This window comes from Oryctolagus cuniculus, chromosome X, assembly GCF_964237555.1.
Source record: "Oryctolagus cuniculus chromosome X, mOryCun1.1, whole genome shotgun sequence".
Lineage (NCBI taxonomy): Eukaryota > Metazoa > Chordata > Mammalia > Lagomorpha > Leporidae > Oryctolagus > Oryctolagus cuniculus.
This window is the reverse complement of record NC_091453.1, coordinates 120,860,147-120,932,235: the sequence shown is the minus strand read 5'-3', so window position 1 is coordinate 120,932,235 and position 72,089 is coordinate 120,860,147.

Here is a 72,089-nt window from a genome sequence, read left to right as displayed (position 1 = left end):
CTTACCAGTTTCAACTTTATGTTGATGCAAAAGCAGTACACATTCGGCATAAACCACAGTTCAAATTTTGAATTTTGATATTTTCCCAGGCTTGCAATATGTGGCAGGATCCTTTTTTTTTATGATGCTGGGTACAGCAGCAAGCACAGTTCCCATTTTTGTGAGTCTCACGGTCACAAGAATCAATGACTGATACTCTACAGAGATCTGTTTTCCTAGGCTATGTATGATAAGCGTAATTTTTTACTTAAATTTTTCAACTTACAGTCGTTGTATTGTGACATGATTGTAACTTAAGGAGAATCTGTATGTTTGTGTGTGTTTGCAAGAAAGGTTAAACATACACAGATTTATACATGAAATCAAGCATATTAATAGAATGAATCAAAATGGCTATTTAACAAAATTTAACATCTGCTTAATAAAAGCATTCAACAGGTTGGATATAGAAGGAATACACTTTGACAAAATAAAGGATATCTATCATAAAATCCAAGCTAATATTATACTCAATGTTGAAAAGTTGAAAGTATTCATCTGATATCAGGCAAAGAATGAATTTCTATTCTCATCACTTCTATTGAATATATAAGTTTTGTATATTAATTCAAAGCATACACAGCTATCTGAACAACATTATGCCAACCTTGCAAGGGATTGTCACACAAATGGTGCTGTAAAACAGTCTTCAAAATGTTATTCCTTTATGTCAAATGTTTCAGGATGGTGGGTAACATGGAAATATTGGTGAATTTCATGAGCATTCTTCTACTGCTTCATTTCATTTGTTGTGAAGTGAGTTCCTTGATCATAAAAAATGTTATGTGGACCAGTATGACAACAGATGAGGCAATATGTAAGTGTATGTCTGGTAGTTTTGACAGAAGCATTGCATTGTGTGCCAGGAAGGTAAATACATATCCAGAATAAGTGTATTTCGCAGTAAGAAAAAAATGTCATCCTTGCTATTATAGAAGTAATCTGATGTAATAAACTTGTCACCAGGTAGATGGCAGACCACCTAGAGGAGTGGTTCTATATCAGTACTCAGTGTTGCTCTCTACTGCAGACAGACTGGGCACTCATCAGTGGACAAAGTTACATTTGTATAGCAGTGATGTTGAGGCCAGAAATACATGTTGTTGAGCCTATGCATAATTTCCATCCCTGCCATTATAGTAGCCACATTGTTAATAAAACATTTGGGTAATGATGGGTGGATTTGGAAAGATGCTGGATAGTATCCATAGAATGGGTCATCCTATCCACTTGATTACTAAAGCCCTCCTTCTCTGAGGTCACCTGTGGATGAGCATACACATGGGGCACATATAGCACACATATTTTCATTTGTTTTACTCATTCGGAAAAGTATACTCATATATCTCTTCCTTGTCATGAATTTTCTGATCATGTTCTCTCCAATTTCCTGACCATCCATCCAAACCATTGGCCACAGCCCATTAACCAGTATATAATTGCATCTCTGTTCATTTATTACTCCAAACAAAATGGATAACAAAATGCACTAGTCAATGTTCTATCTATTGGGAAGATATCCCTTTATGACCCTTCTTCAGGTATGCTCCAAAGGGTCTCATTGCTGAAACTCTCCTCTTTTAAGTGATGACTGCATATAGTGCAGAATTATCTATTAACCAGAAACTAGTCTTTTCTCTGTCTGTTGATTGTAGGGAAGTCTCCATTACATCATAGGCATAGGCTGCGATTTAAAAGGCTGTATAAGAAGAGTGGGGACTGTAGGCATTTGGGCCTCTAATTCATACAACTGATTTGTGTTTATAGGCTGTATGCAGGTCTGATTAAGTATATACCTCTTCCAATTGATGGTGGAGTATTTGTCTGCACCCTTGATGCTTTAGGTTTAATATGTCAGATAATATCATGTTTCTGATGGACAGCTAAAATTGCATGATCATTGATGGTAAGGAAAGGTCAACAAGGCCCCTAAGAACTAAATCATGACATAGGTATGGGGAGTTGATGTACTGCCAAGGTAAGATAATGAAGGATTCTTGTTGGCTTTGGCAGTTAGGAAAGCAAACTGTTCTGCTAGGTTTTGTAAGCAAGGTATTGAGAAAATGACATTTGCATAATCAAAAGCAATAAACCACATATATGGAAGGTGTTCATTTGTTCAAGTTAATGAAATCACATCTGGTACAGCAGCTGCAATTGGAGTCACTACCTGGTTAAGCTTACAATAATCCATTATTATTGCCCAAGATCTATTTGTTTTCTACACAGATTAAAGAGAATTGAATGAGGATATGGAGGGAATCACCACCACTGCAAATTTTAAGTTCTTGATTGTGGCACTAATTTCCAAAAGGACTCAAAGAATGTATAAGAGCTTTTAATTTACAATTTTTTCCATATGGAGATATCTCTTATTGCTTTCATTTGGTCTTTACAGACCACAGGTCAAGGAACTAAAATAAGGATTCTGCTAGAGTTAACCATGTCTGTTGCAATCGCACATGTGTAACAGAAGAGACAACCACAGGATGGGTTCAGAAGCTCATTGTACCCTTACAAAATTTATATGGAGATCCATTAAGAAATGGAGTAGTGGACCCTGGCATTATGATGCAATGGGTTAAGTTGCCACCTGCAGTGCCAGGATCCCATATGAGTCCTGGTTGGAGTTCCAGCAGCCCCCATCCCAATCCAGCTTCCCGCTAGTGTGCCTGGGAAAGCAGCAGCAGAAGACAAAAAAGTTTTGCCCTTTTATCTATTTAGGAGACTGAAATGGAGTTCCAGGCTCCAGGTTACTGTCTGGCCCAGCACTGGCCACGGTAGCCATTTGGGGAGTACAGAATCAGCAGATGGAAGATATCTCTTTCTCTATCTATCTATCAATCTATCTCTCCCCCTATATGTCACTCTGCCTTTCAAATAAATAATAATTTTTTTTCAAAAAATAAATTGAAAAGGGGTTGTTGCTATGGCATAGTAGGCTGAACTTCTGCCTACGGTGCCCGCATCTTATATGGGCACCAGTTTGAGTCCTGGCTGTTCCACTGCTGATGGCCTGGTAAAGCAGTGGAGGATGGCTCCTGCATCCATGTGGGAGGCCTGAAGAAGCTCCTGGCTCTTGGCCCAGCTCCAGCAGTTGGGGCCATTTGAGGAGTGAACCAGCAGATGGAACAATTCTCTCTCTGTCTCTTCCTCTCTCTATCTGTAACTCTGCTTCTCAAGTAAATAAATAAGTCTTAAAAAATAAATTGAATAGTAAATGGATATGGATCCTATCATATTTCACCTCTAGATGAGGTCACGGAGAAGTTCAGAGGATTGGTAACTTTTTGTCAAGTAGTTCACAAGGCTAGCTGCTGTTGGCCAAATAGACTAAGTGTGAATAAAGTAACACCATCTACAGTTAAATGGTAGGAGTCATGTTTCCATGTGTACTTCAAATCTGCAATAATTTTCCCAGTGACACTGATGGCTTTATTTCAGACTATCTTTTCAAGTATATTTATGTAACATGCTAACTTGTAAGACAGATGTATTGTCTATTTCTATAATATAACAGATTTGTTTCCTTGTGAAAATATAAAAATTGTGTCTTTTTCTGGGATAAATGATGATCAGAGTAACCACCAGGCCACTGATAAGATCAAGGGTTTCCTAAACACAGAAGTTTCCAGGTATGACCCAGACTTGCTTTTTGTATGCCATCTACTTGCTCCACTGTCTATACCCCCTCCAGGAAACAAGTATAACAAGAATGCACTCAGAGGATTCATGCAGTCTTCTCAGCTTTTGGAATGTATTCCTTTGTTGCTGATGGAAGATTCTACGTCTTCTTTCATTACATAGGAAATTGTGACATGCTAAGTGTTTCACATTCAAGCATCATAAAATTTCACACATTTTATAGTTCCTGGACCCATAATTAGTAACAAAAAAAACCTGGAGTCAATGTTCTAGCAACTGTACAAAATTATAAACTATACATCTGTGCAAGATAGCAAACCCAAATAATGGTAGCTGAAGAATCAGGCAAAATGTTAACAACTACTTATATGCATCCGATATATTCCTATTGGTCTTAAGCATTATAAAACACTTGTATCAAACACATATATGTTACTAAACAGTAAAGGTTGGGAGTGTGGGTCTTGGGAGACATGAAAACAAATATAAATTTTGCATATAATATAGGTTGATGGTATTTTATTACCTCATAATCTTCTTGGGCTATATTCATAAAGGAAGCATATTGAAACAGACTTTAGGAGATAAAAATTGATGTGATTATGAGTTCACGATGCAAGGGAGTAATTAGCTAAATTATGAAATGTCATTAAACAAGCAATCTTAAGTCATGTTACTAAAACTTAGTAACTTAGTGAGATCTATTACACAACATGTAGCAAGCTTTAAAAATGGAAGGAGGGATTCCAAGAAGGCTGAATATGCAAAAGATGTGCTAATATTGACAAGGAGAAAATAGCAGAACAGCCAAGTAAGTGCATTCCCATGGGAGAGTTGGAACGGTGTTTGTAGTGGAAATTCTACAGAAAGAATAGGGACACTGTGGAGCAGCATGGAAAGAACAGAGGTGTGGCAGCAAGCAGGGACACCGCATTTTGAGATTCAATGATTGTTTACAGCCTTGTCTCTTCCATTGAGGAACAGTGTTTTTTTTATTTTTTTTTCTTTATACTATTTGTTGAAGTCTTTTACTTAGTGTAGGGTTAACTTTACAATCATTAAGTAAACTGAAAGTAGATCTTTATGAAAAATAAGAGTGGGAATGGGAGAGGAAGAAGGAGGAAGGGTTGGAGCATGGGTGGGAGGGAGGGTACCGTGGGGTGAGAAAAAAAAAATGGAAAAGAAGAAAAAAAGGAAAATGTACCATGGTAAAACAGTGAAGTGCTTAAAATTACATAGTGCTACCAATTGATTCAGCATCAGAGGTTAAGAGGTTAAATAAAAGGATTTCTGGAATTGAAAAAAAATATGTGCAACATGCTTATTGTAGTTAGTGCCTGCCATTTTGTTGACATTGAATGAATGTTAATTTCTCTCCTCTATTGGGAAACTCAGTCAAAGACTGGAGAATTAACGCGGCACCTGAGTTGATGTTTTCATATGAACACTGAGAATATCATGTTCTCTACTGAAGCTTATCTTATGGAATGATTCATAGGAGAAAACTCTTGGAAGTTAGAAGTTCATAGTTTTAAGGTATAGACAAGTTGTATATAACCTTTCTTTAGATACAGAATCCACATCTGGGGAAACTTGTAGGCACTTAGTATTAAGAAGTGATCTGTGAGTTAAAAGATACTTATAAAATACAATGAAGAAATGCTATGTGTGTCGATTTGTTTGGATCTTGATTTGAATGAATAATTTTATATGAATTAATATATGAATATAATTTTATATGGCTGTAATTTTTATATTGCTATTTAAGAATATTTGATATTTTCTATAATAACCAAACTTCTAGCTGGGAGAATCCAGCTTCAGAGAGCTAGGAGAAGGCAGACTGTGGCAGCCCATATCATTGATGATACTGCATGAGGGAGATCCTTGCAGATCGCACTGACTTTGAGTCCATCCTGCAGCCCTACCAGGGGGCAGGGTATTCACCTAATCCAGTGATGGCTTTTATCTTTGAACTATTCCTCTGTGGCTTAGTGGAATATCTGCCATTTTAGAGAATACCCAGAGGCCTGTGCTGGGTGTGGCCAGAGGGCTCTGATCAGTGCTCCATGGTGGGGCGAGTATCCAGGGTGACACCCAAGTTGGGCATAGATCTCTTATTAACAGGAAGGAGGGTGTGACCCCCTCTATTGGCGTAATTATACCCTCACCTCCTCTCTTCCAAGGTGATAAATGCCCAGGTGTTAGCCCACAGTGAGTGCAATATGCATCCACCCTGTTGCATTAACTGCACAAAGGATCTGTGTAGAACTCAGTGTGAGCATGGATCCCACTGCAATGACCCATCAGGCAATCAGGGAGCTTTGAGTGTGTGGAGCCACACACAGTGATTGCCCAGAGATCTAGCTACACCCTGTGCCTTCTCATGCAATCACAGGTTTCCCACAGGCTCAGCACTTAGGGTTCCCACAGTCACGGTTTGCAGAGGATTCACTCTGCCATGCTAGCCTGTCCCAACCATGGAAAGGCTGAGATGTTGCCAGAACCAGCTGCCTGTGGATGCTCTGCCTAGGCGGTTTGAGCCCCAGAGCCTGTGGTATGTTGAGAGGCTGGGGGCACCTCACAGTCATATATGGGTGCTCAGTCCCCTGTCAATCCTCACAGCCAGACTCAAAGTCAGTGGGGAACACAGATTTTTCTCTCCGGTAATATCCCTCGTTCACACACATCCTCAGGAGCTGCCAGCGGCAGTCCTACTCTTTTCACAATTGCACCTTCTCGTTGCCAGTAGTGGGGTGCGTACAAGAGTCTCTGCAGCTGGTCCTGATGTCAGAACAGTTCCTTTTCCCTGCCTGTTGCCCGGTGTGTGCACCCGAGCTACTGCAGCTGCTACTGCTGACAAGATGGTGTCTTGTCTCTACCAGTTGTTGGACGCTCTCACAAGAGTGGCTGCAGCTGCTGCCTACTTATGTCCATCTCTCAGCCAATTTCCAGGAGCTGTTATCAGGGGGATAGGGAAAGAGGAACGTCCCCCCCTTTTTTTTGCTGGGTTACCAGGCACCCTGTCCTCCTCATGGCTCCAGGCTGGACTCAAAGGCAATGTAGCCCGCCAGGCTCTCTCTTTGGCTATATCACCAGTGGCATGGGCTGCTGCAGTCTGATCTCACTTTGCTCTCCAAAGCTGGCACTTTCTCTGGTTCTTAGCTACTGGGGTCGTGTGTTGTGTCTGTGCTCATAGCTGCACATCTGCACCTTACACACATATCCATGGGATCACTCTTCCTTCCATAGAATATCCACTGCAGTTTTTAACTATTCCCTGAGAACATACTTCCTCCACTTTTTTGTTTGTTTTTTACTATTTTCCCCTAGCCTAGAGTATACATCCTCTCCCTATTCCTCCACCTTGGAATCTCCACACCTCCATCTTTGATTCAACTTCCTGCCAATGCACACCCTGAGAGCAAGCAAGTTATGGCTCAAATGCTTGGATCTGTACCACACATGTGGAAGCCTGGGATGGACTTTTTGGTTCATGTCTTTTGCCTTGCCAAACCACAGCTGTTGTAGGCTTTTGGGGAGCAAAGCAGAAAACAAAGATATCAATAATTCTCTTTCTTTTTTAACCCATTGAATAAACTCAAATTTGCATTCTAGTTTCCAAGGAGTCTGTGTGTCCTCTTAAAAGCTCTTGCGGTGAGGGAAGTTCAAAGAGCAGCATGGTTGACCTAACTGTGGCCTCTCTCAAGAGTAGAACCAGGATGGTGAGTATGGCAGCACCTGAAATGAAGATCCCACATCACTGATTCTTATATTTATTTTAAAATGAGATTCATATTGAAATAACTACTATTATCAAAAATTGCAAACTTGCTTCATGCTAATACAAAACTTGTAAGAAAATATTAAGTACATGTCCTAACTTTGTGCTTGTTTTCAGTTACACTTTTTGAAGACAGAACTTCAAAGACATAAAAATAACAACAGAAGATTGACATAGTGTCTAAAACACTAAGCTTGTCATTATATTTTCTATTTTTACCTGTCAATTGAACACTGACAGCATAGCCAAAAAACAGAAAGATGGTTCCAGGTAGTGAATGTCTGGATGTGGTTACACATCAGACACATGTGTGAAATAAGATGAATGTTAGATCTAATAATTATAGAAATATTATTAAGCTCACTGATCTGTCAGCAAAGAGACAGACAATAAGGTCAATTCCAGCTTCTAAATTACACTAAGCTAGGCCAGGGCTACTTTTCCCTCTGTACCTCTGTCTCTGTCTCTCTGTTCTTCTTTTTAAAAGATTTATTTATTTGAATGGCAGAAATAAAAATACAGAGAAAGATAAAGGGCTTCCATCTAGGCCACATACCTGAGGTTGGTCCAGATTGAATCTAGGAACCTGGAACCACATCTGGGTTTCCCACATGGCTGGCAGGGGCCCAAGTAATTGTACATCTTCCACTGCTCCCCTAGGCACATTAGCAGGGAGCTAGATCACAAGCAGAACAGCGTGGACTAAAACTGGCTCTCATGGGATGCTAGCATCACAGGTGGTGGCTTGACCGGCTGCACTACAAAGCCAGCCCCTCTTATTTTCTTGACCTCAGATGCAAAGCAGGGTGTTAATCACATTCTAGGGCATGGTACAGCTCTATTATTGATCTGTACAAGTTTCCTGTCTCGTTCTATCATTTTGTCCTTGATTCTTACCTCATATCCATAATGTTCCTAATGTATGTCCTTGGATATGCTTCTGTCCTTACAAAATTATATAATGTATTAACTATTGATTAAGATTTGAGGGTAGATTGCCTCAGTTCAAACCCTGGTCCCCATACTGAATTTTGGAAATAGCTACGTATCATCCCTTCTATTCAGTTTCCCGGGACTACTGTGAAGATTTCATGAATTAACACATGTTATATCTTTAGAAAAGCATTAAGCACGTAATAAATGTACAGCAAATTCTGCTTATGTATACATTTTTAAATGACATGAATTATAATCCTATAGGTTTCATTCTATTTTTTTATTTTTTCACTTAATATTACGTAGTGGTAAAATTCAGCCATGATATTATAAGCACATCTACTTTATTAGTTTAACTCTTTCAGAATATATCACTAACCATTGTGATGTCACCCAGCAACTATTGTGATGTCACTCACTATTATGATGTCATCCACCAGAAATTGTGATGTCATCTACATTGTGACTCATCCACTTTTTTGATGCTTTACACTACTGTGTTGTCCCCCACCAACCATTGTGATGTCACCTACCAACCATTGTGATTTTACCCAAATTTTAGATGTCATCCATCATTGTGATGTAATCCATCATTATGATGTCACCCACCATTGCAGTGTCATCACTGACCTCTGTTATGTCAACCACTTTTGTGGTGTTATCCATCATTCTGATATCATCAACTAACCATTGTGGTATTATCCACCATTGTGGTGTCAATTAACAACATCCCCTATAACATCATTTACCATTGTGATGTCATCCATAATTGTGACATCATCTACCAACCATTGTGATGTCATTCACCATTGTGATGCTTTCCACCATTATGATGCCATCCACCAACCATCATTTCATTTACCAACCATTGTGATGTCATGTACCATGATGCCTTCACTAGAGCCTAGTTAATGCCAGAATCATGACCCTGAACTTCCAGAACTCTGAGCTAGAAGAGTACCTTTTCTTTATAGAGTTTTAAACTTTAGTTTATTTTTAGAGGAAGGGAGAGAGAGAGTGAGATAGAGAGAGAGAGAGAGAGAGAGAGAGAGAGAGTGAGAGATTCAGATAGAGTTCCCATCTACTAGTTCACCGCCCCCCCCCAAATGACCTCAATGGCCAGGGCTGGACTAAAGATTAATTTGGAAGGCAGGGAATCAATCAAGTAGGCAGAAAACCACCTACTTGAGGCATCACTGCTAGCTCCCAGAGTGTGCAATAGCAGGAAGCTGGAGTCAGGAGCCAGAGTCATGGATCAAATTCAGGTATTACATGATGTGATTTCAGCATATTGACTACTAGGCTAAAAACCTGCTCCTCTCATCTTTTTAAAGGTTTATTTCTTTATTTGTAGTGCAGAGTGACATAAAGGGAGAAAAAGAGAGAAAGAGAGGGAGCGAGAAGGAGAGAGGCAGAGACAGAGCTTCCACCTGCTGGTTCACTTTCAAAACGGTCACAACAGTCAGAGGTGGTCTAGGAAAAAGCCAGTAACTCTATCCAGGTCTTCCTGGGCCCCAAGTACTTGAGTAATCATTAGTAGAGTCTGCATTAATAGGAACCTGGAATTGGGAGCAAAACCAAGACTCTAAAATGTGATGTGGGCATCCTAACCACCAGACTAACTATCTGCTCCTCTATTCCTTCCCTTTTTTATGCCTCTTATACACACACGCTCTCAGAGACTCAGGCTGACAGGGTATCCCTTATTCATTTATTTATTTGTTTATTTGAAACACAGAGAGACAAGAGACAGACAGAGGTCTTCCATCCATTGGTTCATTCCTCAAATGCCTACAATGCCTGAAGTTGGGCTAGGCTGAAATCAGGAAGCACAATCTGGGTCTCCCCCGTGGATGGCAAGAACACAAGTATTTTACCCACCGTCTGATGCTTCCCAGAGTGTGCATTAGTAGGAAGTTTGATCAGAAATGGAGTAACTGGAACTCGAACCATTCCTGAGATATGGGCTGTGGGTGTCCCAAGTGGCAACTTAAGTGTTACACTGAACATCTTCCTTGCTCTCTTTTCTTTGTAAAGTTGTAATGGCTCTGGCATTTCATTACAGTTAACACACTACTGGGTAATACACGGATGTGCACGCGCGTGTGTGTGTGTGTGTGTGTGTACCTTCGAGAAGCAGGAGCACAATGACAGTGACAATGTACCATGTGTATCATTTCTGCCCTACTCCCCCACTTCAAACCCCATTTTCCTTGCTGGTCTCACTGCTTCTCACAAAGCATAACCAACAATCCTATCTCTATAATCCCTACACATAAAAGTCCATTTTCAAGTCATAAGGTGAGTCAATGTTTCTCCAGGAAAGGAGTGATTTTGTTTTTCACTCTAAAGAAAGTGTGATAATGTATATGATGGTGCTAATGGCAGGCATTGTGACACAGAAGGTCAAGACATGGCTTGGGATGCCCACATCCCATATAAGAGTGTCAGATTTGAGTTCCAATTCTGCTTCCAATTCCAATTTCCTGCCAATGTGAACTCTGGGAGGCAGCAGTGACAGCACAACTACTTGGGTCCCTGCCATCCACATGAGAGACCTGGATGGAGTCCCAGCCTCCGAGCTTCATCCCTTGATGTTTTGGGCATCTAGGAAGTGAACAAGAGGGTAGGAGGTATCTCTCCCTGACTCTCACTCACTTTCTCTCTCTTGTTCTCTTTTCAGTCTTCGAAAAAAATAAAAATAAATTTAAAACATTATATTATATATCTTAAATATATACAATAAATACTACACATTTTTGTAGTTATTTTTAAATTTGGAATTATAAAGAAGTTGAAATTGTGAGTAAAGAGAACACGGAATGTGTTTGGGGAAGGGTGTTCACGGTCTGTGTCTTCAGGGAGGGTCTGGATTTGTTGCTGAATCACAGAGAATGGAGGGGATAACTTGACAATTATGTTATTCTATGTGAAGCAGAACTTAAGATGTTCTAAGAGCTGTCTAATTTCTCAGAAGTGGTCTATTTGACAACACACTTGGGAAAACACCATTTCCATATTTATTCTTGAGTGAAATAGCTCTTTATAAAGGATTTCATTTTTCAGGGGTCCAATGGTATAGCTCAGCAAGTTAGGCCAAAGTCTGAGATGCCATCACCCCATATGGGCATTGATTCTGGACCTGGCAGCTTAATTGGCAATGCATCTCTTTGCTAATGTGCCTGGGAAAGTAGCAGAAGATGGCCCCTGCCACTCACATGGGAGACCTAGATGGAGTTCCAAGCTCCTGGCTGTTGTGGCCATTCGTGGAGTGAACCATCCTCTGAAAGATTCTCTCTCTCTCTCTCCCTGCCTCTCTCTATAACTCTTTCAGATACATAAATAAATATATTTTTAAAAAAGATAATGAAGACTTCAGATTACACTAATCAGTACTTAGCTTCAGACCTGGTGTGTTCCTCATTTGGTTTAGCTAGGAAGGTATCTGGCTGCCTCAAGCTTAGAGTCACCAGTGAACATGGGAGGTGACATTCCCTGAAGGATAAAATAGAAATTGATGTTAGAATAATACAGTATTTGGCCTAGTGGTTAAGAGAGTTGAGTCTCATAACAGAGGGCCTGGGTTCATGTCTCAGCTCTGGTTCTGCCATCTGATTCTAGCTTTCTACTAACGTGCACCCTGGAAGGTAACAGGTAATGGTTCAAGTATGTGGGTCCCTGCCAACAATGTGGGGGACCTGGATTAAGATATCACTTCCAGATTTCAATCTGGCCCAGCCCTGGTCATTACAGACATTTGGAGATTGAACTAGCAGAAGGAAGTTCATTTCTCCCTCTCATTCTCTCTAATAATAATTTTTTAAAAAGAATAAACATATCTAGAAATTGAAGAAGAAGGCTAATATATTTTCAGCTCACTTCTCACTTTCATTTTAGGCAATTATAGGCAGTAATTAAAATTTCCACATGTGCCTGAATTAATTTACAACAATGACCACCAAGACCACACCACTGTGTGCTCTATCATAAGATCCATCTACTATATGTGAATTGGGATTACATTCTAATTTAACTAACAGAAACTAAATAGTGGCTCATTTTTCTCATATAATAAAATGTCTGTATTACATAGTTTCATCCTTTGTAATGATTATGTATTAGAATATATTTTGTCTGCTGTTAACAGAACAATACAATCTTTCCTGTTGGCTTATTTGGTGTTTCCTAAACTAAACTTTGGTGCGTATATGTATGTGTATATTCATTTGTTTTACTCTTAACCTTATATTTTATGTATACATTACATTTTTCAATTATTTACTTATTATTTGAAAGGCACAGTGACAGAAAGAAGGACACACACACACACACACACACACCCTCACTTGTTAATTTACCCAATGACCACAACCACAGCCAGGAGGCAGGGTCTCCATCCTGGTCTCCCTCTTGGGTGGCAGGGAGTAAGTAGTTGAGCCATGACCTGCCACATTCAGGTGTGTGTATTAGCAGGAAAATGGATCAGAAATGGAGTAGCAGATACTTAAATGAGTTGAACCAGCACTCTGATATGGGCTGCTGGAATTGGAAACAGCAATTTAACCTGCTCTATCACAACACTGGCATGCATTTTTACATGCAACCTAAAAAGTAATGTATTTTACCTAAGATATTAGCCCATTAGCACTTATTTTGATGGCTAATTTATTGGAAGTATTTCCATCATATTAGCTTGTGCTTTCTATTTGTTTTTAAATGCTTATTATAACATTTATTTCCTTATTTTTATATTTTGATGTCTTAAGATTCTCTTAAATTTCTTCTATTTTGAAATTTTGGAAGTTACACAGTCTATATGTGTTTAATAATTCCTCTTAATATCTTAATATTTATAGTTAAATTCTATAAAGTTGAACATACCTCATTACTCTGAAAAAATAAAGATCTTTAGAATATTTTAATCACATTTCCTGTCATTTTTGTTTTTTAATTATTATTTTTATTACATTGCTTTCTTTCATTTTAACTCTACTTTTATTCCTAAAATGTCATTATAATTATTGTTTTAGACTGTCAATGTTGGATGACATTGACATATATATTTTTTTATTTCTTCAATTATTTTTTTCTTTACATTTAAATTTCTCCTTTCCTTCCTTAGCTTCTACTGGAAATAAAAAAAGTAAATTTGCTTGTTTGATTGAAAATTGTAGATTCTTTTGAGGCCGGCGCTGTGGTGTAGCAGGTAAAGCTGCCGCCTGCAGTACCAACATCCCATATGGGCGCCAGGTTCTAGTCCAGGTTGCTCCTCTTCCAGTCCAGCTCTCTGTTGTGGCCCTGCACCTGCATTGGGAGACCAGGAGGAAGCACCTGGCTCCTGGCTTCCGATTGTCACAGTGCGCCAGCTGTAGTGCCATTTGGGGAGTAAACCAACAGAAGGAAGACCTTTCTCTCTGTCTCTTTCTAACTCTGTCAAATAAATAAATAAAAAAGAAAATTATATTTTTCTTTTCAAAATGAGTAGTTGACTCTAACTTATTGTGACACATACTTGTATTTAATTTCTTCATAGATTCCTTAACCTCAGGAATAGCTGCCTTCCTGTGCCCTACTTTGTCATGCTGTTTTTGTCCTCTAACTTTATCACCAAACAAAATACCAGACTCAGAATAGTAGCTCATTATTTGTTAGAATCTTGTTTAAATGGTAGAAATAGTATTTGTGTACTATATCTGATAGTGTCTGAATAAATGCTTATCCAATTAACTCAGAAATATTTGGTGACAAGGGAGAATTTATGAAAATTTCTAAGGAGTCTTCATATAGTTGCATCCCAGTTCAGGCATCTTGATAACCCTGTCTTCCACAAGAATCCAATATAACCTGTAAGCTATGGACCCACCTACATGGCACAATTGTCAACATCGTCACTGTACTAAATTGAATATTGAATGGATAAAGACGCCTACACGGGCAGGGACGTCTTTGTACTGAGCTCCATGGACATTATGATTCTCCCTCACCTCTTCTGTCCTCCCTTTCCCTCACTGTCCGCCTTCATCTCCTTTCTTCCCTAAGTTTTGCACCTGCAGTTCTTAATTGATAATAATATTTGACTTATAGACATTCCATGGATAGATGAACATAGATGAGACAAAATAACCTACAGAGAAAAGATTTCTGAGACCTGAGGTTTTGATTCCCCTCGTGTATCTCCAGGACTCTTTTCTTCAGTACAGTCTTACACGCAGTCTTAACAAAGACTCCTGTATTACCCATAGCCTAGAAGCATGGTACTTGCTAAGACAGCGAACTCCTCCCCAAGGAGATTCAAGTGCCATTGTCACTGCACTTCCCCCACTCCACATATCAGAGGAATGTCCTCTCCCACTGTCTTTTGATTTCAGTATTTCCCTGTATGTGACAGCTAAATGATAAGCACCACAACACATTTGTGCTTATCTTTATGGAGAAAGCAGCATGTATTTCACATATATATGAATTACTTTATAATTCTGCCAGATCAATTAAAACATACTTCCAAACTATAGTATATAATCGTTGGCCTATGACACTCCATTTCTTTCTTCCATTCATTTTTTTCTGTGTCTTTGTCACTCTCCTCTCTTTCTCTTTCTCTCTTTCATCCACCCTTTCTCCCTCTGTTTCCTTCTTTCTTCTTTCCTCTCCCTTTGCCTCTATTTCTTTCGTTCTGTATATTATTTTTCTTTGTGTCAACAAATCATGCAATATTTACATTTATTGCTTCTTTAGTTTTGTGAGTCATCATTTCAGCATCATTTTAAGTAGGCAGAATTGATCGATTTTCAAAAGAAAACTAAGAAGAAAATACTCTCATCTTTAATGCAAATTTGCAAATACGGAAAATCAAGCTCAGAGAGAGTAAGTATTGTCAAAACAGTCACCAATCAGGCAAGTGCAACTCAAAATCCTTGCTGTCAATCCTGAGATAAATGCTTATTAATTCTGAATCTCTCTTCCACAATATGCTATTTTGGCATGCTGGCAGCACTTTATGAACCAACTGTTGGTAAAATTTTTATTTTAATTTTAGAGGCACAGATGGAGATAGAGATGAGGTGAGATAGAGCGATACCATTCACTGGTTAACTTTGCAAATGCTTGCAAGTCTGGGGCTAGGCCAGACCACAGCAGGGAGGTGGGGACTCAATCTAGATGGTCCATGTGGGTGGTAAGGACCTAATTAATTTAGTTATCATTTGCTGACTCTCAGGGTATGCATCAGCTGGAAGGTAGAATCAGGAGCTGGAGCCTGGAATTGAACTTAGCAGTCTAATACAGGCATGAGTATCTTAACTGTTAGGACAAATGCCTGCCTCAGTGGTAGATATTTTAATGGTAGCATGCCAACTACATTTCTACTTAATGCTTGTAAGATTTCCTACAAATTGCCTCATTATCTCAAGTATTTCATCTAATTGTTTAAAAGGTAATAAAGGTGGTGGCGCTGTGCTATAGCAGGTAAAGCCGCCACCTGCAGTGCCAGCATCCCAGATGAGGGCCGGTTCAAGTCCCCGTTGTTCCTCTTCCAATCCAGCTCTCTGCTGTGGCCTGGGAAAGCAGTAGAAGATGGCCCAAGTCCTTGGGCCCCTGCACCCGCGTGGGAGACCCAGAGGAAGCTCCTGGTTACTGGCTTTGGATGGGTGCAGCTCCGGCTGCTGCTGCCATCTGGGCAGTGAACCAGTGAATGGAATACCTCTAGACCTCTCTCTCTCTATCTCTCTCTCTCTCCCTCCCTCCTCCCTAAGCCTCTGCCTCTGTGTACCTCTGCCTTTCAAGTAAATAAACCTTTAACAAAAAGTCCATTAAAAAAGATAATAAAGAAACTCTTTAAATGGGTGAATTTTAAGGTGTGTAAAATGCATATCAATAAAGCTTTTGTTAAAAAGTGCCTCAAAGTCAGACTGAAAATATAATTGCTCTCAATGGGATATGAAATAACAGCAGGACTTTTTGCAATTGTTGAAGAAAAGCCTCCTACAGTCCAGCTCCCATCAGAAAGTTTTCAGTGAAAGAATCAGGTCCAGGCTGGCAATTTTCCTATCACCTCAGCCTTCTAGAGAGTAGGGAGAAAATACAAGGAACAAGGGCACTTCTAATGTCAATGGCCTCCCCACAATCTAGCAGTCACCCTTTATGTGCTCAAAGAAATTCCTATGAACTTTAGGCTCACAGGTTAACAAATTATTTGTGGAACTACTTGTTCTCTGATGTAGATAGAAAATCCAGTTTGAAGGGCAACACTCATGATGCTACTTAAAGAAGGTATTTGAGAGTATTCTAATTCATGTCTTCAACCTTATCTCCATAGGAAGTACCTAGTCACAGAAATTGCAGCCATTAGAGCATTCTCAGTCAGGCTTACCTTGCTTCTCTGCTGGCATATCTAAGATTAGATCTTTAAAAAAGAAAAAAAAAACTTTGTTATTGGAGCCATTCAACAACTACCCTTCTCCTTCATCCACTATATCAAGTCTATACCTTTTAATTTATATCTTCCCTATTTATTCTCTCATCTATATTCTTACTGTTATGTCTGTAACTTAAGCTCATTGTTTATCTCCTGCATTGCCAAAACTTCTGTTTAAATTGTCCCCTTTAGCTTTGCACAGTGGCAGTACTGTAACCAATGAGGTTTAAATTGTCCCCTGGTTTATAGGTTTGTACTTGTATAGTCTGGTCTTCCCACTGTGACCTGATGAAATCAGTATATGAAAAGGACATCTGCGTTCCCATGTTCATTACAGCATTATTAGCAATAGTCAAGAAATGGTATCAACCTAAATGTTCCTCAGTGACTGAATCAATAAAGAAAAAAATTGGTATATATACACAGTGGAATAATATTAAGACAAAATGAATGAAATCCTGTCATTTGCTGCAACATAGATGGAATGATAGTACATTATGGTAAGGGAACTAAGTCAGACGCAGAAAAAAAAATAGCCCATGTTCTCTGATATGTGGAGGCTGAAATTTAAAAGTTTATCTAAACATATAATAGTGCTTACAGGAGGATGAGAAGCATGAAGGAAGGTATATAGAGGGAGTTTGGCTAATGGGTAGGAAGACACAATTAGATAGAATGTGATCTAGTGTTCCACAGCACAATTGCGTGACTACAGTTCAGAATAAATTATTATATATTTTACGAAGAACTGGAAGAGAGGAGCTCAAAGCTCCAAATAAAAAGAACTGGTGCCCATATGGGATGCTGGCATTGCAGGCTGTGGCTTACCTCACTAAACCACAATGCCAGTCCCTGATGCCATCCTTTACCAAATCTTTACCTCACCTCACCCAAGAAGAATGAATCAGTTTGATAGTTCTTGATGTGCACGATTATTACAGCACACATTGGATCTTTGTATTTGTTTATGCATCTAGGTTTCTCCATGGACTATAATCCACTTGAGCACAAAGGCTCAAGTTGTCTTCTTCAAAACTAAGCGTGATTCCTAGAATAAAATTTGTAATCAGAGTTTGTCACATATATGGGCTTAAACTCTTTGGAAACAGGTACTACAACAGGATGAGGTTACAGAATACACACTCATGGATCTTTAAAAAATGTAAACATTATGCTGAGTGAAATAGGCCAGTCCCAAAGGGACAAATACCACATGTTCTCCTTGATAGGTGACAACTTACTGAGCACCAAAAAGCAAACCTGTTAAAGTGAAATGAACACTATGAGAAACGGTGACTTGATCAGCCCTCACCCTGACTGTTGATGAATAATTTAATATATTATCCCTCTTAGTATTTTTTTTTGTTTGTTCTACTTAATACTTTTGGTTGAATACTGTAATCAATACACAACTGAAAAGTGATCACTGTTAAATATAAGAGTGGGAATAAGAGAGGGAAGAGATGTGCAATTCGGGACATGCTCAAGCTGACTTACCTCAAACGGTAGAGTTAGAAACATACCAGGGGATTCCAATTCAATCCCATCAAGGTGGCATGTACCAATGCCATCTCACTAGTCTCAGTGATCAATTTCAGTTCACAATTGATAATAATGATAGGACTAAGAACCAAAGGGATCACATAAACAAGAATAGTGTCTGCAAATACTAGCTGATAGAATAAAAAAGGGAGAGGATGATCCAACATGGGAAGTGAGATATTCAGCAGACCCATAGAATGGCAGATGTCCTAAACAGCACTCTGGCCTCAGAATCAGCCCTTAAGGCATGCGGTTCCAGCTGAAAAGCCCATGAGAGTATTTCAGGCATGGAAAGCCAAGACACTCTGGGGAAAAAAAAAAAAAAAAAACAACCTAAATGAAAGATCTCCGCGAGTGAGATCCCAGTGGAAAGAACGGGTCATCAAAGGAGGAGGTACCTTTCTCTGAAGGGAGGAGAGAACTTCCACTTTGACCATGGCCTTGTCTAAATATGATCAGAGTGGGTGAACTCAGGGGGCTTCCATAGCCTTGGCAGCTCATGACAAGAGCCTAGGGTGATTACTGATGCTATAAACAAGAGTGTCAATTTGTTAAGTCAACAACAGGAGTCACTGTGCACTTACTCCTCATGTAGGATCTTTGTCCTTAGTGTGCTGTACATTGAGATTTATTGCTATAACTAGTACTCAAACAGTATTCTTCACTTTATGTTTCTGTGTGGGAGCAAACTGTTGAAATCTTTACTTAATGTATGCTAAGCTGATCTTCTGTATATAAAGAGAATCAAAAATGAATCTTGATGTGAATGGAAGGGGAGAGGGAGTGGATAAGGGGAGGGTTGCGGGTGGGAGGGACGTTATAGGGGGGAAGCCATTATAATCCATAAGCTGTACTTTGGAAATTTATATTCATTAAATAAAAGTTAAAAAAATTAATAGAAAATGTGTATTATAAAAAATGTATATATGGATTTCAAATATCTGACACCAAACCAAAGTAATCTTTTAATTCCTTTTTCCCATGAACTTGTAAAAGTATCTATCTCTATTTATAGATATAATTATCTGTGTATGTATTTATATGTGTATTTGAAGATTCAAGTGAAAATACCAATATTTTGCACAGAATAAAAATGTTGAAATATTTTGAAGTATAGGATGTTTTAAAAATTTAGCTCAAAATTCACATTATTAAAGCATTAATGATAATAATGATTAATGCTATGATTTACTGTTTGGCAATTGTCTCATTTGACTTAGATAATATTCATAGATAGAATAAGACCTCCAGAACTAGGCTTGCTTTGCAAACGATACTAGGTGAAATAAAAGTTTCATTCACAAGTGAATACTTTAATTATTAACAGATAGCATATCCTGAGAATTTTCTGCCTTTTTCTCTTAAAACTTGGGGATGAGGATAAATGTTATCAATAACACTTATCTCTTGATTTATCCAAAAGTATTTGTCAAAACATTCACTATATGCCAGTTATTTTACTAGGTTTTCTGATATTGGATAAATATAATTAATTTACCCTTTGCATTCTCGGAACCTAATTCTGAAGCATATAGTAAAATTTAAAATGTCATTTAAATATAAGTTTTAGAAAAAAGGAATCAAGAGCATTATGAATACGTATAACCTCTTTGAATATCAATCTCCTTTTACATAAATATTCAAAGTAATTTCAGAATAATAATAATATAAATCTATATTTTTAAGATTCCTTTGCATTTCTCTGCTATTATAAACAAATATTTTCACATAATTAATACATTTATTCTTTTCATAAATATTTATGGAATGTCTACTATACACCAGGTAGTTTCTTAAGCCCTGTGAATATAATGTAAAGCCTAACATATTAGTTGCATAATCATATAAGTACGATAATCACTATGAATATGACAGTTCCTTTCATCACAGAATATGCAGTTTCAATGGACAACATCAAATAAAAAGAGAAATTACAAAATAGTATCATAATTTAACATTGGCTGCTTCAATAATGGAAGGCTTAAAACTAATTTCAAAATTAAGATTTTTCTTCTTTATTAATTAATATATAGGAACTACATTATTGCTTAAAAATCCATTCCCCAATTAAAATCCATCCTGTCTGTTTAGAAAACTTAGGTAGCTATTTGATAGAAAGCAATTTGATCAAGGATTAATTTAAACTATGGTATAAACAAATCAACTGTCAGCCTTTAAAGATACAATTGTATTTTTTTTAAATATTTTATTTATTTATTTGAGAGCTAGAGTCACAGACAGTGAGAGGGAGAGACAGAGAGAAAGGTCTTCCTTCCGTTGGTGCACCCCCAAATGGCCGTAACGGCTGGAGCTATGCCGATCTGAAGCCAGGAGCCAGGAGCTTCTTCCCAGTCTCCCATGCGGGTGCAGGGGCCCAAGCACTTGGGCCATCTTCTACTGCTTTCCCAGGCCACAGCCGAGAGCTGAATTGGAAGAGGGGCAGCGGGGACTAGAACTGGCACCCATATGGGAGGGCGACGCCGCAGGCGGAGGATTAGCCTACTGCACCATGGTGCCAGCCCCATACGATTATATTTTATGATGACTAATTTATACTTTTGAATTATTACATTTGCAATGGTAATAGATGTTGCTAGGAATATTTTGGAAATCAGGAGTCTTCCTGAAAATTTCTGAAAGATGAACAGAAGACAGTCAGCTCCACTGTCTGCACAGAAGGCCACTGCTCTCAAAGAAGAAATAAGTGTCTAAAAAATCACAGCATATATTCTCTAAAAATTACTTCCAGAATATCCTAGGTTTACCCAAGAGTGCATGCCAAACATCACAGTTGATCAACATTCATGCATTGGAATTTCTACACAGAAAAACACAATCATAATCCCCAGGCAATATTAAACCACTTCAGAATGATTTTCAATGAAAATAGCTGAGATATTATTAGGTTTAAGTGTAATTCTGAGCTACCAGAAAAATAAATAAATAAAAATAAGCCAAACACCTGATTCCCCAAGCAGTCTAGATAATTGGGGTTTTATGGTACATTAACATAAACATTAGACAATTATTTTCCCCATCTGTTTCCCTGTTTTAAAACCCCCAGCAAAAGTGTTTGGAGTAGTTCTTAAAAATTTCCTTGAATTCATCACATTTCAGTAGCTCTTATCTAAACCGTATTCGCTGATATTGTTGTCTTAAATGCTGCTATCATATGCCAAGCATGTTTCTCTTTTCAGAAGTGTAGCATTCTCTTCTTCTTTTATTCATTTTAAAAAGTATAACTCCCCATGTCATTTGGGAACTGATTATTTGAGGTTAGTCATTAAAATATTGGTGCTATTTAACATTAAACATTATTCATCCATTTGACTACATTAAAAACCTAAAAGAGAATATCTTTCATAGATATTAAAGAGCAGTGGTTCAAAAAATTCATAATTTAGAGTGTCTCACATCTTATCAGCAAAGCTGGTAAGCTGTGTATCTGCCAAGGCAATGCTTTATTATGAAATCAGCATCAATAGCAGCTACTGAAGCAGAAGCACTTTTTGCTCTCTTCTTCTAGCATACACTGAAGACTTGTTTTTATCTTCAAAGGCAGAAATTTGACAAAATTGACAAGAATCTAGTGAGAAAGGTTCTTTAAATTTAGCACAATTTAAAAATTCTGTCCTGGAGAATGAAAATGTTGGTTTTCTACCTGACACTCATCAATTCTGGTTAAACTTGCTTGCTTCATATTGAATAATGATGATATAATTGGAGATATCATTAATGTTGATACACAACTTTTTGATTGACTTACTTTACACACCTTAAACAATGTTAGTGTTTTCAATAATTCATATAGATTTCAATATTTGAAATTTCAACACATAAATCAGTTTTCTATACCAAAGTAAAATACCTTAACACATTTTAAAAATATGTCTATCCACAAGTTGTTGTTAATATTCTATTTTTTGAAGTTTTAACTTTTTCACATCATGTGGTGCATTTGTGGAAACTGGAAAGGGTTATAAACTGTTCTCTTTATAGTAATAAAAAATTAATAAATGGAAAAGTAAAAACAAAAAGCACACAAAAGAGGCTGAGCCTGCTTGCATCAACATATGCTCATTCTCTTGTGTATAGGTCAAAGACCTTGTAGGCTGTTTCCTTAGTAAAATAGAATGTATATTTTAAATTCATTTATTCCTCCCTCTGTTAAATAAAAAGAATTTTAAGTAAAATGATGAAAGTTATTACTACTGTTGATTCTAGTACCAATAAAATATTGATGTGATATAGTATCTTCAGCGTGATACTTTCAATTCTAAGAGTAACATCATATTCCCTCTTGCTCTCTTCCATGCATGAATATAGGTTGTCTTCCCCACCACAAAACAATGTAGAATACTTTTATGCAAAATATTACAGATAAGCATAAATTAATCAGACCTATGCCCTTCTGGTATGAAGGTCAAAGGAAAATAGTATAGTATAAATGGATTTTGATAGATCTAGTATTTAAATTTGTGTCCCATATTACATAAATGGCATTGGTAATTAATACTATGATGAGCTTCAGTGCACGTCTGTAAAATAAGAAAAACAATATTTCCTGCCTCACAGGGATATTGAGAAATTGTATTATTACTATTATTGTTAGATTATGCCATTTTATTATATATTGTTTTATTTTATTATGTTAGATCATGAGCATTAAGCTCATCCTCCAACAGATGTTCAATAGGTAGAAATTATTCATTTGTTACTACTATTGTTGTTGCTGTCTTTATTTTTGTTTTTATTCTTATTATCATTATGCCATTGGAAGGAAAAAAAAATAAATGCCAGAGAAGAGCAAAATGCAGAGTTCATAAATAACCTTTTTTGGGAGGGGTCTATCAAAATTGTGTAGAACTTGAACATGGTAACATACAGGATATTCCAGACGGAAACAAGAGTGTGAAAAACTGCCTAGCGTCATCGGCTGAAATTCTGTTCAGAAGTTAATGTGAATCCCATCTTTATAAAAATCAAACTGTATTTTCAGTATCAAATATTTTCCTGTGTATTTTAGAGCTGCTGACACTTATATCTGTTTCCTTTTGACCTTAATTTGAGGAACTCAGGAGACAAAATCAATTACTTAAAACAAAGCACTCCATTTCCACAACCTTCAGCAGAAAGAGGATCTTCATAGCTGCCAGGAGCTGACACCAGAGGGAAAGCAAGGATTAACCAGATTTTGCTGCCCTCTACTCTTGGAAAAAAAATTGTATATTGTCAAACATCAATCATTGATATCATTTGGTGGCTTCAAACATATTCTGGAATGACAATTGAATAATTTTATCTGAGTATCACTGAGAAAATGGTAGCTATCTGTATTCTATCTATGTTTTAATTTTGAGAACTCAGAAAGGGATTTTATGGTTAATAATACTAATTCTTTTGTATAATGAAATTCACTTGGTCCTGAGGCCTTGACCACATGAAAGAGCTGGGTCCGAATGGTTACTTCAGTGTGACCATAATATGATTCATTTGTTTTCACCACTCCTCTTCCTAATTTTCTCCAATTGCTAAAATGGGATGCACATGTTCCTTCATAAATTCATTAACTTGCTTTATATTATATCCTATCAGCAGGCACTAGTTTAGCTATCAGCATCATAGGTCCATAGAAGTTCAAGAGATACAACATAAAATATTTAATAATAGCAATAAACTGCTCAGTGTTCCAGGTGACTGCAAAAATGAAGCCATACATCTCAGAAATAAGAAGAATATTATGACACTGATACTCAAAATACTGCAGGCTATTTTAAAAATGGGCAATGCAAAATGGTGCTAAGGGGGAAAAACTATACAATTAATTAGAAAATGAAACAAATATAACCAACCCCCTGGCTCTATCACAAGAATATATTTTTTCCACATGTCACAAACATGTTTGTCAGAGGAATATATTTTCCTCCTCAATTCATGTCACACATGTAAAACTGGACTTTGATATTTTCCCAACTCTCATTCACTTTTAAAAGAAATAGAGATATTTGAATTGTTATTCCCCATTGAGAATTGGAATAGACTTCATTTCATGGCCCTTGCTGGAGTTAAAGTGTTTTTTTTTTTTTCATTTTCCTTTTCCCTCATGGTGCAAATTGCTGGGTTTATAGTTTTGAATCCAATGTGGATTTCTGGCCCAATAGACACTGCTTTGTCTGGCCTTTTTTGTAAGCCTGTTTCAAACTGCAGTTCATTAAACGACTTTTCTCAATCTTAGTAGAGCTTTGCAGAACCGAACTGAGCTGAACAATAAAAAATGGGCACTTGATAACTCTGGTTGTTTTACCATCTCAATCCAATTCTAACGTTATTGCCTCTTAGCATTTTAAATCTTTGAATTGGTTTTGCCTTTTCTTTTTATAATTACAGTGTACTTACAATATGTAGAAAGCTATAAAGGGTAATATTACAAACACTCACACTCATTTAAATTATCCAAATGTAAGAATTTTCCACATCTGAGTCAGAATTTTTCCTAATAAAATAAAACATTGAAGCAATATTAATTCTAATTGTTCTCATTGTGACCTTCACAAATTAATTTATTCATATGAATATAATAGTTTTCCAAAATCAAATTATCATTTAAAGTGGATTTGTAATATACAAGTACATTACATTTATGCAGGATTTAAAAACTTTGTGGAAAATTAAAAGAAAAGGTGGTTATTTTGTTGCAAAATTTTGAGATCCCTGCATAGTTTTTTGTAGTATACATTTCTAAGAGCTTTGTAAAGATCCCTCATATTAATGTACTTAACCTTTAAACCCTCCGAAGAGTATAATACCCATTATGTGAATGTGGAATTTGAAGCACAAAGAAAATAAGTAACTCTGCTCAAGGTTACTCAGCTAGTAAGTTTCATAGTTAGGATTTCTACTGGACACTACAGTCTGAATTCTTAACAAGCATGCATCACTGCCTCTCGGAATGAATTTACTCTTTCCCCTATCTATTTATTGATGAAATATTGTTTGCATTTCTTCCATATTACAAAAATTTCTGTATGCATGTCTATATTATTCTATTTTCTACCACTGCATACTTTATAAACATTTATTTAGATCCTAGTTTTGGCAACTGAACATCTAAGATTGCACAACATCATCTCTTGAGCCTTTGGTGAGGACATCCCTGGCTAGGTCACAGCACGGCGGATAAGCAGAAGGGGAATAGCTATGTTCTGAGGACATGGCATGACAAGACAGAAAGAAAGATACCAAGGAGGGGCCAGTTTTGCTCTTACATAACAACTCATTCTTATAAGAATCAACTCACCTAGTGAAACCAGAATAAGTTTTGTCTGAGAGCAATGCCCCTAGTGACCTAATTACATCCTACCAGGCTCCACCTCTTAAAGGTTTTACTAACTCACAGCATTGCTACAATGGGGACCATGCTTCCAACACACAACTTTTGAGAACAAATCATATCCAAACCATAGCATATGTCTATATGTACATGTGATATATGCAGTTGTATTAGATTTCTAGGTCTGCCATAAACAAAATACAACAGAATTGGTGACATAATGAACATTGTTCATATGCAAGGAAGAGAAAAATTAAGAAATGAGACATTGCATTTCCATCAGTATGCCAAAAGTTAAAAAGCATTACAATGTCATACTTGGAAAAGAATAAGGAAAAAAAGACTCTCTTACATTAGTAATAGACATACAAATTTGTAGAATGAATTTGAAGAGCAATTTTTATTATCTGAAGTAAAATTTTATTGTGCATTCCCTAATATCCAGCAATTACAATTTCTGGTATATTCTGCACACACACACACATACTTACACATACAAAGACACAGACAAAATCAAAAGGAATAAGTGAAAATCTATACCATGAATATTATGGGATGAACTGTGCCCTTTTCTCCAAAATTCAAATATCAAACCCTAACTTCCATAAGCTCAAAATGAACTGTATTTAGAGAAATGGCCTTTAAAGAAAGTAATGAGTTAAGAGATTTTTTTTTTACTTTTTTTTAACTTTTATTTAATTAATATAAATTTCCAAAGTACAGCTTATGGATTACAATGGCTTCCCCCCCATAACGTCCCTCCCACCCGCAACCCTCCCCTTTCCCACTCCCTCTCCCCTTCCATTCACATCAAGATTCATTTTCTTTTCTCTTTATGTACAGAAGATCAGTTTAGCATACATTAAGTAAAGATTTCAACAGTTTGCTCCCACACAGAAACATAAAGTGAAAAATACTGTTTGAGTACTAGTTATAGCATTAAATCCAATGTACAGCACACTAAGGACAAAGATCCTACATGAGGAGTAAGTGCACAGTGACTCCTGTTGTTGACTTAACAAATTGACACTCTGGTTTATGGCGTCAGTAATCACTCTAGGCTGAGGTAAGAGATTTTTACAGAGGATGCTAGTTTAATATGACCAGGGTCCTTATCAGATGAGGAAATTTGGATACACAGATAAACAGAAATATCTCTGGCATGCAGGAGCACAGAGAAAATATTATGTGATGCTACTTTGAGAATACAGTCAACTGTAAACCAGGGCACAGGCCTAAGAAGAAACCACAAAGCTGAAGGATAATAATGTTGAGTAGGTCACCCAGTCTGTAGTATTTCGATATGGCAGACCTAGAAATCTAGTACAACTGCATATATCACATGTGCAAATAGACATAAGCTGCGGTTTGGATGTGGTTTGTCCCTGAAAAGTAATGTGTTGGAAGCAGGGCCCCAAGTGTGGCAATGTTGTGAAACAGTAGAGCCTTTGAGATGTGGAGACTTGTAGGAAGTAATAAGGTCACCGGGGACATTGCCCTCAGATAAAATGAATGCTGGTTTCATCGAGGGAGTGAGTTCCTCCAAGAGTGAGTTGTGTTCCTGTTCAAATTGGTTCTACCAGTTTGTATATCCATTACCAAGAGAGTCTTTTTGTCCATATTCTCTTCTAAACTTGACATTTTAGTGCTTCGTAACTTTTGTCATATTTATGGGTATGTGATGCTTAAGTTCATAATTCTGCAATTCTTTACATATTAACAAAGCTGTGGATGTTTCCTGGGTTATGGATCTTCTATGTAGTTTTCTCCTGTGAATTGTCTCTTCTTAGTCTTTGCCTTTACTTTCATTAGCTTATTCAGATTTTGCTAACACTTCATTTGCATTATTTATCATGTATAGTAATTATCTGGAACAACAATGAAACCGGAAAGGAAACCCTCGTTGACTAAGGTGTAACTGACACGAACCATCCCTGTCACAGAGGTATGCTGATATATCACTGGTCATGAGAGTCTCTGGCCCCATCTTCTTTTTCTTTTTTAATGATTTATTTATTTATTTGAAAGTCAGCATTACACAGAGAGAGAAGCAGAGGCAGAGAGAGAGAGGTCTTCCATCCGATGGTTCATTCCCCAATTGGCCAAAACAGCTGGAGCTGCACCGATCTAAAGCCAAGAGCCAGGAGCTTCTTCCTGGTCTCCCACACAGGTGCAGGGGCCAAGGACTTGAGCCATCTTCCCCTGCCTTCCCAGGCCACAGCAGAGAGCGAGATGGGAAGTGGAGCAGCCAGGTCTCAAACTGGCGCCCATATGGGATGCCTGTGTCTCAGGCCAGGGCTTTAATCCACTGCGCCTTAGTGTTTTTTTTTTTTTTTTTTTAAAGGTTGATTTATTTATTTGAAAGTCAGAGTTACAGAGAGAGAGAAGGAGAGGCAAAGAGAGAGAAGTCTGGCCCCATCTTCTAAAGCTTAAAGCCTTCAGTCAGTCCATAGATAACCAGAGGCACCATAGTACCATCTCCTGTCCCCTACTATGCACTCTGCTCTCGTTTGTTCTTCTGTGTCTCTCTGGCCTTTGATATCTCCCTTTCTATTGTCCCAATAATTGTAGATGCAAAGTAGACATTTTATTCATAGGATCAGTCTGCAATATCCAAGTATACTCTTGAGCTATGGTCACTAATTCATATATAGATAAAATGTGTCGATGTAAAAATTCCTGTATTCTCAGTAATATATTAGATAATATGGAAGAAAAAAGGGCAAAATACTTGATTTTCAAAGGCTTAAAATCTTGATAAGATGCAAAAGTATACAAATATTAAAAACATGTTAGGATATTATAAACTAACTGCTTTTGTGAATAATAAGTACTGGAAGAAATGCAAGAAGATGAAGTCTGTGTGAAAATTTTAAAAGCTAATGGCCAGCCTGCCAGAAAAAAGAAACAACACTTTTTGAGCCTTATTAAGATCCCAGAGCAGAGGCTTGTGAAAAAGGGGATTAAATGTGTGATCAGGAAGGCTCTGGAAAACCATCAGTGCTATGTCAGACATTATATCATATTGCTAGATCAGCAACACATTATTATTGATTCACTATGATATTGTCAAATTGAACTAACATTAAACATGGGATTGAATTGGAAATGATGTACCTGAATAACTCAATATGTCATTATTAAAAAAAAAAAAAATATGTCATTATTGTAGGTCAGTAATATCTTTGAAGAGCATAATCATTTTAAAAATCAAGTTTAATTGAAAATATATTGCTTTTCAAGAGTGTAAGCTATCGTCAAATCTTAAAACAAAATTTATGTAAATATTATATTATAATTATGGCCAAGATACCAAGAAGAAATATGAAAATCATCAACAATATTTGGGAATATTAGGCAAACAACACTGCCCATTACTTAATACATAGCCAACTGATGCAATAAGAGACTTGAACATTATGTAAATACATTCTCTCAGGGAGTGTTTAGAAGGATTGAGCAATCGTCCATGTAACAAGATGAGAAAATTAGTCCTTTTGTAAGAAAAGAAAATGTGTTTCTCTTTAAATTTTAAAAATTTAGTACAGGGGCTGGCACTGTAGCATGGTGGGTTAAAACCCCAGCCTGCAGCGCCAGTATCCCATATAGGTGCCTGTTCGTGTTCGGGCTGCTCCACTTCCTATCCAGCTCCCTGATAATGCGCCTGGGAAAGCAGCAGAGGATGGCTCAAGTGCTTGAGCCCCTGAACCTGTGTGGGAGATCTGGCAGAAGCTCCTGGCTCTTGGTTTCAGATCAGTTCACCCCTGGCCGTTGCAGCTATCTGGGGAAGGAACCCGCGGACAGAAGACCTTTCTCTCTCACTCTTTCTCTGCTTCTCTCCATAACCCAAATAAATAAAATAAATCTTTAAAATTTAATCACATGTATATTTAAAAGTTAAAATTTGAAAAGAAATTTCAGAATATCTACCATTCAGGGAAAATCATATTTTCACTTAAGGAAGAAAGTAACAAATACTTGTGCTTGGCACAGCAGAAAATCCTCTGAGCAGGACACTAAGCAGTGTTCTGAACAAACACAAACTCATTCCCTGGATGCTGATTTCTCATCCATGCTCAATTGTCCTCTTCCCTTGTATCAATTTAGCAATTCCGCTCTCTTCCACAATATAGAGTATGCAGATGATTTGCCATGAACAGCATAGACTTCTAGGACTGGCTTGTAAAACACTATACACGAATTCCTCTATATACGCTGTTTTTCCTAGGAGCTAGAACACAGATGTACCTCCAACTCAAATCCAATTATGCCAGTGAAGGAAATCTCCAGAGAGAATGATTGAGAATAAGAAGAAAATAGCATGAATCCCTATTTGACCAAATGGAACAGAATAATCTGCCTGTCCACTCTGGTTTGTTTAATAAGAGACAGATATACACTTTTGATCTTTAAACCACTGCAAAATGTGGTGTCTCCATCACAGGGGTATATAGTCTTTTTCCTTGCCTAAACATCATCAAGTGCCATATGGGGAGGAGGGGTGAGCATTTGGCACAACATTTAAGATGTTGTTTGGGATGTGCACATCCCATATTTGGGTTTGAGTCCTGGCTCAGCTTCAAATTCAAGCTTCTTGCTAATGCACACACTGGGAGGCAGCACATGAAGGCTCAAGTCCTCGGGTCATTGCTGCTCATGTAGGAGTTCCACACTGATTCCCCAGGTCCTAGCTTCAGCTTTGACCAGATCAGCTGTCGCAGGCATTTGCGGAGTGAACCAGCAGATGGGGAGATCTCTCTTTGCCTCTCACTCTCTGTCTATGCCTCTCAACTAAATAAAAATAAATATATTTTTTAAAATCAGAAAAAAATAATCAGAAATATGCCTAAGCTCTCTTCTGAACTGATTCAATGTAAGGTTCTTGAAGCACTTTTCTCAAGGATTTTAAACATTTTCATTTATCTCATATCACTCTTGAAAATTCAGTAATAATAATCTAAGTTGAATGGGAAGAAAAATCAGCTTCATTTTTAAATAGGGAAACCAAAGCAAGAGATATAGTTTTTATCTCAAAGTAGAATAATAATTTAAAAATTAATTTTATGATATAAAACTTTATTATTACATAGAAATTTGATTCTATATAAGATGCTTCATTCACAATTACTGATTAGTCATAATCTTTTAGTTTTTTTGAGACAGAGACATCTCTGGGAAAAGGTAAAAATCTGTCCTCTAACACTCATCAAATGTGTGATTAATAATTTCCCACTCATACAAATATATCATCTACATTTGAATATTGTTTTCCCTTAAAATAATATTGCAATTTTAAACACAATCATTTCTCTTAAACAGTAAAGATTATTTGCCTGCAAATATCCAATGCAAGAAATTTGTGGTTAAATAATGTTGTTCCATATAATAAATATTCACCAAATGGGATTATAGTGATGTGAAAAGAGACTCCAGAATTAATAGGTTTTATTCCAAAAAAGGAAAAGTACATGTGAAAGACAATATCAAACATATTTACAAAGCATCGTCATACTACTACTATCAAATTACATTTTATGATCACTTGCTTCCTAAACACTCAGTAATCCCTTGTTCCTATCTAGTTTGGGAAAGGGAATTCAATTTGCTTTATTGAATATTATAAGGAATGCCATGAAGCATTTGTTCTATTTGCATCAGCATTCAAAGGTATACTATCTTACTGATTTTCCGATTTGGAGCTGATTTTTGCCCCCCCCCCCCCCCCCGATCATCCTGACTTCCAGAGATTCAGACACAAAGCAACAAAAATACTTTAGGTAATAATGTTTAACTGATAGCACATGTTGAGTCGCTGTTTATAATAGTTTCTGTCTATTCTGAAATGTTTTTTCTTAGTTCCACCATGGTTATTTCATGGGAAGGGGAACACCAGCAATTTGTGCTAGAAAAGTCTGTCATTCCTGGTACTTATTTGAGTACAATACTAAGATTCTGCTTTATTTTTCGTCAATTTGATTTTTTTTCAAAATCTGCACTGCATAATCTTCTGTCTTCCTTTACCACCGTTTTGCAAGTTACTACCTTCAATCTCACTTTTGATGGATGGGGCTGAAAGAGAAGTTGAGTTGCAATGCAGATTTGAAAGAAGTTTCGACTCACACTTTTGGGAGTTGAGAGCTAGAATGATCTTTCAGAATTGTCCTGAATTACGGCAAGATAGAAAAACTTTTAACATTCATCTCAATCATTGTTGGGTCTAGTCTGCTCCAAAAACGAATTGAAGTTGGGTGATGTATGTCTGAAAGCTGAGGCAACGCTGACAGGGACTGACAGGGTAAGGCTGACAGAACATGCAGCTGCTGAATAACAGATCTTTCATTGAAAGGGAATCTGAGTGGTGAATCAAGTGTCCACCACACAATAGATTTGGGCTAGATATCACACATAAGATATAAAAATAATCCTAAAGAAGATAAGAAAGGTGTATATAACAATATATACCATTGTTTATAACAATAAAGGTGTATATAACAATGACACTGCACAACAGGCTTAGAGGGCAAACACTTCAGAATAGAAGTCAACAAGCCAGGTCTCACAGAAGGATATCTTTAAGCGGGAATAGTGATAAAATAATAGATTACTTGGTGTATTTAACTTTATTGTGAATTGAGCTCTTCTAAATAGAGTTTCGGGATGAAATAGTGGTAGATACTAGCTAAACAAAAGGAAATAATTATTATCTCAGTGATGGAAGAAAGCTTATGCAAAAAATCAATGTAATAGTTGTACATGTATTGCATGGAGTATTTGTGAGTAATAATTGCACAACAATAATAAAATATTTCAACTTGAAAAATTATGAAATAATACTTAAGGTTTACAAAGAGAAAAAATATGCTTATGTGGGAGCAGGGAAGTGCTCTGAATTTTATAGTTTGGTAAAAAAGTAAATTAAAAGAAGTAACTTTTCTCTTTAATTTCTTTCTGTTTTCCATCATAGTAGCTAAGTTGTATTACAAATGATGTATGGAACATGGACATTATTCAAAGAGGAATGTTAGAATTCTTAGGAGCAGTACATATGATTGGGTCCGGTGCTGTGGCGGAGCAGGAAAAGCTGTTGCCTGCAGTGCAGGCATCCCATATGGGTGCCAGTTCAAGTCCCGGCTGCTCCACTTCAGATTCAGCTCTCCGCTATGGCCTGGGAAAGCAGTAGAAGATGGCCCACATGCTTGGGCTCCTTTACCCACATGGGAGACCCAGAAGAAGCTCCTGGCTCCCGGCTTCTGCCCGGCCCAGCTCTGGCCATTGCAGCCATCTGGGGCGGCCATCTGGGGAGTGAACCAGCAGATGGAACACACCTCTCTCTCTCTCCCTTTCCTTTCTGTGTTAACTCTGCCATTCAAATAATTAAATAAATCTTTAAATAAAAAAAGAGCAATACATATGATCTGCAAACTGGTAAAACCATTATGGAAGACAGTTTGGAGATTCCTCAGAAATATGAAAATAGTCCTACCATACAACCCAGCCATCCTACTCCTTGGAATTTACCTAAGGGAAATCGCATCAGCAAATAAAAGCATTATCTTCACCCCCACATTTACTGCAGCTCAATTCACAGTAGTTAAGACAAGAAATCAATATAAATGCCCATCAATGGAAGACTGGATAACGAAATTATGGGATATGTACTCTATGGAATACTACACAGCAGAAAAATGAAATCTGGTTATTTGCAACAAAATCAATGAATCCGGAAAACATCATAATTAGTGAAATTAGCCAGTCCCAAAGGGACAAGCACCATATGTTCTCCCTGATCTGTGACAACTAACAGAACACCTAAAAGGAAAACTGCAGAAGTGAAATTGATAATATGAGAAGCAATGACTTAATAGTCCTTTTCCTGACTGTTGAGGAACAGTTTATTACCTTATTTTATTCTTTTATTATTTTCTTTTTCTACCTATTACCATTGGTCCAACTCTTTACTTAACATAGAATTATTCATAGGTGTATAAATCCAATTGAAAATACACCCTAGTAAAAAATGAGAGTGGGAATAAGACAGAGAGGAGCTGTACAGTTTGGCACACATTCCCATGGACATACACTTAAGAATAAATCTAAAAACTTTCCATGGGACTCCAAATCCCATTAAGTTGGGTGGTACTAATCATATTAAGTGTGTAGTTGATCATATAGATAGGTTTAAGTGTCAAAAGCATCACATAAATAAGACCAAGTGTCTGGTAATAACAATAAATAGAATTAAAAAGGAGATAATATTCCCACATGAGAAGAGGGCCACACAGCAGACTCATAGAATGGCAAATGCCCTAAACAGCACTCTGACCTCAGAATCAGCCCTTAAGGCATTAGGATCTGGTGAAAAGCCCATGAGAGCATTTCAGGCATGGAAAGCCAAGACACTGTGGCAAAAAATGATCTACATGAAGTATCTCTGTGAGTGAGACCCCAGTGGAAAGAAGGGGCCATCAAAGAAGGATGTACTTTCCTTCAAAGGGAGGAAAGAACTTCCACTTTGCTTATGGCCCTGTCTAAATACCAAGAGAGTTTGTATCCTCAAAAGGCTTCCACAGCTTTGGCAGCTCATGACAAGAGTCTCAGGTGATCACTGATGTCATAAATAAGAGTATCAATTGTTAAATCAACAACAGGAATAACTATGCACTTACTCCCCATGTAGGACCTCTCTCCTTAATGAGTTGTACTATGAGAATTAACTGCAAATCTTGTTCTCAAACAGTACTTGTACTTTGTATGTCTGTGTGGGTGCAAATTATGGAAATCTTTACTTAGTATAGAGTTGGTCTTTTGTATATAAAGTTAATTAAAAATGAATCTTGAAGAAGAATGGGATGGGAGAAGGAGTAGGAGGTAGGATGGGAGTGGGAGTGGAAGGGCGGGTATCAGGGGAAGAACTGCTATATTCCTAAAGCTGTACCCTGTCAAAAAAAACACACACACACATTCAAAGAAAAGAAATCTCATTTAACCCTGGCCTTAACTAAACCTGTGCAACTAGTAAAAGAAAAAAAAAAAACTAGACAAAAACTAGGCTGGGTAATCATACATACAAGGGACCTTCAAGATATTTTTGGTAAAATGAAATTAAATGTTCATGTTCCATGTGCTTTCTGAAACCCTCTCATATTTAATCATATATCAAATCTCTTCACATGGATTTACACTTTAAAAGTTCTAAATGAATTTCTTTGAATCTGACTATGAGAGACTCAAATCAGAAAACTGAACCTGAGTTCTGCTTGGATTTCTCACCTTCAGAAATATGAGATAACAAATTGTTTTAAGTTGCCAATTTTGTGGCAATTTATTATATAGAAATAGAAAACAAATGACATGCCTACTTCTATACTTCTCTGCTGCTAAGACCATATCATCAAAATATTCATCTTAGAAGGAACTGGATGGCTCTACTGTGTTGATCCTTGTGGTGATAGAAGATAAAAATGCATAGCTTAATATCTACTTTCTAGATTCTTAGCAAAAAATTGGAATGCAAGCTTTTTGCTGTCCACCTTTTAGCAATTGGTGATGATTTATATAGTTTCCATCATCACATGAGAACAAGCAGTCTCTATTTTGAAGGTACAAATTACACACACAAAAACAGCTGAGAATTAATAATACAAATATGTTTAAATCTACTTATCAAATAATGTTTTAAAAAGATATATTTCTGCAGGCATTCAGCAAAGCAGTTAGGATATCGCTTGAGAGAATTACATCCCCTTATCTGTGTGCCTGGGTTCAAGTTTAGGCTTTGCTCCAGATTCTAGCTCTCTGCTAATGCAGACCCTAGGAGGCAGCTGGTGATAGCTCAAGTACTTGGGTCCCTGCCACCCATGTGGGAGACTTGGAATGATTTTCCAGCTCCTGAATTTGTTTGGCCTGAACTAGTTGCTGCTGTTGCAGGCATTTGAAGAGTCAGACAGTAGAGAGGATATTTGTCTTTCAAATGAATTTAATAATTAAATTTCCTTTGATATTTACTTTAAATTTTTTTTCTTTAATATGAACAGAGCAAATTTTATGTACTCCATAGGTACAGTCCAAGAAGACCACAACATTTCCCTCATTCCCCTGCTCCCTCCATCTCCTCCTTCCCTCTACTCTCTTCAACAGTTTTTGCAAAAACAATTTTAATATACCCTGTATTCACAGGTTTAATTTGCCACTAGTCATAATATTCAACAGATAAAAGGTAGGAAGACCACAGTTTCATAGGAGTATAAACAAAGGCTAAAGAAAACAATCATGTCCCAAAATTGTCCATTTCATTCCTACACAGTTTGATATTCTTTATTAACTGCCAAGTATCAGAAACAAATGAAATTTGTTGTTTTGAGACAAACTTATTTTACTAAGCATACTAATTTACAGTTGCATCCATTTTGTTGCAAAAGACAGAATTTCATTCTTTTTATGACTGTCTACAGTTTCTTTATCCAGTCATCAGTTGATGGACATCTGGGTTGATTCCATATCTTATCTATTGTGAATTGAGCTGCAATAAACATACAGGTAGAAAAAACTGTTTCATATGCACATTTCATTTTGTTTGGGTAAATTCCCAGGAGTCATATGGCTGGGTCATATGTTAGATCTATTTTCATATTTCTGAGGAATCTCCATACGGTTTTCCATAATGGTCATACCAGTTTGCATTCCCACCGACAGTGGATTACGTACCTTTTCCCCTACATCCTCATTAGCATTTGTTGTGCTTTGATTTTTGGATGAGAGCCATTCTAACTGGGGTAAGGTGAAACCTTAATATAGTTTTGATTTGGAATTCCCTGATGGCTAGTGATCCTGAGCTTTTTTCCAGTGTTTATCAGTCATTTTGAATTTCATCCCTTGAAAAATACATTCATGTCTTTTGCCCATTTCTTAACTGGATTGCTTGTTTTATTGTTGATGAATATCTTGAGATCTTTATAGATACTAGATATTACTTTTTTATCAGTTGCATAGTTTGCAAATATTTTCTCTCATTTTGTCAGTTACCCCTTTGCTTTGTTTATTGTATCCTTTGCAATGCAGAAGCAGCTTAGCTTAATGTAATCCCATTTGTCTATTTTTGTGTTTATTACCTATGCTTCTGGGGTCTTTTTCTTTTTAAATATTTATTTATTTATTTTAAAGTCAGAGTAACACAGAGAGAGAGGAAAGGCAGAGAGAGAGATAGAGGCCATCCATCCGCTGGTTCACTCCCCAACTGGCTGCAACAGCTGGAGCTGCACCAATCCGAAGCCAGAAGCCAGAAGCTTCCTCCAGGTCTTCCTAAGCGGGTGCAGGGGCCCAAGCACTTGTACCATCTTCTACTGCTTTCCCAGGCCATAGCAGAACACTGAATCAGAAGTGGAGCAGCCAGGACTTGAACTGGCGCCCACATGGGATGCTGACACTGCAGGAAGCAGCTTTCTGGGGTCTTTCTCAAGAAATGTTTGCCTATGCCAATATCTTACAGAGTTTCTTCAAAGTTTTCCTCTAGTAATTTGATGGTATAAGGTTGTAGATGTAGATCTTTGATCCATTTTGAGTTGATTTTTGTACAGGTTCTAAGGTAGGGGTCTTGTTTCATACTTCTGTATTTGGACATCCAATTTTCCCAGCACAATTTGTTGAAGAGACTGTCCTTTCTCCAGGGTTTGGTTTTAGCTACTTTATCAAAGATTAGTCAGTTGTAGATGTGTAGATTAATTTCTGGGGTTTCTATTCTGTTTCATTAGTCTACATATTTATTTGAAAGAGAGAGAGACAGAGAGAGAGAATGAATGAATTCGTTCCATCCACTGGTTCACTTCCCCAAATGACTAGGCTGGGCAAGCCAGGAGCCAGGAGCCAGGAGCTAGGAACTTCATTTGTATTTCCCAACAATAGGCAAGGGCCCAAGTAACTGGTCCACCATCCACTGCCTTCCTAGGTGCCTTAGCATAGAGTGGATCTGAAGCAGAGCAGCCAAGAATTTTTTATTTACTTATTTAATATGAAAGACAGAGATAGAGAGAGAGAGAACTTCCATCCTCTGGTTCACTCCCCAAATGGCTGCAACGGTCAGCTGGGGCTGGGCTAGGCCAAAGCCAGGGACCAGGAGCCTCCTCTGGGTCTCCCATGTGGGTGCAGGGGCCCAAGCACTTGGACCATCCTCTACTGCTTTCCCAGGCCATTAGCAGGGAGCTGAATCAGAAGTGTAGCAGCCAGGTCTTGAATGGGAGCTTATATGGTATGCCTGTGTCATAGATGGAAGTTTTTTATCCCCTATGCCACAACATTGGGCCCACAAAGACATCTCTTTTGTAAACCAAATGAAATATTAATTTTAATAAATTCTTTTTAAAATGTGTAATGTTTAAGTCAAGTAGAAGCTTTCCTTTCAGGAAAATAGGATTGTTTGGTAAGTATTTTTAAATGGGAAAAATAATATTTATCTGTGTATTGTTCAATGTGATGTATTATATAATATGTTATACTTAATTATCATGTATTATATATGCATACATTTTGTGTCATATATACTGCCTTTAAACATACATATTTTTATAAAGGCACTCAAAATGTTGGTGGAAAAATGGAACTAAAAGATAAATGTATTTTAGTGTAAAATTTTTTAATTAAATATACAAGTTTATTTTGATAGAAACAGCTTTACATTGTATAGAAAATATATCATATGCAAAAATATGCATGGATTTCAAAATTCACCAATATAAACTTTTCTTTTAATTCCATTTTCCCATGAACATTTTAAAAAGCTCTCATCTATAACATATGTGTAACATAAAATATATAACATGTTTAATATCACATATAATATTTTTCTTTAGATTCAACTGCCATTTTGAAATCTTACTGTTTTGGTAGATATATTACCTAATTTAACCCTTACTATAACACTGATATGATTATTTTCTAGTCATGTGATAAATACTTTATATCATTTCATTTATTTGTCACAATTCCTTTTTGAGTTGGGAAATGTTATTATTTTCATTATTAAAGATAAGTAAACTGAGGTTCAGGGAAGTTAAGTAACTTCTGCAAAAGTTTTAGTTTCTCAGTGGAGGAGTAATATATTCAACCCATCTAACTGACTTGAGAGCCTGTGTTGGGAGCCATCATATTATTCTGTCCCTTCAAGATCAGAACAATATACGATTCTAAAATGCACATGGACAGCCAAAACAGTAAATCTGGGGAGGTATAGAGCATGAAACCTAAGAGAACAGTTAGGTCTGAACTCACACCTCAGTTCTGACACTTCATGTTTGATCTTGGGAAAAAGATCTTTTCAGCATGAGTGTCCTCATTGTCAAATATATATAAGAAGAGTAAGTACCTCATAGAACTTTTGGACTTGTAATACAGTAAGCTTAGCACTGATTAAGTGATTTGATAAAAAAAAATTAGTAAAAATTGACTGGTGGTAGGGTGTGGCTGGTGTTATGGAGCAGCAGGATAAGCACCTATTTGTGATTCCAGCATCACAAATCCTGGTGCTAGTTCGAGTCCTGACTGTTCCAGTTCCCATCTGTCTCCCTGCTTATCCTTCCAGGAAGGCAGCACAAGATGGCTATAGTACCTGGGCTCCTGCCACTATGTGGGAGACCCAGATGGAGTTCCTGACTCCCGGCTTTGGCCTGGCAAAGCTTGGCTCTTGCAGCCAGCTGGGGAGTGAAACAGCAGATTGAGAAACGATCTTTCTCTCTGTTTCTCTCTCTCTCTCTCTCTCTCCCTCTCCCTCTCCCTCTCCCTCTCCCTCTCCCTCTCTCTCTGTTTCCCACCCCCGTACACATGCACACATTGCTTTTCAAATAAATACACAAATAAAAATTTAAAAAGTAAAATTTGGCTGTTAATATTGTTGATGTTTCCTTTATAGGTGACAGCAAAAATGACCACTAAAATGATAATATTTAATTCTCATTTAACTTCATTTATTCATATACTCATCAAATATTTCGTGGAGACTTTTAGTTAAAAAAAAAGCAAAAGAGTGGCAACCAGATCCCAACAAACAAAAATATCTATTCCATTTGGCCAGCACAGTCTCTTGACTTTCTATAATTAGCTACATACCTAAAAAAGTATATCTACTTCCCCACCAATTAACTGTGTACAAGGGACTGTGATGTGTGCATGGTTGCAAAACAATGGAACATTCAGCTCCATCCTTGAAAAATTCAAGATTAACTGGGAAGACAAACACATAAACAACTAATTCAATAGTGTGATAATTGTTATTCTGTTATTTAATACAGGCACAATTCCATAGTAGCACAAGGGAGGGAAAGAAAAATTTGCAGAGAAAGAGGAAGAAAGTCTTCAGTAAGAATATATATTTGAAAGGATTCTGGAAGGTAGAAGAGTCAGAGGACGACTTTGTAGGGAATAGGTAGACAGTACAAAATAGAGAAGACAGAATAAAATTTCCATGGGGGAGCTATGAATAATTGAGCCAATTACAACTGTAGACTAAAGTATCCTGAATACATCAGGAAACAGAAGCAAGTATTATTGTCCTTTAATTGGACAACATGGGTAGCACGCATTTAATTCACGGATCACCTAAGACTTTGCCAGATTCAAGTGTCAATCACTATCTTTTCTCTTCTCTCCCTACACCTATAAGTTTTAATGAGCTCCTCCATCTTCATAGAAACTTAGAAAGAGAAACCAGTTGGAGGAAGGCAGTGCAAACAACAGGTGATCATCCAGAGCACATTCAGTGAAGGATCTGCAGTGACAGATTATTTTGGATTATCCAGGGGAGACAAAAGTGTCAATGTGATAAAGAGATGTGACGTAAGCAAAGGTTAGGAAGGGAGTGTGGGAAGATGTCACAATGCTGGTATTGAGGATGGAGGAAGGGGCAATATGCCAATGAGTGCACAGTCCCTAGATGCAGGAAAAGAAAAAGAAACAGAATTTCCCCTAGATCCTTAAGGAACGAAGGAAGCATGATGATACCTTGAATTTTGCCCAGTGAAACTTGTATCCAATTTCTGACCAATACAACTGTAAATTAATACATCTCTATTGGTTAAGCCACCAAATTGGTGGTGATACAATATAACAATGAAAGAAAATTAGTGTGGACAATATTTGATGCCAATGATCATGGCTGTGAATCATCAGGAACCAATTTTTATTTTTATTTTTGAAAGGCAGAGCAACAGAGTGACAGACACAGATATTGCCCATATGCTGGTTTACTCCCCAGATATCCACAACAACCAGGTCTGGGCCAGCCAGACCAGGAGCTGTCCACTGCATCTAGGTTTCCCACATGGGGGTCAGGAACTCATCCCCTGCTTCCCAGAGTGTGCATTAGCAGGAAGCAGGAGTTGAAATGGAGTAGCAGTACTAGAACCAGACACTCTGATTTTGAATGTGGATCTCCCAAGTTATGTATTAACCACTGCACCAAATGCCTGCCTCAGGAAACATTTTAATTTTGTTAAGCATACTTTTTTCTAAAAGTCTGGAATGTTTGGGAAGCATATCAGCTTAAATATATCTTAAATTCTTGAGGAAAAAAGAATTGTGAACATTTAAGATCCAGATATTCATAAATTTTACTTCATTTTGTTTTCTGAGAAGGAAGAGTGACTTGTCCATACACAGATAGTACTGTGGCTTGGACAACTACTTCTGCCTTGGCGCTAACATTTATAGTCTCCAGAGACACAGGAAAAGAAAATGTTTAAACAATTGATCGATGCATTTTAGACTATATAAACATCTGTCCATTGCTTTCAAACTGGCCAAGCAAAGTAGTCTAATTTCCAGAGTGCCAACTCCTTCCAGGCAGATGAAGTTATTCAGCATCCACTTTAGAGACAGAGCACCATAGCAGATAATGATCTGTGAGGTTGGGGATCCTCTGCACAGAGTTTATAATAAATCTAGGGAGACGTAAGACTTTAAGAACTCACAGAGCAACATGTCAACAAATTTGATTCAGTACAGGAAAAAAGAAACTCCTGCATAACTTAGTGCTGAGTGGACATTCTAGCTAAACTTACATACCTCTATAAAAAGCTTTTACATTATATATTAAAGGGTTTAGCTCTCTTGAAATGCTTCCAGAGGACTCCATATCTGGTGACCTCTAAAAATGGCACTGGAAATAAACTAATATTGCATCCCAGCCTGTTTAAAATAACGTAACTCTGTTGTTAATAAATACTGAGTTTTATAACATCACTGAAAAGATTTTATGTTAAAATACTAGATGCTTATCTCTCTTTGACTGCTTCATTAGAAATGAAAAATAGTAAATGATTCCAAGCAAAAGCTCAGAGTTACAGTATTTTTGTCCAGTTGCCTGAAAGCAGACAGTACCATTAAGTCCACCTGGAATGTAGTTTGCAATAATTGATACCAATATTTTAATGTTGACTCCCCGAATTTCCCTGAATTGCATCCCTGCGGTATTCATCATGGTCTTCAGGATACTGTCCAAATATGTTAAGACAAAAACAGCCCTCTTTCCTGTAATCATTGTTTAGCTATACAAGCTCAGAAGCAAGCATAAGATATGAAAGTGGAAAAGTACAATGAGATGTAGGACTCTATTTCATCTGACTTAGGAGAAGGGTGAGACTTCTTATCTTCTTAGTACCTCTCTCAATCCGAATGCTCCCGACTTTGTTTTTTGTTAATATATATGTAGGCCTTATTCTTGGAAACTAATGTCTTCTTTTAAGATTTATTTATTATTTGAAAGTCAGAGTTACACCGAGAGAAAAGGAGAGGAAAAGAGACAGAGAGAGAGGTCTTCCATCCGCTGGTTCATTCCCCAATTGGCTGCAACGACCGGAGCTGCGCTGATCTGAAGCCAGGAGCCAGAAGTGCAAGGGCCCAAGGACTTGGGCCTTCTTCTGCTGCTTCTTCAGGCCACAGCAGAGAGCTGGATCGGAAGTGGAACAGCTGCGACTTGAACCAGTGCCCATATGGGATGCAGGCACCACACGTGGCGGCTTTATCCGCTATGCCACAGCTCTGGCCCCGGAATCCAGTGTCTTGCATCCATCAACCTTCCACTTTCAACCCAGTTTGACCTTTTTAATTCTATTTCTGCCTCTGCCTCTTCAGTAAAACATTAATGTCAAATAAGTCCATTTACTCAAACGTATACTCTTAAATTTGTAATGAGTTAATTCCCCGTCATAGTTAGCTACATAGGTAAAATGTTTCCCCTCAACTCTTATCTCCACTACTGTTTCCATCTGACTTTTAGCTGGGGCTCTGAAGATCCCTGTCCAGCATTAGCTGAAACTTGATAAATAACATTTAGACAATTACATGATAGCCTTAATGAAATTTGGCAGAGTAACCTAGGGATCCCAGAAATATTTATAAGATTGCTGCTAGGGAAATAGTGTTTCTGTTTTCAGATAACTAATTATATCAAGGGAAATAAGTTTTCTGCTTCTATAGAACCAATTAAAACAGTGGATTTTTGAATAATTTGTTATGATTTAGAGATGTGTATGATAAGATGATGGTAACTGATAATAACTATTAATAGGTGTTTGTCATTTGACAGGCACTATGCTCAATATTCTATATGAATTACCATATTTTGTACTTACAACTTTATAGGATATTATTGCTTCTATTATTGTTTCTATTATAGGATATTATTGTTTCTATTATATGTCATTGCACTTCATACAAGTGGGAAGTTTTTATGTTGCAGTTAGATACATCTTGTCCAGTGGACATGTAGTTACAATCATTCTTGAGTTATGTAGCTTATTATGGCAAAGTATATTCTGCTTTACAGATTTATTAAATAAATGAATTAAGAAATGCATTAATAGATTGATTAAAGAACAGATGCATGGGGCTCAGCACTGTAACATAGTGGGCTCAGCCTCCACCCACAACACTGGCATCTCATATAGGTGCCAGTTCATGTCTCAGCTGTTACTCTTCCAATCCAGTTCTCTGATTGTAGCCTGGAAAAGGAGAAGATGGCCCAAGTGCTTGGTCCCTTGCACCTGCATGGGATACCTGGATGAAGCTCCTGACTCCTGGCTTTGGATCGGCCCAGCTTTTGCTGTTGAGGTCATTGTGGAGTGAACCAGAGGATGGAAGACCTTTCTCTCTACGTCTTCCTCTCTCTTTCTGTAACACTACCTCTCAAATAAATAAATAAAGTCTAAAAAAGACTTTATTTACTTGAGAGAGTTACAGACAATGAGAGGGAGAAACAGAAAAAGGTCGTCCATCCACTGATTCAATCTCCAGATGGCCGCAATGGCTGGAGCTGAGCTGATCCGAAGCCAGGATCCAGGAGCTTCTTTAGGGTCTTCTACACAGGTACAGGGGCCCAAGTACCTGAGCCATCTTCTACTGCTTTCCCAGGCCATAGCAGAGATTTGGATCGGAAGAGGAGCAGCCAGGACTAGAACTGGCACCCACATAGGATGCTGGCACCGCAGGCGGAGGCTTAATCTACTGAGCCACAGCACCAGCCCCAGAAATGAACTCTTAAAAAACAATGATCAGATCACAGTATGACTTCTTAAAGTTTTAATTAAGTTACATAAGTTTCATGTATTTCATATACACAGATTTAAGAACATGGTGATACTTCCTCTTTTACTCTCCCTCCTGCCCATGCTCCAACCCTTCTTCCTTTTTGCTCTCCCATTCCCACTCTTAATTTTTACAAAGATCTGCTTTTAGTTTACTTAATGACTGTACAGTTAACCATACACTGAGTAAAGGAGTTCAACAGATGGTATGAAGAATAAAACACTGTTCCTCAACAGAAGAGACAAGGGCTGTAAACAATTATCGAATCTCAGAATGTCCATTTCACTCCAATACATTACATTTATGGTACTCTATTCATTAGCTCTCTATTCATTAGCTCAGATCAGGAACTTTTAATACAAAATTGAAGGCACAGGCATTTGGCATGGTTACTGATATTCTGCATGCAATATATAGTGCCTAAGATTGAGATCTGATTCTCCTCCCGATTCTAGCTTCCTGCTAATGCAGACCCCAGAAGTCAGCAGGTGATAGGAGAAACATAATGAGTTCTCCCACACTGGAGACCTGAATTAAGTTGCAGGGCCCTGGCTTCAGGTTGGCCCAGCCATGGATGTTGCAGGCATTGGGAGCAAAACAAGAATGGAAGATATTCATTCTCTCTCTCTCTCTCTCTCTCTCTGCACTTCTTGGATGTGACCATGAACATGCTACTAAACTTGTCTGTGGCTCAGTTTTCCTATCTGTAAAACTGTACACTTCCCTCATAGGTTTTTATATTTTCACTTATTTAGAAATTATTTTTACCTAACATAAAAAAATCCTTGGCTTAGTGCCTGGTATATTAAATTTTAATTACTACCATTGATATAATTAGCTTCTTTCATTTATCTTGTGACTTAAAATTCAAACAAATATTTTCACTGAAATTATCTCAACGAATCATCAAGGAAGCCTGTACATAGGACTTAATCATAGCAAATTTGATATAACAAAATTAAAAATACATTCCAGGCTCTGAATGTTTCTTTCAATTCTTAACACAAACTTGGCATGTAGTTCTCAGTACAGAGATAAAACGAATTTGACCAATGTTAAGTAACCTACTCAAAGTCAGTACCAGAACTCTCAATCGAATGTCCTTTGAGTTGTCTCAAAGTCTCAATTGCAGTACTTTACCAACGTTGGTAATGTGATAATTTGGCAGATTTTGAGAAAGTGAACATGTGCATGATCTCCAGAAACAGCATTCAAGAATAAAGATTGCGGCTCATATACTCACTAGTTGTGTGAGCTTACACCTTAGTTTCCATACATATAAAATGGTAATAATAAAGGTATTTAGTTCATAGGGAAGTAATAGGGATTAAATGAGATAATGTATGCCAGCAGTCCTTAAAATAGTACCTAACAGTAGGTCACAATACTTCAAGGGACCAGCGCTGTGGTGCAGTGGGTTAAAGCCCTGGCCTGAAGTGCCAGCATACCATATGGGTGCCAGTTCTAGTCCCGGCTGTTCCTCTTCCCATCCAGCTCTCTTTTATGGCCTGGGAAAGCAGTAGAAGATGGCCCAAGCCCTTGGGCCCCTGTACCTGCATGGAAACCTGGAAGAAGCTCCGGGCTCCTGGCTCCTGGCTCTGGATTGGCGCAGCTCCAGCTGTTGCGGCCATCTGGGGAGTGAACTAGTGCATGGAACACCTTTCTCTCTGTCGCTACCTCTCTCTGTAACTCTGACTTTCAAATAAATAAAATAAATCTTAAAAAAAAGAATACTTCAAAATGTTAGTGGAAAACAGAATTGAAATGTAAGTTTATTTTGGTGAAAAATTGTTTGAAATACATGCATACTAAGGTGTTCAAAAATCCACAAAAATTGAGTGCTATGAAAGAACACTATGCACATATTTCAACATGGTTTGCACCAATATAAATTTATTTTTAGTTATATTTTCCACTAACCTATTATTCTATTCAGTAAAGGTCACCAATTAATTTATGATTCAAATAGTTGGGCATCCCCACCTAACTATTTAATAGTTACAATCCATTCTTATTTTATATATTTTAATCTTTGTTCTTAGACTCAGTGGTATGAATTAATTCAGAAATCTGGATCTTTTAATAAGAGGACTGATCAAAGCAGTATCTCCACACTACCAGTTACTGCCAAATAATATTTTGGTAAGAGGCCTAAAGTTCCCATTTTGTGGATGAGAGAAGTCAGATATCCATGGATTGTCACTGACTGTAGGCTTTTGAAAATGACATCATATAGGAGCACTACATGGATAATTCCAAAAACACATTGATAATCACTCCCTATTTTACCCAATATCAAAATACACCCTTAGTTCCAATAAAATGTATGTTCTTTATGTAGAGAGAATTGGCTTCTATTAGTGATACAAATATCAATTACCATGAGAAATTATTACTATATTAATAGCTATCAGATAATAAGCATCTGTATGTTCCAAAATATGAGTTAGGTCCTTTATATGCATGAGATATAAAGATAACCTGCAACCCAAATATGGCAGGCATAGAAATTTTTTTTCCACAACTTAATTTATTTTTGTGGAACACACATATTAGGGAGGCAGAAACTGGATCTGAATCATTGTCACTTCAGGATTTTCTCCTGCCCATTCTTTTAACCTTGTTTCTGAGTTCTTCATGGCTTACAAATTGCCAAGAGGTGGCTGAGAACAGCATAGGTGATAGGAGTACCAATACATGTGTTTCCCAGTGCCAGCTGTCCACTTAGGCTATCTGATCCGACTGGGAATCCTGCTCTTTGCCATTCCATGCTGGGGCTGGATAACCACTGCTGGACTGTAAATGCTCCATTTGTTGAGGAACAACAGGGGACCAGTCCTTCTATGAAATCTCACTGTCTTTTTTTCAATTCCCCATGAAGTAATCATATTACAGATCTCCTTGATGTCTTGGCATCTCCTCTCATCCCCAGCTTTGAGATGAGACTATAGCTGACATCTTAGTTAAAGCCTATACCCAGATTACTGACTCAAAGACGCAATGAAATAGAAGTTTGTGGGTTTTGAGTTGTTACACTTTGGGGCAATTTGTTATGCAGCAGTAGAAAACAAATACAATGAGGATAAATAAAAATCTGTGATGACCTCTCAATGGTTCTCTATTTTCCAACAGCCCTTGTTTAGTAACCATAGACAGGAATCATTCCTTTCGAGATATGATTTTTGTCCTGTCACATCCTTCTACTGAGGCAAAATGTATTCAAATTCTTGAATGGGGGGTTAAAAATCAAGAGAGAAAAACAGTATTTTAAAAATACCACTACAATTTATTCAGTCATTCTAGTAGGTACTTGTTATATCCATTTTGTAGCTGAGAAAAATTAAAGCTGAAGAGACTAAATAATCTACCAAAAGACACACAGATCTCAAATACCAAGCTTCATTTTTCTTCATTTCACTACCACAAGGTAAGACTTTGAGCTGATATTAAGAAAGAAGAAAAATCAAACCAGCTATTTAAATCTGACATGAAGGTTTCCAAATTTGAAGGGCTGTATACTAAATAGCAAAGGATAATTTAGTGTAAATTGAGATAACAGTATAAGGAGGGTACAATATGACTTTGGACCTATTCAAATATGTTTCTTATAAAGAGATAAAATACAGCATCATGATTTCCACAAATTGTTAAAATTTCATATAGAAGACCAATATTTGCACTTTTGAAAATGCTATACTTATTCAATTCCTATCTTGTGCACCTTTGAAAAAATGTGATTTAATATAGCTTTCACCTATGAAACAGTTCATAACATTTGGTTCTCATCACATCTTTTTTTATATAAAAATAAGTATTCATAGTGGCATCTCATAGGACTAGAATCATGGTGTAGTGGGTTAAGCTGTTGTCTGCAACACTGGCATCCCATATGGGCATGTGTTTAAGTTCCGGCTGTTCCACTTCCAAATCAGCTGGGAAATGTACCTGGAAAAGCAGTGGATCATGATCCAAGTGGTTGGGCCCCTGCACCCATGTAGGAGACCAGGAAGAAGCTCCTGACCCTTGGCTTTGGCCTGGCCCAGTCCCAGCTGTTACGGCCATTTGGGGAGAGAACCAGTAAATGCAAGATCATTCTCTCTTTCTCTATATCTCCTTCTCGCTTTATAATTCTGACTTTCAAATAAATAAATTAATCTAAAACAAAAAAGTAAAGAAATCCATAATGGCATGTCTTTTCATTGAGCCTACAGAACTGAAATCAAAGCTAAGAAAATATAATATGCTTTTTCCACATTGATATTTTCAAATCTACGATCAACTTGGCAATGCAACAAAAATTTGTACCCTCTATATATAATATATATTTCTTCGTGTGGTTATTGTGCATTAGACACAGTTAGATTGTAAGTCTTATCTACTCCATCATGTGTAAATTTTATTCAGCTTTATCTTTCTTCCCTAAAACTTCAATAATCTAGACTGATACAGGATGCTTAAATAATGAGAATTTCTTTAAATATAGAGGTAGAGAAGGCCGAGGGACACAATACCTTCAAGATACTTGTTTTTTAAATCTCCTTAACTGCTCAAAATATTTCGTTAACACTTAAAAATTTATTAGTAATTGTGTTAATTTAAAAGAGACATAGCATATTTACTTGGTTCCTGGCTCTATTCTAAAAACATTAAAGGTATTAACTCATTTAATTGTTATGATAACTCAATGAAATAAGCACTGTATATCAATTGTATAGTTGGAGAAATCAAGACACAGATAATTTAAATAATTGATCAAGGTTGAATAGCTACTAAACAGCAGAGACAGGATTCAATACTTTGCCTTCTGGGTGGAAAGCCCATGTCCTCAACCACTAACACTGTGCCATATAGAGAAAATGAATAATTTTAGAGATATTTAAGAAGTTACATTAAGTATTTTAGTGGCATATTCATACAGATGAAAGCATATATCCATATATAATACACATGCTATGGACTTGTGTGTAATGCTACTGATTCCAATAAGAACCTTTCTTACATAAGAAAGAATTGCTATATATACATACTGTGAATATAATGGACAGAAGTATTGCTTTGTTATCAAAAGACATATTCAGTCTTGCATCTGACCCTTAATTAAAATTCCAGAAAAGTATATTAAGCTGTGTATCAGGCTTACTTTGTGTTTAACTCACTATTGTAGTAGTCTCAACTCCTTGCATTCTATGCTTCACAGACATTAAGTTTCAATTATTTTTCTTGAATGAATTGATAATAAGTATGCTTTACTGTGTGTGCATTATCTGTTATGTCACCCAATGAATCATGGCAAACATTCTCTCATATTTAACCCAGGGATAGATAGTATGTGCTTAAGATGCATTGCCAAAAAGTTCACATCTGGAGCAGGCAACTTGTCTAATTTTAATCTGCCAGTTAACCCGCATGTTACCTACTGGAGTGTCAAAATTCTACTCGCAGCTCCAGCTCCTGATCTCTTGCTGATAAAGCAGATCCTGGGAGGAAGTGGTGATGGCTTAAGTGATTAGGTTCTTTCCAACCATGTGGGGGACCTAGATTGAGTTTCTGGCTCCTGGTTTTGGCCCTTGACACAGGGCTGTTTTAAGCATTTGGGGAATGAACCATCAGATGAGATCTCACTCTCTCTTTCTGCCTTTTAAAAACAAGGAAGGAATGAAGAAGGAAGAAAGGAAAAAAGGGAGGGAGGGAGGGAGAGAAAGATGAAAAGGATCATGTTCATATAATACAGAGGAAACAGAAAAAAAAAATTGAAGAGAAGTTAAACATATACTCCAGGTCATAGATTAGATTCTATACACCTTATTTCTGGGTTTTGGAATATTAGGTCAGCTCATTCTGTGCTGGAAATAAAGTATTTTATGACTACCCAGGTAACTGAAATGAAAAAGACACAACAACCAACTGAGTCAAATTAGCACCTTGAGAAGTCTGAAGATTGGACTTACAGTTCCAAAATACCATGCTCCAAAAAAGTCCTAGTACCTTCTTTTTTATCAAAGAACCAAAAAGGAAAAAAAATAATTTTTTTGCTTTCCTTTTTAGGTGTTTGTGTTTGGCATTGTGGCATGGTGGGTAAAGCTGCCATCTGCAATGCCAGCATCCTGTATGGGCACCAGTTTGTGTCCCAGCTATTCCACTTTGGATCCACCTCTCTGCTGATGGCTTGGGGAAAGCAGCAGGGGATGGGCCAATTGTTTGGGGCCCTGCCACACGCATGGGAGACTCAGATGAAACTCCTGGTTCCTGACTTTAGCCCAGCCCTGGCCATTGTGGCCATCTGGGGAGTGAGCCATTGGATGGGAGATCTCTCTTTCCATCTTTCCCTCTCTATAACTCTGACTTTCAAATAAACCAATCAATATTAAGGGGAAAAAAGAGTTCAGGTTTTTCCTCTGCTATCTGATCCTACCTCCATGACCATCTGTTTTTAAGCCACAACCATAGATATTGATACCAGTCACTGATTTCAAAATATTTATGTAGGCAGTTTGCTATTCTAACCAACAGTCAAATTAACAAAGGGATGCCATCATGGCAACAGAAAGATTTTATTTCTTTCTGCTCTTTCTGCTCCTCCTCTTTGACCTCCTCCTCCTCTTTTTTTTAAATATTTATTTATTTATTTATTTGAAGGTCAGAATTACACAGAGAGAGAAGGAGGCAGAGAGAGAGAGAGAGAGAGAGAGAGACAGAGACAGAGACAGAGAGAGAGATCGATCTTCCATCCTCTGGTTCATACCCTAATTGGCTGCAATGGCAGGAGCTGTGCCCATCTGAAGCCAGGAGCCAGGAGCCTTCTCCAGGTCTCCCACGTAGGTGCAGGGGAACAAGAACTTGGGCCATCCTCCACTGCCCTCCCAGTCCATAGCAGAGAGCTGGATTGGAAGTGGAGCAGCCAGGACCCAAACTGGCGCCCATATGGGATGTAAGCACTGCTTTACCCACTAAGTCACAAAGCTCACCCCCTGCTCTTTTGCAATGAGAATGTAAAATAACAAAGTCAGGAAAGATAAGCTAAGATAAACTTGCAAAACTGATACAGAACTTCTTGAAATATACAAAAAAGAAATTTAAATATTTAGAAAATATTACACCCATGTTTCCATCTCTCTCTCTCTCTTTCACACACACACACACACACACACACACACATTGTGTTGGAGATTAAAGGCTCTTGCTCTCAAGTTCACATTGATAATAAGATTTACATTAACTTGGACTTAATTATTTAAGGAATATTTATCAATTTCCATTCAGCCCCAGTTGAAGTTTATTCTACATCCCATATATTTGTCAGTAAGAAAATTGATAGGACTGGCAAATCGTCTTCATGCATTTTTTAAATTATATCCCAATATAAACCATTGAAATGATCATTACAAGTAATTACAACTCTTCCTATCTTTAGCCTCACTTTAATGTCCTAGATATTATTGCTATACAAAATATATTGCATTTCTTTCAAGTTCTCAAAAATTTGGAGTCTCTCCAAATACAAGTAGTTTTTTATGTGGTTTAGAAAACTGAGCTGAGTTGCATTTGTAACTTTGATCATTCATTAAAGTAATGGAGAACATGCCCTCAAACTTTTCTTCCTCATCAATTTAGAATTCTATTAAAAAAGTCAAGCTAGTTAAAGCCTCTAAATATATTTTTGGTAGAAATGGTAGTGTCCAAGGATCTAAATTATTTATTTCTAAATCCACATACACATTATAACAAATATAGCCAACAGAAAAAAACCCTATAGGATTTCTGTATTTCCCCAAAGTTTTATGTAATTTTCATGTTCTCATTTATTATTTATATACATATTCACACTATGGAGGGCATTTTTTCTTCACTTCAGAAGGAAAGACAAATGGAAAGGAATTCTACCGACCACTTTTATATGTTTTATCATAGTTAATTCATGTATGGGTGAAATGAGAATATTACAACAAAGATTACCTAATTTTCCAGGAATTTCCTTATAGAATATCTAAGCAAACCTGTCTTAGAATTTTCCTCTGGTAAGGCTGTAAAAAGAGACAGATTTTGCCTGAGATTTTTTCATTTTGTTCTTAAGTAAATGTGCAGAATATACCTGTTTTTCTCTTTAATAGGCTGTTCAAGTGGCTCAATGGGAAAGTTGATGTGCTTCATTTTCTTTTGTTTTTGCACTGGTGTCAATGCTGCTGACTTCATGTTTAATAGTGTATTTTTGTGAGTGTGTGTGTGTGTGTGTGATATATGACAGACATAGGATTGTGGACCCAAATAGTTGATAATATAAAACATTTGTCAAATTAGCAACATGATTTTGCTTCTCAATGAAAAATAAGGGAAATAATCAAATTATTAATAATATTCTATGACGTTTCTTAACTAATATAAGCCACAAATGGTCCTCCTTTATTTCCCCCTGGCCTATTCAGAGCTCTAAATTTTGGTGTTATTTTAGCCATGGTAACAGTAGCCAATATACAAAATCAATGGAGTTATATAAACTGTGGCTTCACGTCAAATGACTATCCTCAAAATACTGAATATTTATTGGATTAAATTATAACATTTGATAAAATATTACCGTTCAAAATACATGAATAATCAATAATTTATCAACCACCAAGATGTAAAGGACCTATTTAAGAAATGAACAAAGAAGCTGAATGGTAATTTCTCCAAAAAACAAACACATGTGGCCAACAGGTACATGAAAAGATACTGACAATCACTAATCATTATGTAAATTGGAATCCAAACCACAATGACAATGGGATTCTACCCTACGTCCATTTGGATGGCTATTATAAAAAATCATAATATAACAAGTGTTGGCAAGTATATGGAGAAATTGGAACCCTCATGCATTTTTTCATTTGAAGATATACTTATTTATTTATTTGAAAGGCAAAATTACAGACAGATAGAAGGAAACACAGAGAGAAAATCTTCCAACCACTGGTTTACTCCCAAATGGCGATGACAACCAGGACAGGGCAAGGCTATAGCCAGGAGCTTGGAATTCCATGCAGGTCTCCCACATGGGTGTCAGGAGCCTAAGTACTTTGGCCATATCCTACTGCTTTCCCAGGATTATTATCAAGGAGATGGATTGGAAGTTGAGCAGCTGGGACTTGAACAGGTACTTACATGTGATACCATTGTTGCAAGCTGTGGCTTAACCTAGTGTACCAAAACACCAACTGACCATTATACATTTTTGCTTGTGATATAAAATGGTACATTTACTGTGAACTAGAGTATACAGTGCTACTTCACAAAATTAAAAATTGGGTGTATGTAGTTAAAAGATTTTAAAGAAGAGATTAAATTAATATTTGTATAAAAATATTCATAGCAGTATTATTCACAAGAGCCAAAAGGTAGTGGCAGACACATGTCCACTGACACAAGAATGAATGAATAAAATGTAGCAGAGAGAGAGAGGGGAAATTCACACACACACTATACCATGGATTAATTTTGAAAGCATAATGCTAAGTGAAAGGAGCCCATCAGAAAAGGAAAAATACTGTACAATTCTGCTTATAAATGAGGTAGCTAGAGCAGATGAGTTCATAGAGATTGAAAGTAGAATGACAGAGTCCAGAGACTGGGACAAGATAAATAAACTTATTTCTTATTATGTACAGAGTTTAAATTTTTAGAAGATGGATGGTGGTGGCTGCACAACAATATGATTTTATTTGTAATGTCATTGAGTTGTGCACTCAAAGTATTTAAAATGGTAAATTTTATGTTATGTATATTTTACCACAATTGTTTAAATTAAAATGAGAATAAAGCACATAAATTAATTCTGACTTATACATATGCAAAGTCTCCCTAAAATACTTTTGATAAAGAGAGGGCATGTCATAAAAATTCAACTGAGTAAATGCTTGGATAAATGCATAGCATATAGGCAAAACTGAACTGTGGACATATCTGTGGCAATTTTGAAAGCATGCAAATTGTTTTTATAATTTACATGTACATGTGGATCATCTATAATTCATTCTACAAAATATTAGATTTGGATATTATATCTAAATATAAGCAGAATAGCACAGTTAAAAGAGATTAATCAACTTTGGCCAGGGTATTATACATGAGATTAAAGCTATTGTATGACAGGCTATACTACCTCCTCTAACCAGACTCAAATTTTAAGGTTTAAAATAAGAAATTTTCATTTCTCACTCACATGGCAGGCTAATGCAGGTCATCTAGAGGAATTAAAGCCACAGAGTTATTCAGAGACCCACATTGTTTTGAAAGTAAAGAAATAAAGCATGGTGTATCATGTGATACAAACAGAAAGTTTGGACCATTCCGGCAAATAACCCATATTGTTTCATTGGCCATAGGATAGTCAGATGGTTTTGCCTTAACACAAGAAAGATCCAGCAATGCAGATCTTGTGCATATGCACAAGAAGAAAAACAAACTATTGTGACAAATACACAGCATTATCTTCTACAGGCAACATGTCAAAACAGTCAAAACACAATATCAGGTACTGTCTCCAAATCTGAATTCCCAAAACATCATTAAATGTGAAAGGGGCTAGGATTTTATATTGGCATCAAAGATATCTGTGTTTATAAATAAAGCCAAAACATATGTAATTTTATATATATATCAGAGAGCATAATTTCTTCTTCAGAAAAATTCCTTGATGAACACATTTTGAAGGAAGAGTGTTCTAACCTGAGGGAAGAGCAAATTAAAATCACTGAGGTGCCACTGTATTTGATATTTTTGAAGAACAAAATGGAGGTCAGCGTGTTTGGGTAGGAATGAAGAAGAAAAACAGCAAGAAAAAGATCTGAAAGCCAATGAAGGGTCAGATTATATCAGATCTTATGAGTTAAATTCTCATTATAAGAATTTCTAAAATAAGGATCTTAGTAAATTTTTTTCTTGTGCCTGTTGGTCATTTGTTGAGGTCCTTGACCCATCTCTCAAGTGGGTTGTTTGTTTTGTTTGTTGTGGAGTTTCTTGATCTCTTTGTAGATTCTGGTTATTAATCCTTTATCGGTTAGATAGTTTGCAAATATTTTTTCCCATTCTGTTGGTTGTCTCTTCACTTTCCTGACTGTTTCTTTTGCAGTACAGAAACTTCGCAGTTTGATGTAATCCCAATTGTTAATTTTGGCTTTGACTGCCTGTGCCTCTGGGGTCTTTTCCAAGAAGTCTTTGCAAGTGCCTATATCTTGCAGGGTTTCTCCAATGTTCTCTAATAAGTTGATGGTGTCGGGTCGTAGATTTAAGTCTTTAATCCATGTTGAGTAGATTTTTGTGTAAGGTATAAGATCGGGGTCTTGCTTCATACTTCTCCATGTGGAAATTCAGTTTCCCCAGCACCATTTACTGAATAGACTGTCCTTGCTCCAGGAATTGGTTTTAGATCCTTGATCAAATATAAGTTGACTGTAGATATTTGGATTGATTTCTGGTGTTTCAATTCTGTTCCATTGGTCTATCCAACTGTTTCTGTACCAGTACCATGCTGTTTTGATTACAACCGCCCTGTAGTATGTCCTGAAATCTGGTACTGTGATGCCTCCAGCTTTGTTTTTGTTGTACAAGATTGCTTTAGCTATTCGAGGTCTCCTGTGCCTCCATATGAATTTCAGTATCATTTTTTCCAGATCTGAGAAGAATGTCTTTGGTATTTTGTTAAAGATCACTAGCCATCAGGGAAATGTAAATCAAAACCACAATGAGGTTTCACCTCACCCTGGTTAGAATGGCTCACATACAACAATGTGAGCAGATGATGGTGAAGATTTGGGGAAAAAGGGACACTAACCCACTGTTGGTGGGAATGCAAACTGGTAAAGCCACTATGGAAGTCAGTTTGAAGATGTCGCTCCCCCATTCACGGAGGAACAACACCGGACCCTGCGCTGTTCTTTATCCCGGCCCTTCCCGGGTTTGCTGCCGCTCCCCCCCTCACCTCTGTGGAGGGGCGGCACCCCCGCCGCTTTCCCCACTTCTGCAGAGGAGCGGCACACGGCCGGCCGGCTCTCTCAGGGGTTGCCCATATGTTCCTCAGATGTTCCCTGTGCATGTTGTCTCTCTCCTCCTTTATAGTCCTCTTCCACCAATCCCAACTCTGCTGCCCACACACCAAGCACGCTGCTCTCCTCCAATCAGGAGCAGGATCAGCTCCTGCAGCTTATTAGTCAAATTGGTGGGGCAGCTGTGTGGAAGTTGCTTATTCTCTCTCAGCGCCATATGGTGGGAGATAAGATGCATAGAATTAGTCTTAGTTCCAGTAATTTAGTCTAGTCTCAGTTGCTCCCCACAGAAGATTCCTCAGAAACCTGAATATAACCCTACCATACAACCCAGCCATCCCACTCCTTGGAATTTACCCAAAGGAAATTAAATTGGCAAACAAACAAGCTGCTTGCACATTAATGTTTATTGCAGCTCAATTCACATTAGCTAAGACCTGGAACCAACCCAAATGCTCATCAACAGTAGACTGGATAAAGAAATTATGGGACATGTACTCTATAGAATACTATACAGCAGTGAAAAAAAATGAAATCCAGTCATTTGCAACAAAATGGAGGAATCTGGAAAACATCATGCTGACTGAAATAATCCAGTCCCAGAGGGGCAAATATCATATGTTCTCCTTGATTGGTGACAACTAACCGAGCAGCAAAAAGGAAACCTGTTGAAGTGAAATGGACACTATGCCAAACAATGACTTGATCAGCCCTTGTCCTGACTGTCAAGGAACAACTTACTACTTCATTCCTTTTAGTATTTTTTTGTTCTACTTAATACCATTGGTTGGACTCTTTATTTAATTAACACACAATTATTCTTAGGTGTTTAAATTTAACTGAAAAGTGATCTCTGTTAAATATATGAGTGGAAATAAGAGAGGGAGGTGATGTACAGTTCAGCACATGCTCACTCAGATTTACCCCTAATGGTAGAGTCAGAAATGTGCCAGGGGATTCCAATTCAATCCCATCAAGGTGGCATGTACCAATGCCATCTTACTTGTTAAAGTGATCAGTTTAAGTTCATAACTGATCAAAAAGATAGGATTAAGTCTCAAAGGGATTACATAAATAAGACCAGTGTCTGCAAATAATAATTGATAGATTTAAAAAGGAGAGAATGATCCTACATGGGAAGCAGGATGCACAGCAGACTCATAGAATGGCAAAAGCCCTAAATAGCACTCTGGCCTCAGAATCAGCCCTAAGGTATTCGGATCTGGCTAAAAGGCCCATGAGAGGTTTGCTGGCATGGAAAGCCAAGACACTATGGCAAAAAAAATGACCTAAATGAAAGATCTCTGTGAGTGATATCCCAGCGGAAAGAATGGGCCACCAAAGAAGGAGGTGCCTTTCTCTGAAGGGAGGAGAGCACTTACACTTTGACTATGGCCTTGTCTAAATAAAATGAGAGGGAAAACTGAAGAGTCTTCCATAGCCTTGGCAACTCATGACAAGAGCCTTAAGTGATTACTGACGTCATAAATAAGAGTGTCAATTGTTAAATCAACAACAGGAGTCACTGTGCACCTGCTCCCCATGTAGGACCTCTGTCCTTAATGTTTAGTACTATGCATATTAACGGTAAAACTACTACCCAAACAGTACTCTATACTTTATGTGTCTTTGTGGATGCAGTCTGTTGAAATCTTTATTTAGTATATACTAAGTTGATCTTCTGTATATAAAGACAATTGAAAATGAATCATGATGAAGAATGGGGTGGGAGATGGGATGGTTGCAGGTGAGAGGGAGGTTATGGGGGGAAAAGCCGCTATAATTCAAAAGTTGTACTTTGGAAATTTATATTTATTAAATAAAAGTTAAAAAAAAGGTTTTTAGTACAGAATAGAATTCATTATATGACCAAATCATATCAAGCCAATGTGACACATTAGGTATCTTCCAATTATTTGCTACTATAGATAGACAATTCTAATATAAACATTGTCATAATTTTGGCACATTTCTGTGCACATATAAAATTATCCAATAATGTAGAGAGGTTATAAAAATAGATGTCTTAGCATATTCTCAGGTATAGAGTATATGGATTAATATAAGCTGCAAGTGTCAGCAATGGTATCCCAGAGATAATACTGACAAAGGTCTTTTACTTATTTATTTAAAAATTGTATTTGGGAAATGAGACACACACACACACAAACACAGAAGTGAACCTATATGCTGGGTCACTTTCCAATGTTCGTGATGACCAAGACAAGCCAAATACCCATCACTTGCCAAGCTCATAGAAATCATACAAAATCTATTCTAGGAAAAATGGTAATGAAAATGCTTAAGGAAATCAATGTATTATTTCCACACAACATTCTGTTTCCTTTTCCAACACATCCCTTGCTGTATCCCAAAATATGACAGTTTGTATATACCTGGTATTCACAAATGGTTGCTTAAGGGTGAATCAATAAGAAAAAATTCCTTATGACAAGCAGAATTTTTGATGTATTCATTGTTTTCATAGTTAATAATTTGCAGGAATTTTGTTTTCTTATTTGACTGCTGTTGCTCTATTTTATTGTGTAAATATCCAGAGTTCAATATTTACTTAAATTTTATCATATATGCTTAAGATATAAAACATGTTTTGATATACATAGTGAAATAATAACTAGAGTCAAGAAAATTAGCATAAACATCAGTTCAAATGTTATCTTTGCATGTTTGTTAATAACACTAAAAATCTGCTTCTTAGCAAATATCCAGGGTACAATACAGTGTTATTAACTATAGACCTCATGTTATACATTAAATGCCTCAATTATTCCATTCTGCATGATTTTACCTATGTACCTTTGATCTCCATGTCTCCACTATCCCCACCTACTTGCTCTGGGAACTACCAGTTTATTCCCTGTTTCTATGTAATCTAGTTTTTCTGAATCATCATACAAGTAGGGTTATGAAGTATGTTTCTTTTTCTGTTACTGGCTTGTTGCACTTAACACAGAAAAGAAAAAAAATGAGATGTGTATGTTTGGTTTGAGATTAAGACACTGGTTAGGATGCCCATATACTGAATCCAGTATTTGGTAAAGTCATTAAGACATCTGTTGAGAGAGTCCAGTGCTGTGGCATAGTGGGCTGAGCCTATGCCTGTGGCGCCAGCATCCTATATGGGCACTGGTTCGTGTCCTGGCTGTTCCTCCTTTGATCCAGCTCCCTGCTAATGTGCCTGCGGAAGCAAGGGAAGATTCCCCAAGTGTTTGGGCCCCAGCACCCATGTCGGACACCTGGAAAAAGCTCCTGGCTCTGGCTTCGGATTGGCCCAGTTCTGGCATTGCAGCCATTTGTGGGAGGGAACCAATGGATGGAAGACTTTTCTCTCTGTCTCTCCTTCTCTTTCTCTGTAACACTACCTCCCAAATAATGAAATAATTAAAAAAAAGACATATGCTGAGGTACCTGTGTCCCAAATAGGAGTTCCCATGTTTGAGTCCCTACCCTGTTTCCAATTCAGAGTTCCTGCTAATGTGCACCCAGGAAGGCAGAGGCAATGACTCAGGTACGAGGGTCCCTGACACACACGTGGGAGACCTGGAATGTATTCCTGGCTCTTGGCTTGGCCTTGCCCAGTGCTCACTGTTTTAGAGATCGAAGAGTGAACCAACAAGTGGGAGATATCTCTGTCTCTCTCTTTCTCTCTCTCTTTCAAATACAATGAAAATAAATATGTAAAAGAAAATTAAAAAAAAAACAAAGAATTTTTTAAAATATTTGAAAAACAAATATATAATAAGAGGTTAATATTCAAAATCTAAGGAATCCAGATAACTCAATAACAATAAAGTTAATAATGAAATGAAGAAAAGGACCAAGGACATGAATAGATGCTTATCAAAAGAAGACATACAAGTTGCCTCTAGGTAAATGAAAAATTGCTCAACATCAGTTATCATCAGGAAAATGCAAATCAGAACCACATACCAGTTATGATGGTTTTCAGAAACAGAGAGAGAGAGAGAGAGAGAGAGAGAGAGAGAGGCCAGTGCTGTGGCATAGAAGCTGAAACCTCTGCCTGTGGCGCTGGCATCCCATATGGGTGCCAGTTCTAGTCCTGGCTGCTCCACTTCTGATTCAACTCTCTGCTAATGTGCCTGGGATAAAAGTGGATGATGGTTCAAGTTCTTAGGCCCCTTAACCCATGTGGAAGTCCCAGAAGAAGCTCCTGGCTTCAGATCGTCCCACCTCCAACTGTTGCAGCCATTTGGGGAGTGAACCAGGAGATGGAAGATCTCTCGTTCCATGTCTCTCCCTCCCTCTCTAACTTTGCCTTTCAAATAAATAAATTAAAAATCTTAAAAAAGAAGAGATTACAAGTATTGGCAAAAGGAAATCTTTAAACACTGTGAGCAGAAGGCAATTTGCTTAGCCACTGGGGAATAGTATAAAGTCTCCTCAAAAATTAAAAACTGAACTACATATTATATCCCCCCAAAGAGATGGCATAGCATCTTGTGGGGATACCTGTGCTACTATGTTCATTGCAGCATTAATCACAAGAGCCAGGATATTGGAAAAAATACTGCCTGTCAATGGATGAATAGATAAAGACCTTGTGGTATATTTATACACACTGTAATATTATTTAGCCTTTAAAAATAAGGAGACCTTACCATTTGTCACAACATGGATAATTGTGGAGATATTTTTAACAACTCTTGGTTAAATATCTGTATTAATTTGCTTAGAAGAATTTCTTCTGTGAACAAAACTGAAATATCTAATATTTTCTACTAATAGACTTTTAAGCTATTTAGGTAATTTTCTAATTCTTAACTTCAAAGCATGTAAATGCTATTAATAAGGAGATAAACATGCACAATTTTTGATTTGAGTGTGTTTTTCTTAATCCCAAAGTACCCTTTGCTGTAAAAGAATAATTTAGGGCTAAATAACAAGTTTATACCCTTATGAGAATATAACTTTCTCATTTAAAATTCGGAAATCATTTAGTTTTTTATTGACTTAAATAAAACCAAGAAACAGAAAAAGTTGAGGAAATAATTTTTTGAACAATAATCCTACTTTATTCCTAAGATTGGGATATTATATAGATGGCAGCTAAATGAAACTGGAATAAGAATTTCTCACAATGATGAATGCTGCTGTTGAGTCATAGTAACTAGAAAAGAGAATGAAAATTTTTCTTTAAAGGGAAAATCAATAGGTTGAAAGAATGATCAATTACTGAAGACAGAATCCTGAGCAAAGTGATTGAGTCTTAGCTTCATTAACCTTCTTGACCACACGAAGCTTCTTTCGAAATTGCAGGTAAAAGATTCTTCACAAATCTCTATCCCACTTGCCAATGAATTTGGTTCTGAAGATTACTGGGGAAGTATAAGTGTGCTGTCTCACTCATTGTTGAGCAGTAGGTTGTGATTCATTTTTCCATGGGCCTTAAGAGCGAATACCTCGCAAGTCATGCATGTATTCATTCATTCAAGAAACATCTTCTGAACTTTAATTATGAGTTAAGCAATAGGATGAGAGAATGTAACCAGAAATAGGATTTAAAGAACACATAATAAAATTTTCATCTTATATCAAGCTGCACCCACTGAGTATTGTGGCTTATTGAACATTAAGGTCTCAGCTGTTTGGCAGCCCTCCTAACTGCGTATCTCTCTATCAACGCTTGTTCTGAATCAGAGAATCTTCTGGCTCTGTGCAAGTCTTCTTCCTCATTTGCCTCCTGTCTTGGCCTCATGCCATTATGCAGAAAAGAAAATCTATAAATATGAACTAGCTCCCTAGCAGCTGAGAAAACTTACAATGGAGACGATGGTGCTAATTATGATAAATGTTCTTTTCCCCCTGATTCATAAAATAATTTTATTTTAAAAGATTATTTTCTTTTTTAAAAACAGTGAGTAGATTATGGGTCACAGACTTCATTTATTCATACAAGGTACACATCTTTCACATTACTGTGAGGGTTTTTTGTGAATAAGAGCTGGGTAATGACAGAGAAGTTTCTTATAAAGAAGTTAATCCTCCTAAAATTATTCCACAAAAGGTATGTCAAAGAAGGTACATTCACAAACACTTTTCTAAATAGGTATATTCATACCATTACATAATTTCAAATACAACTATTTCAAAAGTTATAGTTCACTAATATTGAATCAAATAATAGAAAATCATAGCATGATATATATATATATATACACATTCCATGTGCAATTAGAATAGTATTTTTTTGCATAAGACTCTCAGTAAGCACAAATAGATGTTTGTAGAGGTCCTGGTGCATGCTTATAAATAACTGAATCATAAGAACTCATTGGCTCTTTTCTAAGCCAATGTGTTCATTTGAATTTCGTGTTTATAATCACATGAGTATAATATGTGGAAACTGGAGAATGCAGTGTAGGCCTCAATTTAAGTTATGTTTAATAAGCAAAATGGTTTTCTCTTTTTAACAGCTAATACATGGCAAGTCACCCATTTATTCATTTACTCAATCATACACCAAATTTAGAATAATCTTTAGAGTATGCATTGAGAATGAAGCAACAGGGTGAGAGACTGTATGGATATACAGTGGCCTGCCTCTAGATAACACATTAACTCATGATATGCTATTAGATGAAATTAAGCCATTTCATAAATTTCATCCTGATAAAATAAAGAAAAATGCTTCAGTCCCTATTAAGGAGTTTAAGCCTTAGCAGAACATTTAGGTAAATACACTTGGGGTTAAATTTACGTTGGGAATTGTTATCCTGACTACATACTCCATAGGTAAAGAGAAAATAATTCTACATAACTACTATACTCCAGTTAATTAATTTTATTCTTATATGGATATGGGTTAGCAATTCTAAAACTATAATATGAGTTTAGTAGGGCTGAAGCAGTAAGAAAATATATTTCATATAACAAGACAAAATCTTTCACTACTTACTAAAGAATGTACAGACACAAAAAGTGGATACTTGAATGAACTCTGATGCTGGGATAGAAGTGGAAATATTGGTAAGAATCCATGTTTTACTTTATATAGACATTGATAGATGATATACATTACATAGATATTTATAAATATGGGTGGGTAAGTTTAGAAATAAATATAGATGTGTAGGTATTCATAAGCTATTACACAGACATTTTTCTAAGCTGTGCCTACAGAGAAAGACCAGAAGCAGTGATACTGAAGCAGCAATGACCATACCTTTCACCTCGATGTTGCTTCTTAGATACCATTTTTCATGGAAAAGGGCCAGAGTTTCTTGGACCAGGGGTTAATTACAGGATTGGAAAAGAGAAAATACAAAGTGAGTCTGGGACATTTTGCTGTTCCAAAAGTTAAGAGAGTGCTCAGAGAAGGAGGAAGCATATATATTTTATACCTAGAAACATTTTATTTAAAGTATACAAACTTGATGCATTTCATATATGCAAATTTAGGAACATAGTACTTCTTCCCTCTCCACCTTCCCTCCTGCCTACACTCCTATCCTTGAGAGCACAGAGATTTCAACCTAAAAGAGCTCCCATTGAACAAAGCTGGAACAATTTAAACAATGAAATGGATAATCATAGTTCTAGAGTGAAACCTATAGAATAATATATATGTGTATATATATATATGTATATATATGTGAGGAGTTAATATTTATAAGAATATATATTTGAGTAAATAAAAAATCCAAGAGAAAGAACAGGCCTTTCTTAATATTTAAACTTGGTAAACATGGAAGGATTGAGGGAAACAAAACCGAGATTAGAACGTTAAATGATAAATGCTTCAAGTTATTTATTTATATATTTGAAAGGAAGAGAGACAGAGACAGAAAGAGAGAGAGAGAGAGAGAGAGATCTTCCATCTACTGGCTCACTCCTCAAATACCTGCAGTAACCAGGGCTAGGCCAGGCCAAAGCCAGGAGACTGTAAATCCATCTGAGTCTCCCACATAGGTGACAGGGATTATGTACTTAAACTATCATCTGCTATTTCCTAGGTTCTGTGTTAGCAGGGAACTGGAATCAGGAACAGAGCCAGGACTTGAACCAAGGCACTCAAATATGTGATGCCAGCATCCCAGCTGGTGTCTTAGCTGCTAAGACAAACATTCATTCCTAAAATTTGTTTTTAAAAAATTTAGCTGCAATATGGGGATTGTACTTGGTTTTGTGACTACAGGAAGCAACTCTGATCTTTGTGGTTTAAACTATGATAGCAACATAATAATAGCACCAAATATTACTTTGCCACATGTTTTGACATATGATCTACCTGCAGTATCCAATTTATTGATATTGTTATCAATCATTGCTAATCTATCGATTGCTCATAAGTACTGGACACATTCTCTGTGTCAGACTCTCCTACATATTTTACAAAATTTATTTGATGATCATCAAAAATCTGAGGTACTTGACACTGTCCTCTTTTTTATACTGATGAAGAATCTGAAGCTTAATGAGGCCAAGTCCTTTGCTTAAGGTGACATACTTATGACCCAGTAGAAGGGAGTTTCCAACCCAGGCAATTGAAATTCAAAGCCTGTTTTCACAAAACCTTATAAAATACTGTCCTCACATTTAACAAGACTTGCCAGGCTGGAGGCAGGAGCAGGCAATCTAGGAACTCTAATACAGAGGTTCTCAAAATTCACTGTGTATTATTCATTTATAAGAGCTTTGTTATTGCTGTTGTTATTTGAAAGGCAGAGCAACAGAGAAAGAACCCGGTGAAATACAGGTCTTCCATCCACTGTTTTACTCCCCAAAAGACCATAACAGCCAGGTCTGGGCCAGGCCAAATTCAGGAGCCAGTAACTCCATCCAGATTTCCCAGATGGGTGGTAGTGGCAAAGTACTTGGGCCATCTTCCACTGGCTTCCCAGGTTCAGGAAGTCGGATCAGAAGTAGAGTAGCCCAGACTCAAGCCAGCACTCTCATATGAGATGCTGGCATAGCAAGTGGCAGCTTAACCCACAGTGATGGCTTCCTGATGGAGCTTATAACCCATACAAATTCCACTCCACAGCACAGTGCAATTACAGCAGAATCTCTAGGTATGTGACCTGGAGCCATTCATGAAAGCTTTAATATTTCCTTAGAGTCCATCATGCAACCAATTTTTTTATTATTTTTTTGAGAGGTAGAGTTACAGACAGTGAGAGGAAGAGACAGAGAGAAAGGCCTTCCTTCTGTTGGTTCACTCCCCAAATGTCTGCAATGGATGGAGCTGCACCAATCCAAAGCCAGGAGCCAGGTCTTCCTAGTCTCCCATGTGGGTGCAGGGGCCCAAACACTTGGGCCATCTTCCACTGCTTTCCCAGGTCATAGCAGAGAGCTAGATTGTAAGAGGAGCAGCCAGGACCAGCACCAGTGCCCATATGGGATGCCAGCACCGCAGGCAGAGGATTAACCACGTTGCTGGCCCCTATGCAACCAATTTTCAAAACTCACACTCTAGAAAATGATTATTGTGTGATTTTACAAAATCCCAGTGGGGCATGATTATTAGGTAACCTAAAGTCAACAACAGGAGTCACTGTGCACTTACTCCTCATGTAGGATCTCTGTCCTTAATGTGCTGTGCATTGAGATTTAATGCTATAACGAGTACTCAAACAATATATTTCACTTTGTGTTTCTATGGGGGTGCAAACTGTTGAAATCTTTACTTAATGTATACTAAACTGATCCTCTGTAAAAAAAAAAAAAAAAAGAAAAGAAATTATCAACTCCCAACTTGACTCTCACTGGGATTAAACATGACAATAGGTCTGCTCTGATTTCATCATCATTTAAAAAAAATCATCTATTATTTTTCACTTTATGTTTCTGTGTGGGAGCAAACTGGTGAAATCCTTACTTAATGTATACTAAGCTGATCTTCTGTATATTAAGATAATCGAAAATGAATCTTGATGTGAATGGAAGGGGAGAGGGAGTGGGAAAGGGGAGGGACGGTATGGGGGGGAAGCCATTGTAATCCATAAATCGTACTTTGGAAATTTATATTCATTAAATAAATGTTAAAAAAAAAAGAAAACAGAAGTTAATGATATGTTTGTCATTGTAGAAAGACTAATAATTAATCAGAGAGGGTTTATTCTCAACTCAATATTTCAGTAAGTGGAATAATTTTTATTTGTAAAAATAAAATAATGATAAAAATATAAATTCCATTGATACAATATTTTTAAAGTCTTTTAAGAATGAGAAATAATTACAACAATAAAAATAATTTAAAGAAGGATTACTGAGGGTGGTAACTATGTAGAGTTGTTTTCCTCCTTAGTGTCTGTTATACCTTGTTTATCTCACTGTTGGGAAGTTTGTAAGTGGAACTGCATTGCTGCTCTCTCTTTAATTTTTTCCTCTGAAGCAGGGATGGATAATGTCCAGCCCACAGGCAGGATAAAGCCCATGAAATCATTTGGTCTGATCCTGCCAATGTAAATGCAGGTGGGACTCAAAATTCAATACATACATAGCAGAATAATTTTTAAATTGACAATTTTATATGGCTTGTGAATGAAGTTATAAATATCCAAATGGTAGCTGGCAGAAAAAAGTTTCCCCAACCATGCTGTAAATGATATAATTATCACTCAATGCTATAAATATATATCTTTTGATTTATTCATGTGATGCTATTATTTATCATGTATCTGACCTAGTCATTTAATTATTAGAATTTTAACATTATGAATTATCAAAGTAAATACATGGTGTTACAAATTTTAAATGTATTTTTAAACATAGTCTTTCTATACAGTTTGGTGAGAGAGCAAAGCAATTATCTAAATCATTCCAGTAAAGGAAAAATGAATTTTAACCAAAAATCACTGTATTCAACCCAAACAGGCACTGGAAATCTGGAGGTAAACTGTCAGATTTCTCATTAGTGTACATAGAAACAGCATATACCTATTCTCAAATGCCTTTGGCCAGTAAAAAGTGCCTCAAAAAGTTTGTGGAAAATGAAATTAAAGATAAGCTTATTTTGATGTTAAAAAAGATTGAAATTCATGAATTACTTTTGCATAATATATATTTTCCACAAATTTTCTAAAGACTTACAACTTTGTGATTACTAAAAATAATACACATTGATGAAGATATGAAATATAGATTTTAAAATTTCTTTTTGGTGTAAAAGCTGTTTTGATAAACCAATTTGAACAAAAATGAAGGAACAGAGTCCTGGAGCAAATCTATGAAACCCTGGACTTGACCAGTATCATTTCAGGGTCCAAGTGACAAAATGAGATAGCAAACCAAGTCAAGGGACAATCTTTCTAGCTGTGCAGGGAATTTGGTACCATTCATGTTTCCTGAAGACACTGGGATAAAGAAGTGTTGGTACAGATGATGGCAGTCTGTGACAACTGTACTAGGGTGCTTCCTTTTGGCGGTATCCTGAAAAGCAGCCACCATGTAGGAGGCGTGAGAAGAGGGAAAAGTGCACCATAGATGAGTTGTGAACATATACTTGATAATTCTTTGTTGTTCACCAGAAATAATTGGGTGTACATGGTTTGCAGGATTCTTACATTCCAGTCTATAGAGGCTTGAGCTCTTGCAAACTGAACATTAAAATTTAATAAGGGATGAAAGTCAATATGACCTCATTTTATATCCACAGCCTAGTGAAGACTTGATATGCACATTACAGATTTAAAACAAATCTGATGAATGCACATGGAGATATTATATTGACTGAAAACTCACAACCCTTTACTTCTACCCTCTAACCTCTCACAAAATAAAGCCTGAACCTCACAGTTTTTATGGAAGTTTCAAATAATAAACTCATTAAGATAGGATCAGAAAATATTTGTGTAATTGCTACTGTTTATGTCATTATTTTACAAATGCTACAGAATGTTTCACAGTGTCCAATGTGCGTTGAAATTATATAAATAACCAAAACTTGTGTTCTTAAATTTTGTTTCTGATTTAACTAAATAATACACTCTTATTAAATCCCTATTATATGTTGTGTGCTGTGAGAAAGGTTGAAGCTGAGGCTCAGAGGCTGACGGACATGACAAAACTCAAACTGTGGTTAACAATGAGCAGACATCATTTTCAGTGTGCTAGAATAATGCATAAGCATGCCTTCAACATGATCACTAACTAGGAACTTAGGTCACATTAAAGGAGAGGGCATAGAAGGGGGTAGAAGGTAACGTTAAAGGTAAGGATTATCCAGAATGATTAAACCTTGAGCTAGGTAGCAGCAGAAGTTATATTACTTGATTTTGCCTTACATATTACAGAATTATGTTGAAAATGCATGCTAGTAAACAATAGGTCTATCCATTTTTCTGTGCAAATATGGATCTTGAGAGTCATACTGAATGGTATTATTTGCAATAAAGTTACAAATTTGCATGTCCTAGTTAGTGACAATTGTATTTATCACCGGCCACATTACTTTTACAGTGACCAGCTATTTCACTATATTAGTTAATTTCATCCTAAGTGGGTCTGTCTAAATCATTAGATTATTCAAATATTATGTATGCAATTAAAATCCTGCCCAATTATCACATTATTGCAGATCTTGTGTAACAGAATAGAGGTAGAGAATTGCTATTCAGTGCATATAAAGCTTCAATTATGCAAGAAAAAAATTTCTAGAGATCTATTGTACTATGTAGTGCCAATAGTCATACAGTCATGTGCCCTCACAAATTTGTTAAGAGGGTAGATTCATGTTTTCTTACACTGATTAAAAAATAACAGAGAACAAGAATAAAACAGAGGCTTCTGCTGTCCCTATGTTGCCTATAGAAGTATTCTGATTTGTTTCACTACCTCTTTTTCTACCCCCTTTCCGATTGTTTCTACAGCTATTTGTCAGCTAACACACACATACACACACATACACGCACGCACATAGACATAAACACATTTAGATTTCATCTACCACCTTAAAACTCATCACAGTTTTCCATTACTTTTGAAAAAAAAAAAAAAAACCCTACTTCTCCCTAACCCCATCCACTCATATAGGTTATGTGAATATTTGTCCCCTACCAAACTTTTGTACCTCAGATTCTACCTCTTTCTTCTTTGTAAATTTAACTTTGAAATTATTTATTTATTGTTACTTATATAAGGTGTACAAACTTCATGTATTTCATATATACAGATTTAACAGCATAATGCTACTTCCTACCTTACCGTCCCTGATGCCCATGCTCCCACCCTCCCTCCTCCTTTCTTATTTTTCATGTTTACAATGACCCACTTTAAGCTGATTTTATAATAACAAGCTTAACCATCCACTAAATAAAGTATTCAACAAATAGTATGTAAAAAAAAACACGATTATTACTCAAGAGTGTTCACAAGGGCTGTAAGCAATAATCAAATCTGTACCACTTCTTAATTCCCTTACTCCATCTATACTGCTTTTATTTTGCTTTCCCATTTGGTAGCATTCCTTACATGTCTTTTTCAATTTGCTTAGAACATTCTGCAACTGTGTTCTCTCCACAAATGAATCACACTGTGGTCCAATTAATTAGTCTCTCATTCAAAATTCAGTTCCTAATTTCATAGATCAGATTGGGTTCCCTTGTGTAGAGTTTTCCTATATAGCACTTATCATATTTTGTAATTATATGGTTGAGTGAGTCTATGTCACCAAGTATGTCTATATCTACATTGCTTACTATTGTATTCCTAATGGCAAGCATATTGCTTGCTCACAAAACATCCTCAATAAGTATTAGTTGAGTGAATGAATTATTAACGTTTGAATAATGGCATGGACAAAGGGCTGAGCTAATTCAAGCATGTCCTCACAGGGAAATGGCCAAAAGATGATGAACAATAATCATAGGCACTAGATAGAGCTTTGTAATTCAGTGCATGCCCACTGATTCAAAACTTAGCTTGACCATGTACTAAATGAAACTTTTTCCACTTAAATAGCTTACTTATCCTAAGAATAGACAAGAATGACTTCTTAGTTCATAGCGTTCTGAAAGGACTAAATTAAATAAAGTATTGTATATAAAGTACTAAGTACAGTACCTGATTCTTTTTTTTAACTTTTATTTAATGAATATAAATTTCCAAAGTACAGCTTATGGATTACAATGGCTTCCTCCCCATAATGTCCCTCCCAACCTCAACCCTCACCTTTCCCATTCCCTCTCCCCTTCCATTCACATGAGGATTTATTTTCAATTCTCTTTATATACAGAAGATCAGTTTAGCATACATTAAGTAAAGATTTCAACAGTTTGCTCCCACACAGAAACATAAAGTGAAAAATAATAGATGATTTTTTAAATGATGATGAAATCAGATCAGACCTATTGTCATGTTTAATCCCAGTGAGAGTCAAGTTGGGAATTGCTAATTTCTTCTTTTTTTCAAAAGAGGAAATCCAAATGGCCAACAGGCACATGAAAAAATGTTCAAGGTCACTAGCAATCAGGGAAATGCAAATCAAAACCACAATGAGGTTTCACCTCACCCCGGTTAGAATGGCTCACATTCAGAAATCTACAACAACAGATGCTGGCAAGGATGTGGGGAAAAAGGGACACTAACCCACTGTTGGTGGGAATGCAAACTGGTCAAGCAACTATGGAAGTCAGTCTGGAGATTCCTCAGAAACCTGAAGATAACCCTACCATTCGACCCAGCCATCCCACTCCTTGGAATTTACCCAAAGGAATTTAAATTGGCAAACAAAAAAGTGGTCTTCACCCTAATGTTTATTGCAGCACAATTCACAATAGCCAAGACCTGGAACCAACCTAAATGCCCATCAACGGTAGACTGGATAAAGAAATTATGGGATATGTACTCTTTAGAATACTATACCGCAGTAAGAAACAACGAAATCCAGTCATTTGCAACAAAATGGAGGAATCTGGAACACATCATGCTGAGTGAAATAAGCCAGTCCCAAAGGGACAAATACCATATGTTCTCCCTGATTGGTGACAACTGACTGAACACCAAAAAGGAAACCTGTTGAAGTGAAATTGACACTATGAGAAACGGTCACTTGATCAGCATAGCCCGACTGTTAATGAACAACTTAATACATTATCCCTCTTAGTAGTTTTTTTTGTCTGTTCTACTTAATATGACTGGTTTAATTCTGTAATTAACACACAGTTATTCTTAAGTGTTGAAATTTAACTGAAATGTGATCCCTGTTAAACATAAGAGTGGGAATAAGAGAGGGAAGAGATGTACAATTTGGGACATGCTCAAGCTGACTTGCCCCAAATGGTAGGGTTAGAAACATACCAGGGGACTCCAATTTAATCCCATCAAGGTGGCATGTACCAATGCCATCTCACTAGTCCAAGTGATCAATTTCAGTTCACAATTGATCATAATGAAAGGACGAAGAGTCAAAGGGAGCACATAAACAAGTCTAGTACCTGCTAACACTAACCGATAGAATAAATAAAGGGGAGAGTGATCCAACATGGGAAGTGAGATACTCAGCAGACTCATAGAATGGCGGATGTCCTATACAGCACTCTGGCCTCAGAATCAGCCCTAAAGGCATTCGGATCTGGCTGAAAAGCCCATGAGAGTATTTCAGGCATGGAAAGCGAAGACACTCTGGCAAAAAAAAAAAAAAAAAAAAAAAAAAAAAAAAAAAAAAAAAAAAACACCTAAATGAAAGATCTCTATGAGTGAGATCCCAGTGGAAAGAACAGGTCTTCAAAGAAGGAGGTACCTTTCTCTGAAGGGAGGAGAGAACCTCCACTTTGACTATGACCTTGTCTAAACAAGATAAGAGTCGGAGAACTCAAGGGGCTTCCATAGCCTTGG